The sequence below is a fragment of the Triticum urartu genome, chromosome 7A (assembly GCF_056163025.1).
Source record: "Triticum urartu cultivar PI428250 chromosome 7A, HENAU_Tu73, whole genome shotgun sequence".
In the NCBI taxonomy this organism is placed as follows: domain Eukaryota; kingdom Viridiplantae; phylum Streptophyta; class Magnoliopsida; order Poales; family Poaceae; genus Triticum; species Triticum urartu.
This window is the reverse complement of record NC_141879.1, coordinates 697,017,440-697,089,528: the sequence shown is the minus strand read 5'-3', so window position 1 is coordinate 697,089,528 and position 72,089 is coordinate 697,017,440. Positions and strand designations below refer to the sequence as shown.

Sequence of the window (72,089 nt, the reverse complement as noted above, 5' to 3'; positions counted from 1 at the left end):
ACTGCTCACTCATTTAAAGGAGAAGGCCACAAGTGCTCGTACATAGGCTCCAAATGAAGGTCACTGTCTTGTCACTACGGAAACAAATGGTAAAATTCTAAAATCCAAAATTAATAAGTATGTAAATAACTGAGACCTGGCATATATATGCTGCGTATTACTGCAGTACACCCGAAACAGCTATATGGAAAACAGCTAGGAAATTAAGTCTAATAAAATTCACGGGCAAGGATGTAACTAGTGACAGGAAATTGTACCAAAGCCTACTATAAAAATATTACACACATATAAGGTCTTCTTTGTTTCATAGGATAGGAATCATAGTTTTAAACAGCGCGCTAAGCATCTTAGAGGCGGACCTCTTCAAATGCTATAGCGCGCTATTTAAAATGTTTGTTTATTTGTTTGGACCAAAGTCTCTTAGCGCAAGACCTTTTGCAAACGCTATAGCGTGCTATTTAAAACAGTGATATGAATAGAAAAAAAAACAAAGAATAATAGATGTCATGCATCTCAATTCTTATAGGAAAAATGTCATTTGATTCACCGCTTTTGGAGTAGTGTCTACAAGATAATCGTTTCCTAACGCCTCCCAAATCTAATTAACATATTTGTGGTAGTGTGCACATAAGGCCCAATATATATTTCATATTTCCTAAAAACATGACTTTAACAAAATAAAATGAGAGGAATTGTCTTGAGTACTATCTGCCATGACTAGCATACTCGGAGATAAATTATGTGGGCACAACGGATGAATATCCTATCGTTATCTGATTCTGGCTATATGATCACTATGAACCACGGTTGATGGAAACTATATATAGGCACCAACACTTGATGGGGAGCTCGAAAAAGAATAAATGTCATAACAGCTCATCAACAAGGTGGATGGCGACGAGTAACTGATTTTTTGTACTTTTTCTTTAGGTTTGCTTGAGTTTGTACCAAACTTTTAAATCGCGGACGAAAATTGCGCGATCGCTGGCTGGAAGCCTTCCCGCGACGCGATGCCTTAAAAAACGCGATCTGTGGCTAATCACGCGATCGCTGCGCGAAACGGCGCAAAACTCATTTGCGCTCGCTGCAATTTCGCTGGGACGGGCTGAAACAGAGGCCCAACAAGAGCCAGGCCCACATTTGCCCCGATGGAGAGGACAGAGGAGCAGCTCATCCAGAAAACCTAACTCATCGCTATCCCCATTCCCTTCTCAGCTGCTGCGGCGGCTGCGCGGTTCTTCCCAGCTGCGCTCGGTGGGCCGGCGGCTGCTTCGCCGCAAGTCGGATGCACTGATGTGCGAGGCAGCAAAGCGGAGACCAGAGCACCTGGCAGGAGCCGCAACCTATACTGCTGTCGTCACGCCAACGCTGCGACCGGCGACGAAGGCCTCTGCAGGACGACGTCGATGTGTCCACACTCCATAATGATAGCTCAGTCTCACACGGTTCCAACTTGCAGTATATCTCCAGGAGGTACAGGATTGCTCTGATCCTCTCTAATCTCTATTGTTTGGTGATTCAATACAAGCAACAGAGCATGTCAGCCTATTGGTATTGCACGACTTGTAGGTTGTAGCTTAGATTTTCAACACTGCTTCCAAGAAAATCCTCTGTTTTCTGCTGAAAATCCTAAATTTCTTCAGACAAACATGCATATGTACTGTTCCCGCTAAATGGCATAGCGGCCGTAGCGTTTTGAAGAGCCAGCCACTAAACCCTTTTGGCCGCGATCTTAAACTTTGGTTTGTACCAGCACTTTTTCGACCAAGTGAGCTTATTGTACTTGGTCAATACTAGCACTAGTACAGTTAAGGTAATTACATACACTTCAAAAAAAAACTATCGCACACACAGATGTGAATCATTGTCTTGCATGGTTTGCTAGAGGTGTGTTACTGTCACACATGCTACGGATAAACATGCGCGGTAGGGTGCTAATTTTGTAAAAGCAATCATATGCGATGCACGGACTTCTTTTTAAACTCTTACCGTAGAAGAATTGCTTTACGGTATTTCAATTATATTAAAAAAAGTATATACAAAGGAAGTCCAGAATACATCATAAATCACCCAATACCAGCTCTATCAAAATTAATCATGGACTACAGATTGTTACTAATTCAGGACTGAAGCTTGTTGGCCTTGACTTGTTTAGCTCTCAGCATTGAATAATAGAGTCCTTCTTTCAAATAGGAAGTCCAGCTGATAGGATGAGCAGGCACTTGCTTAAAGATCTTATCATTTCTGACCATCCATGTACTCCAGCATCCCATGACGATGATGTCTAATGCCAAATCTATAGGAAGGACTAAGAGCAACTCCAATGGAGCGATCCATTTCGTACGCCCGTGTCCGTTTGGGTCGGCGCGGACAAAAGTGGCGGCCCAACGCGCCGACCCAAACGGACGCGCGTCCATTTTTCGTCCGCGGGCGACCCATTTCAGGCTCAATTTTGAGCCGGATTTGCGTCGGTGCGGACACGAGACGGACGCGCGCGCCTACTCCTCTCCCCGGGACCGCCTGTCGGTGGCAGCCACCATCATTTCCCCTCATTTTCTCCAAAAACGCTCCCGCCCGCGTGCACCCCGCCCCCCAACCAGCCATGGAGGACGCCATCGACCTCGACCTCGACGCCGCCGCCGGCCTCGCCTCCCTCGCCTCGTCCGGCGCCGTCGCCCCCTCCGGGAAAGGCAAGCCTCGTGCCCCGCGCAAGACCGCCGCGGCGACCAAGCCGAAGAAGGCGCTGACGCCCGAACAACGGGCAAGCGAGTCGGCCAAGAGGAAGGTCCGGAGGCACGCCGAGGACGCGAGGGATGAGGCCGCTGCGCAGGCCGCCGCCGTCGCTGCCGCGCAGCAGGAGTTCACCAACGCCCGCGTCGCCGCAGCAATGAGGGAGGCGCTCTACATGCTTGGGGTAAACCCTAGCCAGCACAACCTCGTCCAAGCCGCCGTTGCCGCGGCCAGCACCGGCTCGTCGGCGTTTCCTCGGATGGTGATGCCCGACTCACCCTGCGCATCGGCTTGCAACCCGGTCCCCGGCTTCCACGTCTACCCACAGGCCTCCCGCCTCTCCGGGGAGTGCTCACCCGACGTGAGCGTGGTTGCGCCTTGCACGCCCGCGCCCGTGCCCATCGACCTCAACGCCACCCGGTGGTCGGTGGCTCATCGTCCGGAGGCATGAGGAAACACCTCATCTTCGAGGAAATGTCGTCCGCCGTCGACGAGGACTTCATGCAACACCTCATCTTCGAGGGTGGTGCGCCGGGCGCTGGCTACGATCCAGAGGAGACGCAAAGCAAGGACGGCCGCGGGGCGTTCACGCCAGCCGCTGGCTATGATCCCGATCAGGCGGCCTTCATGCGTGATCAGGTCGGCATCGACCTGGACGGCTTCCCCCTCGACCACGAATTCCCGAAGGACTATGGGCTAGAGGAAGATGACGAGTGCGACATTGAAGTGGAGCCTTTGTTCGAGGACGAGCTCGCCAACCAAACCGCCGGTCCTAAGCCGAAGCGCAAGAGCAAGCGCACGAAGGCGTACACAGCTGTCGAGGACAAACTTCTTTGTGAGTGTTGGCGAGACATTGGACAAGACCCAAAGACGGGCGCCGAGCAAAAGCATTCGACCTTTTGGACTCGTGCGCACCGCGAGTTTCATGAGCGCAAGAAGTTTCCACCTTACCAATTTGTGAGCACGCGCAGGTGGGTCTCCATTTCCAAGCGGTGGAGGGTGATCCAACAAGAGTGCAATAAGTTTTGCGCCACCCTTAAGAGCGTCAAGGTCCGCCCCGTGAGCGGCATCGGCGTGCAAGACATGGTATGCTAGCAAGCCGCCCTCTTTTGTGCCATCAAGATCACTTGCTCATATGCTTGCATGGAAACATTTTGTAGGCATTTCAAGCTTTGGAGGCATTCAAGGTTCAACACAATGGCAAGTGCTTCAACCTCTCCCATTGCTATCGGGTCATCAAGGACGAAGAGAAGTTCAAGGCACAATATGCCGCGCTCAAGGCACGTGGGGGGAAGGGCGCCGTGGAGGATGTTGGGGAGGGCGAGCCGGCACGGCCGCGGGGGAAGACCAACTCCAAGGAGGACAAGCGAGATGCGGCCACCAACGCCTTGATCGCGAGCGTGGACGGCATGATGAATAAGAAGGACTCAAGAGAGGACGAGCGCCGGCGTTTCAAGGCGGAGCAAATGGATGCTTTCATGGAGATCCAAAGGAGGAGGCTTGATCTCGACGCTGAGAAGCAAGCCAAGATGTTCGAGCTCGAGGCGGAGAAGCAAGCCAAGATGCTAGAGATCGAGGCCGCCAACGCCAAGACAAAGGCGAAAGAAGTGGCTCTTGCAAGCATGATGACCGGTGTGGAGATCATGAAGGTGGATCGCAACGCCTTATTGTTGGGGAACGTAGTAATTTCAAAAAAAATCCTACGCACACGCAAGATCATGGTGATGCATAGCAACGGGAGGGGAGAGTGTTGTCTACGTACCCTCGTAGACCGAAGCGGAAGCGTTGATGCAACGTAGAGGAAGTAGTCGTACGTCTTCCTGATCCGACCGATCCAAGTACCGTTACTCCGGCACCTCCGAGTTCTTAGCACACGTACAGCTCGATGACGCTCCCCGGGCTCCGATCCAGCAAAGCTTCGGGGATGAGTTCCGTCAGCACGACGGCGTGGTGACGATGATGATGTTCTACCGACGCAGGGCTTCGCCTAAGCACTGCAACGATATGATCGAGGTGGAATATGGTGGAAGGGGGCACCGCACACGGCTAAGGAACGATCACGAGGATCAACTTGTGTGTTCTAGGGTGCCCCCTTGCCCCCGTATATAAAGGAGGGAGGGGGAGGTGCGGCCGGCCCCAAGGGGTGCGCCTGGAGGAGTCCTACTCCCACCGGGAGTAGGACTCCCCCTCTCTTGCCTTGTTGGAGAAGGAAAGGGGGAGGGAGAAGAGGAAAGGGGGGCGCCACCCCCCCCTTCCTTGTCTTATTCGGACTAGGGTGGAGGGGGCACATGGCCTTCCCTGACCGGCCCCTCTCTTCTCCCTTATGGCCCATGTAGGCCCATTAACCCCCGGGGGGGGGGGGGGTTCCGGTAACCCCCCGGTACTCCGGTAAAATCCCGATTTCACCCGGAATGAATCCGATGTCCAAATGTAGGCTTCCAATATATCAATCTTTATGTCTCGATCATTTAGAGACTCCTCCTCATGTCCGTGATCACAACCGGGACTCCGAACTAACTTCGGTACATCAAAATGCATAAACTCATAATAACTGTCATCGTAACGTTAAGAGTGCGGACCCTACGGTTCGAGAACAATGTAGACATGACCGAGACACGTCTCTGGTTAATAACCAATAGCGGGACCTGGATGCCCATATTGGCTCCTACATATTCTACGAAGATCTTTATCGGTCAGACCGCATAACAACATACGTTGTTCCCTTTGTCATCGGTATGTTACTTGCCCGAGATTCGATCATCAGTATCCAATACCTAGTTCAATCTAGTTGCCGCCAAGTCTCTTTACTCGTTCCGTAATACATCATCTCGCAACTAACTCATTGGTTGCAATGCTTGCAAGGCTTATGTGATGTGCATTACCGAGAGGGCCCAGAGATACCTCTCCGACGATCGGAGTGACAAATCCTAATCTCGAAATACGTCAACCCAACATGTACCTTTGGAGACACCTGTAGAGCACCTTTATAATCACCCAGTTACGTTGTGACGTTTGGTAGCACACAAAGTGTTCCTCCGGCACACGGGAGTTACATAATCTCATAGTCATAGGAACATGTATAAGTCATGAAGAAAGCAATAGCAACATACTAAACGATCGGGTGCTAAGCTAATGGAATGGGTCATGTCAATCAGATCATTCAACTAATGATGTGATCCCGTTAATCAAATAACAACTCTTTTGTCTATGGTTAGGAAACATAACCATCTTTGATTAACGAGCTAGTCAAGTAGAGGCATATTAGTGACACTCTGGTTGTCTATGTATTCACACATTTATTATGTTTCCGGTTAATACAATTCTAGCATGAATAATAAACATTTATCATGATATAAGGAAATAAATAATAACTTTATTATTGCCTCTAGGGCATATTTCCTTCAGTCTCCCACTTGCACTAGAGTCAATAATCTAGATTACACAGTAATGATTCTAACACCCATGGAGCCTTGGTGCTGATCATGTTTTGCTCGTGGAAGAGGCTTAGTCAATGGGTCTGCAACATTCAGATCCGTATGTATCTTGCAAATCTCTATGTCTCCCACCTGGACTAGATCCCGGATGGAATTGAACCATCTCTTGATGTGCTTGGTTCTCTTGTGAAATCTGGATTCCTTTGCCAAGGCAATTGCACCAGTATTGTCACAAAAGATTTTCATTGGACCCGATGCACTAGGTATGACACCTAGATCGGATATGAACTCCTTCATGCAGACCCCTTCGTTTGCTGCTTCCGAAGCAGCTATGTATTCCGCTTCACATGTAGATCCCGCCACAACGCTTTGTTTAGAACTGCACCAACTGACAGCTCCACCGTTTAATGTAAACACGTATCCAGTTTGCGATTTAGAATCGTCCGGATCAGTGTCAAAGCTTGCATCAACGTAACCGTTTACGATGAGCTCTTTGTCACCTCCATATACGAGAAACATATCCTTAGTCCTTTTCAGGTACTTCAGGATGTTCTTGACCGCTGTCCAGTGATCCACTGCTGGATTACTTTGGTACCTCCCTGCTAGACTTATAGCAAGGCACACATCAGGTCTGGTACACAGCATTGCATACATGATAGATCCCATGGCTGAAGCATACGGAACATCTTTCATTTTCTCTCTATCTTCTACAGTGGTCGGGCATTGAGTCTTGATCTATCTCTATAGATCTTTATTCCTAATATGTAAGCAGCTTCACCGAGGTCTTTCATTGAAAAACTCTTATTCAAGTATCCCTTTATGCTATCCAGAAATTCTATATCATTTCCAATCAATAATATGTCATCTACATATAATATCAGAAATGCTACAGAGCTCCCACTCACTTTCTTGTAAATACAGGCTTCTCCAAAAGTCTGTATAAAACCAAATGCTTTGATCACACTATCAAAGCGTTTATTCCAACTCCGAGAGGCTTGCACCAGTCCATAAATGGATCGCTGGAGCTTGCAAACTTTGTTAGCTCCCTTTGTATCGACAAAACCTTCCGGTTGCATCATATACAACTCTTCTTCCAGAAATCCATTCAGGAATGCAGTTTTGACATCCATCTGCCAAATTTCATAATCATAAAATGCGGCAATTGCTAACATGATTCGAACAGACTTAAGCATCGCTACGGGTGAGAAGGTCTCATCGTAGTCAATCCCTTGAACTTGTCAAAAACCTTTTGCGACAAGTCGAGCTTTGTAGACAGTAACATTACCGTCAGCGTCAATCTTCTTCTTGAAGATCCATTTATCCTCAATTGCTTGCCAACCATCAGGCAAGTCAACCAAAGTCCAGACTTTGTTCTCATACATGGATCCCATCTCATATTTCATGGCTTCAAGCCATTTTGCGGAATCTGGGCTCACCATCGCTTCTTCATAGTTCGTAGGTTCATCATGATCTAGTAGCATGACTTCCAGAATATGATTACCGTACCACTCTGGCGCAGATCTTACTCTGGTTGATCTACGAGGTTCAGTAGTATTTTGTTCTGAAGTTTCATGATCATTATCATTAGCTTCCTCACTAATTGGTGTAGGTGTCGCAGAAACAGGTTTCTGTGATGTACTACTTTCCAATAAGGGAGCAGGTACAGTTACCTCGTCAAGTTCTACTTTCCTCCCACTCACTTCTTTCGAGAGAAACTCCTTCTCTAGAAAGGATCCATTCTTAGCAACGAATGTCTTGCTTCGGATCTGTGATAGAAGGTGTACCCAACAGTTTCCTTTGGGTATCCTATGAAGACACATTTCTCCGATTTGGGTTCGAGCTTATCAGGTTGAAGCTTTTTCACATAAGCATCGCAGCCCCAAACTTTAAGAAACGACAACTTTGGTTTCTTACCAAACCATAGTTCATAAGGCGTCGTCTCAACAGATTTCGATGGTGCCCTATTTAACGTGAATGCGGCCGTCTCTAAAGCATAACCCCAAAACGATAGCGGTAAATCAGTAAGAGACATCATAGATCGCACCATATCTAGTAAAGTACGATTACGACGTTCGGACACACCATTACGCTGTGGTGTTCCGGGTGGCGTGAGTTGCGAAACTATTCCGCATTGTTTCAAATGTACACCAAACTTGTAACTCAAATATTCTCCTCCACGATCAAATCGTAGAAACTTTATTTTCTTGTTATGATGATTTTCAACTTCACTCTGAAATTCTTTGAACTTTTCAAATGTTTCAGACTTATGTTTCATTAAGTAGATATACCCATATCTGCTTAAATCATCTGTGAAGGTGAGAAAATAACGATATCCGCCACGAGCCTCAATATTCATCGGACCACATACATCTGTATATATGATTTCTAACAAATCTGTTGCTCTCTCCATAGAACCGGAGAACGGTGTTTTAGTCATCTTGCCTATGAGGCACGGTTCACAAGTACCAAGTGATTCATAATCAAGTGGTTCCAACAGTCCATCAGTATGGAGTTTCTTCATGCGCTTTATACCGATATGACCTAAACGGCAGTGCCACAAATAAGTTGCACTATCATTATCAACTCTGCATCTTTTGGCTTCAACATTATGAATATGTGTGTTACTACTATCGAGATTCATAAAAATAGACCACTCTTCAAAGGTGCATGACCATACAAGATATTACTCATATAAATAGAACAACCATTATTCTCTTATTTAAATGAATAACCGTCTCGCATCAAACAAGATCCAGATATAATGTTCATGCTCAACGCTGGCACCAAATAACAATTATTTAGGTCTAATACTAATCCCGAAGGTAGATGTAGAGGTAGCGTGCCGACCGCGATCACATCGACTTTGGAACCATTTCCCATGCGCATCGTCACCTCGTCCTTTGCCAGTGTTCGCTTAATCCGTAGTCCCTGTTTCGAGTTGCAAATATTAGCAACAGAACCAGTATCAAATACCCAGGTGCTACTGCGAGCTCTAGTAAGGTACACATCAATAACATATATATCACATATACCTTTGTTCACCTCACCATCCTTCTTATCCGCCAAATACTTGGGGCAGTTCCGCTTCCAGTGACCAGTCTGCTTGCAGTAGAAGCACTCAGTTTCAGGCTTAGGTCCAGACTTGGGTTTCTTCTCTTGAGTAGCAACTTGCTTGCCGTTCCTTTTGAAGTTCCCCTTCTTCTTCCCTTTGCCCTTTTTCTTGAAACTAGTGGTCTTGTTGACCATCAACACTTGATGCTCCTTCTTGATTTCTACCTCCGCAGCTTTTAGCATTGCGAAGAGCTCGAGAATAGTCTTATTCATCCCTTGCATATTATAGTTCATCACAAAGCTCTTGTAGCTTGGTAGCAGTGATTGGAGAATTCTGTCAATGACGCAATCATCTGGAAGATTAACTCCCAATTGAATCAAGTGATTATTATACCCAGACATTTTGAGTATATGCTCACTGACAGAACTGTTCTCCTCCATCTTGCAGCTATAGAACTTATTGGAGACTTCATAGCTCTCAATCCGGGCATTTGCTTGAAATATTAACTTCAACTCCTGGAACATCTCATATGCTCCATGACGTTCAAAACGTCGTTGAAGTCCCGATTCTAAGCCGTAAAGCATGGCACACTGAACTATCGAGTAGTCATCAGCTTTGCTTTGCCAGACGTTCATAACATCTGGTGTTGCTCCAGCAGCAGGCCTGGCACCCAGCGGTGCTTCCAGGACGTAATTCTTCTGTGCAGCAATGAGGATAATCCTCAAGTTACGGACCCAGTCCGTGTAATTGCTACCATCATCTTTCAACTTTGCTTTCTCAAGGAACACATTAAAATTCAACGGAACAACAGCACGGGCCATCTATCAACAATCAAACATACATAAGCAAGATACATAAGCAAGATACATACATAAGCAAGATACATAAGCAAGATACATAAGCAAGATACTATGAGGTACTAAGTTCATGATAAATTTAAGTTTAATTAATCAAATTACTTGAAGAACTCCCACTTAGATAGACATCCCTCTAATCCTCTAAGTGATCACGTGATCCAAATCAACTAAACCATAACCGATCATCACGTGAAATGGAGTAGTTTTGAATGGTGAACATCGTTATGTTGATCATATCTACTATATGATTCACGCTCGACCTTTCGGTCTCCGTGTTCCGAGGCCATATCTGCATATGCTAGGCTCGTCAAGTTTAACCCGAGTATTCTGCGTGTGCAAAACTGGCTTGCACCCGTTGTAGATGGACGTAGAGCTTATCACACCCGATCATCACGTGGTGTCTGGGCACGATGAACTTTGGCAACGGTGCATACTCAGGGAGAACACTTCTTGATAATTAGTGAGAGATCATCTTATAATGCTACCGTCAATCAAAGCAAGATAAGATGCAAAAAAATAAACATCACATGCAATCAATATAAGTGATATGATATGGCCATCATCATCTTGTGCTTGTGATCTCCATCTCCGAAGCACTGTCATGATCACCATCGTCACCGGCGCGACACCTTGATCTCCATCGTAGCATCGTTGTCGTCTTGCCAATCTTATGCTTCTACGACTATCGCTACCGCTTAGTGATAAAGTAAAGCATTACAGGGCGATTGCATTGCATACAATAAAGCGACAACCATATGGCTCCTGCCAGTTGCCGATAACTCGGTTACAAAAAATGATCATCTCATACAATAAAACTTAGCATCATGTCTTGACCATATCATATCACAACATGCCCTGCAAAAACAAGTTAGACGTCCTCTACTTTGTTGTTTGCAAGTTTTACGTGGCTGCTACGGGCTTAAGCAAGAACCAATCTTACCTACGCATCAAAACCACAACGATAGTTTGTCAAGTTGGTGTTGTTTTAACCTTCGCAAGGACCGGGCATAGCCACACTCGGTTCAACTAAAGTTGGAGAAACTGTCACCCGCAAGCCACCTCTATGCAAAGCACGTCGGGAGAACCGGTCTCGCGTAAGCGTACGCGTAATGTTGGTCCGGGCCGCTTCGTCCAACAATACCGCCGAACCAAAGTGTGACATGCTGGTAAGCAGTATGACTTATATCGCCCACAACTCACTTGTGTTCTACTCGTGCATATAACATCAACACATAAAACCTAGGCTCTGATACCACTGTTGGGGAACGTAGTAATTTCAAAAAAATTCCTACGCACACGCAAGATCATGGTGATGCATAGCAACGAGAGGGGAGAGTGTTGTCTACGTACCCTCGTAGACCGAAGCGGAAGCGTTGATGCAACGTAGAGGAAGTAGTCGTACGTCTTCCCGATCCGACCGATCCAAGTACCGTTACTCCGGCACCTCCGAGTTCTTAGCACACGTACAGCTCGATGACGCTCCCCGGGCTCCGATCTAGCAAAGCTTCGGGGATGAGTTCCGTCAGCACGACGGCGTGGTGATGATGATGATGTTCTACCGACGCAGGGCTTCGCCTAAGCACTGCAACGATATGATCGAGGTGGAATATGGTGGAAGGGGGCACCACACACGGCTAAGGAACGATCACGAGGATCAACTTGTGTGTTCTAGGGTGCCCCCTTGCCCCCGTATATAAAGGAGGGAGGGGGAGGTGCGGCCGGCCCCAAGGGGTGCGCCTGGAGGAGTCCTACTCCCACCGGGAGTAGGACTCCCCCTCTCTTGCCTTGTTGGAGAAGGAAAGGGGGAGGGAGAAGAGGAAAGGGGGGCGCCCCCCCCTCCTTGTCCTATTCGGACTAGGGGGGTGGGGGCGCGTGGCCTTCCCTGGCCGGCCCCTCTCTTCTCCCTTATGGCCCATGTAGGCCCATTAACCCCCGGGGGGGTTCCGGTAACCCCCCGGTACTCCGGTAAAATCCCGATTTCACCCGGAATGAATCCGATGTGCAAATGTAGGCTTTCAATATATCAATCTTTATGTCTCGATTATTTCGAGACTCCTCGTCATGTCCGTGATCACATCCGGGACTCCGAACTAACTTCGGTACATCAAAATGCATAAACTCATAATAACTATCATCGTAACGTTAAGCGTGCGGACCCTACGGTTCGAGAACAATGTAGACATGACCGAGACACGTCTCTGGTCAATAACCAATAGCGGGACCTGGATGCCCATATTGGCTCCTACATATTCTACGAAGATCTTTATCGGTCAGACCGAATAACAACATACGTTGTTCCCTTTGTCATCGGTATGTTACTTGCCCGAGATTCGATCGTCGGTATCCAATACCTAGTTCAATCTCGTTGCCGGCAAGTCTCTTACTCGTTCCGTAATACATCATCTCACAACTAACTCATTGGTTGCAATGCTTGCAAGGCTTATGTGATGTGCATTACCGAGAGGGCCCAGAGATACCTCTCCGACGATCGGAGTGACAAATCCTATTCTGGAAATACGTCAACCCAACATGTACCTTTGGAGACACCTGTAGAGCACCTTTATAATCACCCAGTTACGTTGTGACGTTTGGTAGCACACAAAGTGTTCCTCCGGCACACGGTAGTTACATAATCTCATAGTCATAGGAACATGTATAAGTCATGAAGAAAGCAATAGCAACATACTAAACGATCGGGTGCTAAGCTAATGGAATGGGTCATGTCAATCAGATCATTCAACTAATGATGTGATCCCGTTAATCAAATAACAACTCTTTTGTCTATAGTTAGGAAACATAACCATCTTTGATTAACGAGCTAGTCAAGTAGAGGCATACTAGTGACACTCTGTTTGTCTATGTATTCACACATGTATTATGTTTCCGGTTAATACAATTCTAGCATGAATAATAAACATTTATCATGATATAAGGAAATAAATAATAACTTTATTATTGCCTCTAGGGCATATTTCCTTCACTTATCGCCAAGGAAGAGGCCGTGGTTCGAGAAGATGCAGGCCGACATGCTCAAGTTCGACGACGAGTGATCTATGGCGTCGAGGGGCCATCTTTTTGTGTGCCGGCAGGTGGGCCGGCATGACTACGGGAGCCTCGATGGCATGGTCGAACTCAAGTCCCACCATTTTTTGTGTGCTAACATGTGTGCCAGCATGAACTGTGGTGTTTTCTGAAGCCGGCATTGTATGCCGGCGCTGGCATGAGACATGGCCGCTAACACCGTGAGGAGGTGCTGCCGCCGTAAGAGGTACTTGGGGAGATCAGGCCGCGCCGGTGGTGGCGACACTCCGGGGAGGCTGGTGAGCAGCAGGACCATGGCACTGAGGGAGGTGATACCGGGAGGCCGGAACTCCACCGTCGACGAGGCCACTCTGTTACGCGAGGCCATGGACTACGCCATGCACCTGCGCGCTCAGGTCGACGTGCTCCGCTGGCTCTCGAAAACCGTGCAAACATCTAGCTCCAGTGACTCTAACCGTGCACTGCCAAAGGAGGCATGATTAAGGTACCAGGTGGTGGCTTGTCAATGCTTCTGCGAACAGAAGGACAAGCTACGCACAACATATTGCCCCTTGTGAAAAGCGGTGAAAAATAACAGGATTTTATCTTGCTCTTGCGGAAGTTCCTATCAGTATAGAGTGCTTGCGAGCAGCAGACTACACTCTTTGTTGATCAGCAGAGAGAAAAAGCTGCCCGGAATTATGTATGTACTGTAGCAAAACTTTGTGGTGTCCGTTGCAAATGAAGATATTAGAGTGTGTGAAAAGTTACTTATTTAGATCATGCGTGCATGTGCAGTTTAAATGCAAGGTCTGCTTTTGCATTAGTCAGGAAATCTGCAGAACCTGAAACAACTTGCACTGCTCACTCATTTAAAGGAGAAGGCCACAAGTGCTCGTACATAGGCTCCAAATGAAGGTCACTGTCTTGTCACTACGGAAACAAATGGTAAAATTCTAAAATCCAAAATTAATAAGTATGTAAATAACTGAGACCTGGCATATATATGCTGCGTATTACTGCAGTACACCCGAAACAGCTATATGGAAAACAGCTAGGAAATTAAGTCTAATAAAATTCACGGGCAAGGATGTAGCTAGTGACAGGAAATTGTACCAAAGCCTACTATAAAAATATTGCACACATATAAGGTCTTCTTTGTTTCATAGGATAGGAATCATAGTTTTAAACAGCGCGCTAAGCATCTTAGAGGCGGACCTCTTCAAATGCTATAGCGTGCTATAGCGCGCTATTTAAAATGTTTGTTTATTTGTTTGGACCAAAGTCTCTTAGCGCAAGACCTTTTGTAAACGCTATAGCGGCTATTTAAAACAGTGATAGGAATAGAAAAAAAACAAAGAATAATAGATGTCATGCATCTCAATTCTTATAGGAAAAATGTCATTTGATTCACCGCTTTTGGAGTAGTGTCTACAAGATAATCGTTTCCTAATGCCTCCCAAATCTAATTAACATATTTGTGGTAGTGTGCACATATGGCCCAATATATATTTCATATTTCCTAAAAACATGACTTTAACAAAATAAAATGAGAGGAGTTGTCTTGAGTACTATCTGCCATGACTAGCATACTCGGAGATAAATTATGTGGGCACAACGGATGAATATCCTATCGTTATCTGATTCTGGCTATATGATCACTATGAACCACGGTTGATGGAAACTATATATAGGCACCAACACTTGATGGGGAGCTCGAAAAAGAATAAATGTCATAACAGCTCATCAACAAGGTGGATGGCGACGAGTAATTGGTTTTTTGTACTTTTTCTTTAGGTTTGCTTGAGTTTGTACCAAACTTTTAAATCGCGGACGAAAATTGCGCGATCGCTGGCTGGAAGCCTTCCCGCGACGCGATGCCTTAAAAAACGCGATATGTGGCTAATCACGCGATCACTGCGCGAAACGGCGCAAAACTCATTTGCGCTCGCTGCAATTTCGCTGGGACGGGCTGAAACAGAGGACCAACAAGAGCCAGGCCTACATTTGCCCCGATGGAGAGGACAGAGGAGCAGCTCATCCAGAAAACCTAACTCATCGCTATCCCCATTCCCTTCTCAGCTGCTGCGGCGGCTGCGCGGTTCTTCCCAGCTGCGCTCGGTGGGCCGGCGGCTGCTTCGCCGCAAGTCGGATGCACTGATGTGCGAGGCAGCAAAGCGGAGACCAGAGCACCTGGCAGGAGCCACAACCTATACTGCTGTCGTCACGCCAACGCTGCGACCGGCGACGAAGGCCTCTGCAGGACGACGTCGATGTGTCCACACTCCATAATGATAGCTCAGTCTCACACGGTTCCAACTCGTAGTATATCTCCAGGAGGTACAGGATTGCTCTGATCCTCTCTAATCTCTATCGTTTGTTGATTCAATACAAGCAACAGAGCATGTCAGCCTATTGGTATTGCACGACTTGTAGGTTGTAGCTTAGATTTTCAACACTGCTTCCAAGAAAATCCTCTGTTTTCTGCTGAAAATCCTAAATTTCTTCAGACAAACATGCATATGTACTGTTCCCGCTAAATGGCATAGCGGCCGTAGCGTTTTGAAGAGCCAGCCGCTAAACCCTTTTGGCCGCGATCCTAAACTTTGGTTTGTACCAGCACTTTTTCGACCAAGTGAGCTTATTGTACTTGGTCAATACTAGCACTAGTACAGTTAAGGTAATTACATACACTTCAAAAAAAACTATCGCACACACAGATGTGAATCATTGTCTTGCATGGTTTGCTAGAGGTGTGTTACTGTCACACATGCTACGGATAAACATGCGCGGTAGGGTGCTAATTTTGTAAAAGCAATCATATGCGATGCACGGACTTCTTTTTAAACTCTTACCGTAGAAGAATTGCTTTACGGTATTTCAATTATATTAAAAAAAGTATATACAAAGGAAGTCCAGAATACATCATAAATCACCCAATACCAGCTCTATCAAAATTAATCATGGACTACAGATTGTTACTAATTCAGGACTGAAGCTTGTTGGCCTTGACTTGTTTAGCTCTCAGCATTGAATAATAGAGTCCTTCTTTCAAATAGGAAGTCCAGCTGATAGGATGAGCTGATAGGATGAGCAGGCACTTGCTTAAAGATCTTATCATTTCTGACCATCCATGTACTCCAGCATCCCATGACGATGATGTCTAATGCCAAATCTATAGGAAGGACTAAGAGCAACTCCAATGGAGCGATCCATTTCGTACGCCCGTGTCCGTTTGGGTCGGCGCGGACAAAAGTGGCGGCCCAACGCGCCGACCCAAACGGACGCGCGTCCATTTTTCGTCCGCGGGCGACCCATTTCAGGCTCAATTTTGAGCCGGATTTGCATCGGTGCGGACACGAGACGGACGCGCGCGCCTACTCCTCTCCCCGGGACCGCCTGTCGGTGGCAGCCACCATCATTTCCCCTCATTTTCTCCAAAAACGCTCCCGCCTGCGTGCGCCCCCGCCCCCCGACCAGCCATGGAGGACGCCATCGACCTCGACCTCGACGCCGCCACCGGCCTCGCCTCCCTCGCCTCGTCCGGCGCCGTCGCCCCCTCCGGGAAAGGCAAGCCTCGTGCCCCGCGCAAGACCGCCGCGGCGACCAAGCCGAAGAAGGCGCTGACGCCCGAACAACGGGCAAGCGAGTCGGCCAAGAGGAAGGTCCGGAGGCACGCCGAGGACGCGAGGGATGAGGCCGCTGCGCAGGCCGCCGCCGTCGCTGCCGCGCAGCAGGAGTTCACCAACGCCCGCGTCGCCGCAGCAATGAGGGAGGCGCTCTACATGCTTGGGGTAAACCCTAGCCAGCACAACCTCGTCCAAGCCGCCGTTGCCGCGGCCAGCACCGGCTTGTCGGCGTTTCCTCGGATGGTGAAGCCCGACTCACCCTGCGCATCGGCTTGCAACCCGGTCCCCGGCTTCCACGTCTACCCGCAGGCCTCCCGCCTCTCCGGGGAGTGCTCACCCGACGTGAGCGTGGTTGGGCCTTCCACGCCCGCGCCCACGCCCATCGACCTCAACGCCACCCCGGTGGTCGGTGGCTCATCGTCCGGAGGCATGAGGAAACGCGTGCGACAGACGCCGGCCGGCGGTCTCCCGGACGCCCGTAACCTGTTCGAGGAAATCTCGTCCGCCGTCGACGAGGACTTCATGCAACACCTCATCTTCGAGGGTGGTGCGCCGGGCGCTCGCTACGATCCAGAGGAGATGCAAAGCCAGGACGGCCGCGGGGCGTTCACGCCGGCCGCTGGCTATGATCCCGATCAGGCGGCCTTCATGCGTGATCAGGTCGGCATCGACCTGGACGGCTTCCCCCTTGACCACGAATTCCCGAAGGACTATGGGCTAGAGGAAGATGACGAGTGCGACATTGAAGTGGAGCCTTTGTTCGAGGACGAGCTCGCCAACCAAACCGCCGGTCCTAAGGCGAAGCGCAAGAGCAAGCGCACGAAGGCGTACACAGCTGTCGAGGACAAACTTCTTTGTGAGTGTTGGCGAGACATTGGACAAGACCCAAAGACGGGCGCCGAGCAAAAGCATTCGACCTTTTGGACTCGTGCGCACCGCGAGTTTCATGAGCGCAAGAAGTTTCCACCTTACCAATTTGTGAGCACGCGCGGGTGGGTCTCCATTTCCAAGCGGTGGAGGGTGATCCAACAAGAGTGCAATAAGTTTTGCGCCACCCTTAAGAGCGTCAAGGTCCGCCCCGTGAGCGGCATCGGCGTGCAAGACATGGTATGCTAGCAAGCCGCCCTCTTTTGTGCCATCAAGATCACTTGCTCATATGCTTGCATGGAAACATTTTGTAGGCATTTCAAGCTTTGGAGGCATTCAAGGTTCAACACAATGGCAAGTGCTTCAACCTCTCCCATTGCTATCGGGTCATCAAGGACGAAGAGAAGTTCAAGGCACAATATGCCGCGCTCAAGGCACGTGGGGGAAAGGGCGCCGTGGAGGATGGTGGGGAGGGCGAGCCGGCACGGCCGCGGGGGAAGACCAACTCCAAGGAGGACAAGCGAGATGCGGCCACCAACGCCTTGATCGCGAGCGTGGACGGCATGATGAATAAGAAGGACTCAAGAGAGGAGGAGTGCCGGCGTTTCAAGGCGGAGCAAATGGATGCTTTCATGGAGATCCAAAGGAGGAGGCTTGATCTTGACGCCGAGAAGCAAGCCAAGATGTTCGAGCTCGAGGCGGAGAAGCAAGCCAAGATGCTAGAGATCGAGGCCGCCAACGCCAAGACAAAGGCGAAAGAAGTGGCTCTTGCAAGCATGATGACCGGGTTGGAGATCATGAAGGTGGATCTCAACGCCTTATCGCCAAGGAAGAGGCCGTGGTTCGAGAAGATGCAGGCCGACATGCTCAAGTTCGACGACGAGTGATCTATGGCGTCGAGGGGCCATCTTTTTGTGTGCCGGCAGGTGTGCCGGCATGACTACGGGAGCCTCGATGGCGTGGTCGAACTCAAGTCCCACCATTTTTTGTGTGCTGACATGTGTGCCAGCATGAACTGTGGTGTTTTCTGAAGCCGGCGTATGCCGGCGCTGGCATGAGACATGGCCGCTGGCATGATCGGCCGCGGGCCTCTTTTATTTAAAAGTTGAATGCGGACATGAAATGGGTCGGCGTGTTGGACGCATTGCCGATCCTAATGCAAAACTGGGAGGACGGCAGGCGGGCGGCTGACCCAAACAGACAAAAAACGGATAAATGCGACGTCCGTTTGGGTCGCCCTATTGGAGTTGCTCTAGGCTGGCCAGGCAAATTTCATCATAACTTGAGAGTCCTCTTTTCTTATTGGGGGCGATGGTATTCCAACAGTGCATGGCAAAACTGCAGTCCCAGAATAAATGCATGGATATCTCTTCCGTGTGCTCATTGCACAGCACAGACCTATCACAAACAGGAAGCAAGAAACAAAATAATTTATGCAGCGGCCAATGTCCCAGACATTTCGTTGTCAAGAATATGTGTGTGCGTCTTGTCTTTACCTTTCCCAGAGCTCCCGTGTCTCCAACTTTGAAGACCCATTTTTTCTGGTGCTGGGGACCATGGCACGGGAGCCAGCTCACTGATTATGTTTGTTATTATTATTATTTTCATCATCAAGCGCTTGAGACTTTGGAAGATCTTGTGGGCATCTCGTATCATACTTGCCCATCTTGTATCCATGCACGCAACGACAACACACAATGATACTACACGTAGTAAACACACATGGAATGTGAGACGTTGAGATGTCAGTGTACCTGCAATGGTGGGCATGTGTTGTGATGTACTCTAACGTGCGTATATTGCAAAACTCTCTTTCAACTTTTCAATCCATTTTTGTTTGACCATGACACCCGCGAAGCCAGCTGATCACCAGTAATTACATTACCATCATGCGCTTGGGGGACCTTAAGCTTGTGGGCATCTCGCACCGTACTTGTCGGTTGTACGTCCACGCGTAGCATAAGACAAAACATCATCATCAACATCATTATCATGGAAGAATATGAGCATGTCTAGCTGCGACATCAGGGCGATCGTAATTAAATGTAATGAGCATGTTAAAATTTGCCATACTTTTAAGCTTCAAGTCGCCGACATGCAGATCTTTTTTTTTTTTTGAATAAAAGAGGTTTTCCTCCGATTTCATTAACGAAACCAAAAACAGGCAGAGTCTAGTAGTCTCAGACAACGCACCCCAGGAACACAACACAAGTTCTAGATCCCTAACCCCCCCCCCTCGATCACCAGGGCAAGGAGTCAACCCTTACAACCATCGCCAAAACCTAACCGAGCTATTAAACCGACCAGTTTGAAAAACACAATTCGACACAAAGAAGAAGGAAGCCGGATCTAGCACTGCAGAAAATGTTATTATCGACAACAACGGCAAAAATCGTTCATGCATGTGTGAGAAATTATGAATCAGCTACCGGTGATAGACTAGTCCTATTTAGGCAGGAGGAGCGCCCCTGTTTCTGGTACTAATTACTACAGCAAGTACATCTTGTGTCTGCCCAAGCAAAGAGAAGACATCTTACAAAAAGTCAAAAGAGAAGAGAAGCCATGCAAGGCCCTAGCACCAGCATCAAGTCCTTCAAGCAGGAGTTCCTCAAGAACCTCCTCCCAAGCCTCCAGCTCCAAGCACGCACGAGCACAACCTTCCGCGGCGCCACGAGCCTCCACGAGAGGAAGCACGCCGTCAAGTCCTCCGTGGACGTCGCCATGGCGGCTGCGCATGGAGGCGGAGCGAGGTGGCCCAAGGCCATCTTGGCACCGGCGTCCAGCGCGTGCAAGGTGCAGAGGTGTAGGAGGACCGTGAGGAGGTGCTGCCGCCGTAAGAGGTACTTGGGGAGATCAGGCCGCGCCGGTGGTGGCGACACTCCGGGGAGGCTGGTGAGCAGCAGGACCATGGCACTGAGGGAGGTGATACCGGGAGGCCGGAACTCCACCGTCGACGAGGCCACTCTGTTACGCGAGGCCATGGACTACGCCATGCACCTGCGCGCTCAGGTCGACGTGCTCCGCTGGCTCTCGGAAACCGTGCAAACATCTAGCTCCAGTGACTCTAACCGTGCACTGCCAAAGGAGGCATGATTAAGGTACCAGGTGGTGGCTTGTCAATGCTTCTGCGAACAGAAGGACAAGCTACGCACAACATATTGCCCCTTGTGAAAAGCGGTGAAAAATAACAGGATTTTATCTTGCTCTTGCGGAAGTTCCTATCAGTGTAGAGTGCTTGCGAGCAGCAGACTACACTCTTTGTTGATCAGCAGAGAGAAAAAGCTGCCCGGAATTATGTATGTACTGTAGCAAAACTTTGTGGTGTCCGTTGCAAATGAAGATATTAGAGTGTGTGAAAAGTTACTTATTTAGATCATGCGTGCATGTGCAGTTTAAATGCAAGGTCTGCTTTTGCATTAGTCAGGAAATCTGCAGAACCTGAAACAACTTGCACTGCTCACTCACTTAAAGGAGAAGGCCACAAGTGCTCGTACATAGGCTCCAAATGAAGGTCACTGTCTTGTCACTATGGAAACAAATGGTAAAATTCTAAAATCCAAAATTAATAAGTATGTAAATAACTGAGACCTGGCATATATATGCTGCGTATTACTGCAGTACACCCGAAACAGCTATATGGAAAACAGCTAGGAAATTAAGTCTAATAAAATTCACGGGCAAGGATGTAGCTAGTGACAGGAAATTGTACCAAAGCCTACTATAAAAATATTGCACACATATAAGGTCTTCTTTGTTTCATAGGATAGGAATCATAGTTTTAAACAGCGCGCTAAGCATCTTAGAGGCGGACCTCTTCAAATGCTATAGCGTGCTATAGCGCGCTATTTAAAATGTTTGTTTATTTGTTTGGACCAAAGTCTCTTAGCGCAAGACCTTTTGTAAACGCTATAGCGGGCTATTTAAAACAGTGATAGGAATAGAAAAAAAACAAAGAATAATAGATGTCATGCATCTCAATTCTTATAGGAAAAATGTCATTTGATTCACCGCTTTTGGAGTAGTGTCTACAAGATAATCGTTTCCTAACGCCTCCCAAATCTAATTAACATATTTGTGGTAGTGTGCACATATGGCCCAATATATATTTCATATTTCCTAAAAACATGACTTTAACAAAATAAAATGAGAGGAATTGTCTTGAGTACTATCTGCCATGACTAGCATACTCGGAGATAAATTATGTGGGCACAACGGATGAATATCCTATCGTTATCTGATTCTGGCTATATGATCACTATGAACCACGGTTGATGGAAACTATATATAGGCACCAACACTTGATGGGGAGCTCGAAAAAGAATAAATGTCATAACAGCTCATCAACAAGGTGGATGGCGACGAGTAATTGGTTTTTTGTACTTTTTCTTTAGGTTTGCTTGAGTTTGTACCAAACTTTTAAATCGCGGACGAAAATTGCGCGATCGCTGGCTGGAAGCCTTCCCGCGACGCGATGCCTTAAAAAACGCGATCTGTGGCTAATCACGCGATCGCTGCGCGAAACGGCGCAAAACTCATTTGCGCTCGCTGCAATTTCGCTGGGACGGGCTGAAACAGAGGCCCAACAAGAGCCAGGCCCACATTTGCCCCGATGGAGAGGACAGAGGAGCAGCTCATCCAGAAAACCTAACTCATCGCTATCCCCATTCCCTTCTCAGCTGCTGCGGCGGCTGCGCGGTTCTTCCCAGCTGCGCTCGGTGGGCCGGCGGCTGCTTCGCCGGAAGTCGGATGCACTGATGTGCGAGGCAGCAAAGCGGAGACCAGAGCACCTGGCAGGAGCCGCAACCTATACTGCTGTCGTCACGCCAACGCTGCGACCGGCGACGAAGGCCTCTGCAGGACGACGTCGATGTGTCCACACTCCATAATGATAGCTCAGTCTCACACGGTTCCAACTCGTAGTATATCTCCAGGAGGTACAGGATTGCTCTGGTCCTCTCTAATCTCTATCGTTTGTTGATTCAATACAAGCAACAGAGCATGTCAGCCTATTGGTATTGCACGACTTGTAGGTTGTAGCTTAGATTTTCAACACTGCTTCCAAGAAAATCCTCTGTTTTCTGCTGAAAATCCTAAATTTCTTCAGACAAACATGCATATGTACTGTTCCCGCTAAATGGCATAGCGGCCGTAGCGTTTTGAAGAGCCAGCCGCTAAACCCTTTTGGCCGCGATCTTAAACTTTGGTTTGTACCAGCACTTTTTCGACCAAGTGAGCTTATTGTACTTGGTCAATACTAGCACTAGTACAGTTAAGGTAATTACATACACTTCAAAAAAAACTATCGCACACACAGATGTGAATCATTGTCTTGCATGGTTTGCTAGAGGTGTGTTACTGTCACACATGCTACGGATAAACATGCGCGGTAGGGTGCTAATTTTGTAAAAGCAATCATATGCGATGCACGGACTTCTTTTTAAACTCTTACCGTAGAAGAATTGCTTTACGGTATTTCAATTATATTAAAAAAAGTATATACAAAGGAAGTCCAGAATACATCATAAATCACCCAATACCAGCTCTATCAAAATTAATCATGGACTACAGATTGTTACTAATTCAGGACTGAAGCTTGTTGGCCTTGACTTGTTTAGCTCTCAGCATTGAATAATAGAGTCCTTCTTTCAAATAGGAAGTCCAGCTGATAGGATGAGCAGGCACTTGCTTAAAGATCTTATCATTTCTGACCATCCATGTACTCCAGCATCCCATGACGATGATGTCTAATGCCAAATCTATAGGAAGGACTAAGAGCAACTCCAATGGAGCGATCCATTTCGTACGCCCGTGTCCGTTTGGGTCGGCGCGGACAAAAGTGGCGGCCCAACGCGCCGACCCAAACGGACGCGCGTCCATTTTTCGTCCGCGGGCGACCCATTTCAGGCTCAATTTTGAGCCGGATTTGCGTCGGTGCGGACACGAGACGGACGCGCGCGCCTACTCCTCTCCCCGGGACCGCCTGTCGGTGGCAGCCACCATCATTTCCCCTCATTTTCTCCAAAAACGCTCCTGCCTGCGTGCGCCCCCGCCCCCCGACCAGCCATGGAGGACGCCATCGACCTCGACCTCGACGCCGCCACCGGCCTCGCCTCCCTCGCCTCGTCCGGCGCCGTCGCCCCCTCCGGGAAAGGCAAGCCTCGTGCCCCGCGCAAGACCGCCGCGGCGACCAAGCCGAAGAAGGCGCTGACGCCCGAACAACGGGCAAGCGAGTCGGCCAAGAGGAAGGTCCGGAGGCACGCCGAGGACGCGAGGGATGAGGCCGCTGCGCAGGCCGCCGCCGTCGCTGCCGCGCAGCAGGAGTTCACCAACGCCCGCGTCGCCGCAGCAATGAGGGAGGCGCTCTACATGCTTGGGGTAAACCCTAGCCAGCACAACCTCGTCCAAGCCGCCGTTGCCGCGGCCAGCACCGGCTCGTCGGCGTTTCCTCGGATGGTGATGCCCGACTCACCCTGCGCATCGGCTTGCAACCCGGTCCCCGGCTTCCACGTCTACCCGCAGGCCTCCCGCCTCTCCGGGGAGTGCTCACCCGACGTGAGCGTGGTTGGGCCTTCCACGCCCGCGCCCACGCCCATCGACCTCAACGCCACCCCGGTGGTCGGTGGCTCGTCGTCCGGAGGCATGAGGAAACGCGTGCGACAGACGCCGGCCGGCAGTCTCCCGGACGCCCGTAACCTGTTCGAGGAAATCTCGTCCGCCGTCGACGAGGACTTCATGCAACACCTCATCTTCGAGGGTGGTGCGCCGGGCGCTCGCTACGATCCAGAGGAGACGCAAAGCCAGGACGGCCGCGGGGCGTTCACGCCGGCCGCTGGCTATGATCCCGATCAGGCGGCCTTCATGCGTGATCAGGTCGGCATCGACCTGGACGGCTTCCCCCTCGACCACGAATTCCCGAAGGACTATGGGCTAGAGGAAGATGACGAGTGCGACATTGAAGTGGAGCCTTTGTTCGAGGACGAGCTCGCCAACCAAACCGCCGGTCCTAAGGCGAAGCGCAAGAGCAAGCGCACGAAGGCGTACACAGCTGTCGAGGACAAACTTCTTTGTGAGTGTTGGCGAGACATTGGACAAGACCCAAAGACGGGCGCCGAGCAAAAGCATTCGACCTTTTGGACTCGTGCGCACCGCGAGTTTCATGAGCGCAAGAAGTTTCCACCTTACCAATTTGTGAGCACGCGCGGGTGGGTCTCCATTTCCAAGCGGTGGAGGGTGATCCAACAAGAGTGCAACAAGTTTTGCGCCACCCTTAAGAGCGTCAAGGTCCGCCCCGTGAGCGGCATCGGCGTGCAAGACATGGTATGCTAGCAAGCCGCCCTCTTTTGTGCCATCAAGATCACTTGCTCATATGCTTGCATGGAAACATTTTGTAGGCATTTCAAGCTTTGGAGGCATTCAAGGTTCAACACAATGGCAAGTGCTTCAACCTCTCCCATTTCTATCGGGTCATCAAGGACGAAGAGAAGTTCAAGGCACAATATGCCGCGCTCAAGGCACGTGGGGGAAAGGGCGCCGTGGAGGATGTTGGGGAGGGCGAGCCGGCACGGCCGCGGGGGAAGACCAACTCCAAGGAGGACAAGCGAGATGCGGCCACCAACGCCTTGATCGCGAGCGTGGACGGCATGATGAATAAGAAGGACTCAAGAGAGGAGGAGCGCCGGCGTTTCAAGGCGGAGCAAATGGATGCTTTCATGGAGATCCAAAGGAGGAGGCTTGATCTTGACGCCGAGAAGCAAGCCAAGATGTTCGAGCTCGAGGCGGAGAAGCAAGCCAAGATGCTAGAGATCGAGGCCGCCAACGCCAAGACAAAGGCGAAAGAAGTGGCTCTTGCAAGCATGATGACCGGGTTGGAGATCATGAAGGTGGATCTCAACGCCTTATCGCCAAGGAAGAGGCCGTGGTTCGAGAAGATGCAGGCCGACATGCTCAAGTTCGACGACGAGTGATCTATGGCGTCGAGGGGCCATCTTTTTGTGTGCCGGCAGGTGTGCCGGCATGACTACGGGAGCCTCGATGGCGTGGTCGAACTCAAGTCCCACCATTTTTTGTGTGCTGACATGTGTGCCAGCATGAACTGTGGTGTTTTCTGAAGCCGGCATTGTATGCCGGCGCTGGCATGAGACATGGCCGCTGGCATGAACGGCCGCGGGCCTCTTTTATTTAAAAGTTGAATGCGGACATGAAATGGGTCGGCGTGTTGGACGCATTGCCGATCCTAATGCAAAACTGGGAGGACGGCAGGCGGGCGGCTGACCCAAACAGACAAAAAACGGATAAATGCGACGTCCGTTTGGGTCGCCCTATTGGAGTTGCTCTAGGCTGGCCAGGCAAATTTCATCATAACTTGAGAGTCCTCTTTTCTTATTGGGGGCGATGGTATTCCAACAGTGCATGGCAAAACTGCAGTCCCAGAATAAATGCATGGATATCTCTTCCGTGTGCTCATTGCACAGCACAGACCTATCACAAACAGGAAGCAAGAAACAAAATAATTTATGCAGCGGCCAATGTCCCAGACATTTCGTTGTCAAGAATATGTGTGTGCGTCTTGTCTTTACCTTTCCCAGAGCTCCCGTGTCTCCAACTTTGAAGACCCATTTTTTCTGGTGCTGGGGACCATGGCACGGGAGCCAGCTCACTGATTATGTTTGTTATTATTATTATTTTCATCATCAAGCGCTTGAGACTTTGGAAGATCTTGTGGGCATCTCGTATCATACTTGCCCATCTTGTATCCATGCACGCAACGACAACACACAATGATACTACACGTAGTAAACACACATGGAATGTGAGACGTTGAGATGTCAGTGTACCTGCAATGGTGGGCATGTGTTGTGATGTACTCTAACGTGCGTATATTGCAAAACTCTCTTTCAACTTTTCAATCCATTTTTGTTTGACCATGACACCCGCGAAGCCAGCTGATCACCAGTAATTACATTACCATCATGCGCTTGGGGGACCTTAAGCTTGTGGGCATCTCGCACCGTACTTGTCGGTTGTACGTCCACGCGTAGCATAAGACAAAACATCATCATCAACATCATTATCATGGAAGAATATGAGCATGTCTAGCTGCGACATCAGGGCGATCGTAATTAAATGTAATGAGCATGTTAAAATTTGCCATACTTTTAAGCTTCAAGTCGCCGACATGCAGATCTTTTTTTTTTGAATAAAAGAGGTTTTCCTCCGATTTCATTAACGAAACCAAAAACAGGCAGAGTCTAGTAGTCTCAGACAACGCACCCCAGGAAAACAACACAAGTTCTAGATCCCTGACCCCCCCCCCTCGATCACCAGGGCAAGGAGTCAACCCTTACAACCATCGCCAAAACCTAACCGAGCTATTAAACCGACCAGTTTGAAAAACACAATTCGACACAAAGAAGAAGGAAGCCGGATCTAGCACTGCAGAAAATGTTATTATCGACAACAACGGCAAAAATCGTTCATGCATGTGTGAGAAATTATGAATCAGCTACCGGTGATAGACTAGTCCTATTTAAGCAGGAGGAGCGCCCCTGTTTCTGGTACTAATTACTACAGCAAGTACATCTTGTGTCTGCCCAAGCAAAGAGAAGACATCTTACAAAAAGTCAAAAGAGAAGAGAAGCCATGCAAGGCCCTAGCACCAGCATCAAGTCCTTCAAGCAGGAGTTCCTCAAGAACCTCCTCCCAAGCCTCCAGCTCCAAGCACGCACGAGCACAACCTTCCGCGGCGCCACGAGCCTCCACGAGAGGAAGCACGCCGTCAAGTCCTCCGTGGACGTCGCCATGGCGGCTGCGCATGGAGGCGGAGCGAGGTGGCCCAAGGCCATCTTGGCACCGGCGTCCAGCGCGTGCAAGGTGCAGAGGTGTAGGAGGACCGTGAGGAGGTGCTGCCGCCGTAAGAGGTACTTGGGGAGATCAGGCCGCGCAGGTGGTGGCGACACTCCGGGGAGGCTGGTGAGCAGCAGGCCATGGCACTGAGGGAGGTGATACCGGGAGGCCGGAACTCCACCGTCGACGAGGCCACTCTGTTACGCGAGGCCATGGACTACGCCATGCACCTGCGCGCTCAGGTCGACGTGCTCCGCTGGCTCTCGGAAACCGTGCAAACATCTAGCTCCAGTGACTCTAACCGTGCACTGCCAAAGGAGGCATGATTAAGGTACCAGGTGGTGGCTTGTCAATGCTTCTGCGAACAGAAGGACAAGCTACGCACAACATATTGCCCCTTGTGAAAAGCGGTGAAAAATAACAGGATTTTATCTTGCTCTTGCGGAAGTTCCTATCAGTGTAGAGTGCTTGCGAGCAGCAGACTACACTCTTTGTTGATCAGCAGAGAGAAAAAGCTGCCCGGAATTATGTATGTACTGTAGCAAAACTTTGTGGTGTCCGTTGCAAATGAAGATATTAGAGTGTGTGAAAAGTTACTTATTTAGATCATGCGTGCATGTGCAGTTTAAATGCAAGGTCTGCTTTTGCATTAGTCAGGAAATCTGCAGAACCTGAAACAACTTGCACTGCTCACTCATTTAAAGGAGAAGGCCACAAGTGCTCGTACATAGGCTCCAAATGAAGGTCACTGTCTTGTCACTACGGAAACAAATGGTAAAATTCTAAAATCCAAAATTAATAAGTATGTAAATAACTGAGACCTGGCATATATATGCTGCGTATTACTGCAGTACACCCGAAACAGCTATATGGAAAACAGCTAGGAAATTAAGTCTAATAAAATTCACGGGCAAGGATGTAGCTAGTGACAGGAAATTGTACCAAAGCCTACTATAAAAATATTGCACACATATAAGGTCTTCTTTGTTTCATAGGATAGGAATCATAGTTTTAAACAGCGCGCTAAGCATCTTAGAGGCGGACCTCTTCAAATGCTATAGCGTGCTATAGCGCGCTATTTAAAATGTTTGTTTATTTGTTTGGACCAAAGTCTCTTAGCGCAAGACCTTTTGTAAACGCTATAGCGGGCTATTTAAAACAGTGATAGGAATAGAAAAAAAACAAAGAATAATAGATGTCATGCATCTCAATTCTTATAGGAAAAATGTCATTTGATTCACCGCTTTTGGAGTAGTGTCTACAAGATAATCGTTTCCTAACGCCTCCCAAATCTAATTAACATATTTGTGGTAGTGTGCACATATGGCCCAATATATATTTCATATTTCCTAAAAACATGACTTTAACAAAATAAAATGAGAGGAATTGTCTTGAGTACTATCTGCCATGACTAGCATACTCGGAGATAAATTATGTGGGCACAACGGATGAATATCCTATCGTTATCTGATTCTGGCTATATGATCACTATGAACCACGGTTGATGGAAACTATATATAGGCACCAACACTTGATGGGGAGCTCGAAAAAGAATAAATGTCATAACAGCTCATCAACAAGGTGGATGGCGACGAGTAATTGGTTTTTTGTACTTTTTCTTTAGGTTTGCTTGAGTTTGTACCAAACTTTTAAATCGCGGACGAAAATTGCGCGATCGCTGGCTGGAAGCCTTCCCGCGACGCGATGCCTTAAAAAACGCGATCTGTGGCTAATCACGCGATCGCTGCGCGAAACGGCGCAAAACTCATTTGCGCTCGCTGCAATTTCGCTGGGACGGGCTGAAACAGAGGCCCAACAAGAGCCAGGCCCACATTTGCCCCGATGGAGAGGACAGAGGAGCAGCTCATCCAGAAAACCTAACTCATCGCTATCCCCATTCCCTTCTCAGCTGCTGCGGCGGCTGCGCGGTTCTTCCCAGCTGCGCTCGGTGGGCCGGCGGCTGCTTCGCCGGAAGTCGGATGCACTGATGTGCGAGGCAGCAAAGCGGAGACCAGAGCACCTGGCAGGAGCCGCAACCTATACTGCTGTCGTCACGCCAACGCTGCGACCGGCGACGAAGGCCTCTGCAGGACGACGTCGATGTGTCCACACTCCATAATGATAGCTCAGTCTCACACGGTTCCAACTCGCAGTATATCTCCAGGAGGTACAGGATTGCTCTGGTCCTCTCTAATCTCTATCGTTTGTTGATTCACTACAAGCAACAGAGCATGTCAGCCTATTGGTATTGCACGACTTGTAGGTTGTAGCTTAGATTTTCAACACTGCTTCCAAGAAAATCCTCTGTTTTCTGCTGAAAATCCTAAATTTCTTCAGACAAACATGCATATGTACTGTTCCCGCTAAATGGCATAGCGGCCGTAGCGTTTTGAAGAGCCAGCCGCTAAACCCTTTTGGCCGCGATCTTAAACTTTGGTTTGTACCAGCACTTTTTCGACCAAGTGAGCTTATTGTACTTGGTCAATACTAGCACTAGTACAGTTAAGGTAATTACATACACTTCAAAAAAAACTATCGCACACACAGATGTGAATCATTGTCTTGCATGGTTTGCTAGAGGTGTGTTACTGTCACACATGCTACGGATAAACATGCGCGGTAGGGTGCTAATTTTGTAAAAGCAATCATATGCGATGCACGGACTTCTTTTTAAACTCTTACCGTAGAAGAATTGCTTTACGGTATTTCAATTATATTAAAAAAAAGTATATACAAAGGAAGTCCAGAATACATCATAAATCACCCAATACCAGCTCTATCAAAATTAATCATGGACTACAGATTGTTACTAATTCAGGACTGAAGCTTGTTGGCCTTGACTTGTTTAGCTCTCAGCATTGAATAATAGAGTCCTTCTTTCAAATAGGAATTCCAGCTGATAGGATGAGCAGGCACTTGCTTAAAGATCTTATCATTTCTGACCATCCATGTACTCCAGCATCCCATGACGATGATGTCTAATGCCAAATCTATAGGAAGGACTAAGAGCAACTCCAATGGAGCGATCCATTTCGTACGCCCGTGTCCGTTTGGGTCGGCGCGGACAAAAGTGGCGGCCCAACGCGCCGACCCAAACGGACGCGCGTCCATTTTTCGTCCGCGGGCGACCCATTTCAGGCTCAATTTTGAGCCGGATTTGCGTCGGTGCGGACACGAGACGGACGCGCGCGCCTACTCCTCTCCCCGGGCCCGCCTGTCGGTGGCAGCCACCATCATTTCCCCTCATTTTCTCCAAAAACGCTCCCGCCTGCGTGCGCCCCCGCCCCCCGACCAGCCATGGAGGACGCCATCGACCTCGACCTCGACGCCGCCGCCGGCCTCGCCTCCCTCGCCTCGTCCGGCGCCGTCGCCCCCTCCGGGAAAGGCAAGCCTCATGCCCCGCGCAAGACCGCCGCGGCGACCAAGCCGAAGAAGGCGCTGACGCCCGAACAACGGGCAAGCGAGTCGGCCAAGAGGAAGGTACGGAGGCACGCCGCGGACGTGAGGGATGAGGCCGCTGCGCAGGCCGCCGCCGTCGCTGCCGCGCAGCAGGAGTTCACCAACGCCCGCGTCGCCGCAGCAACGAGGGAGGCGCTCTACATGCTTGGGGTAAACCCTAGCCAGCACAACCTCGTCCAAGCCACCGTTGTCGCGGCCAGCACTGGCTCGTCGGCGTTTCCTCGGATGGTGATGCCTGACTCACCCTGCGCATCGGCTTGCAACCCGGTCCCCGGCTTCCACGTCTACCCGCAGGCCTCCCGCCTCTCCGGGGAGTGCTCACCCGACGTGAGCGTGGTTGCGCCTTCCACGCCCGCGCCCACGCCCATCGACCTCAACGCCACCCCGGTGGTCGGTGGCTCGTCGTCCGGAGGCATGAGGAAACGCGTGCGACAGACGCCGGCCGGCGGTCTCCCGGACGCCCGTAACCTGTTCGAGGAAATCTCGTCCGCCGTCGACGAGGACTTCATGCAACACCTCATCTTCGAGGGTGGTGCGCCGGGCGCTCGGTACGATCCAGAGGAGACGCAAAGCCAGGACGGCCGCGGGGCGTTCACGCCGGCCGCTGGCTATGATCCCGATCAGGCGGCCTTCATGCGTGATCAGGTCGGCATCGACCTGGACGGCTTCCCCCTCGACCGTGAATTCCCGAAGGACTATGGGCTAGAGGAAGATGACGAGTGCGACATTGAAGTGGAGCCTTTGTTCGAGGACGAGCTCGCCAACCAAACCGCCGGTCCTAAGCCGAAGCGCAAGAGCAAGCGCACGAAGGAGTACACAGCTGTCGAGGACAAACTTCTTTGTGAGTGTTGGCGAGACATTGGACAAGACCCAAAGACGGGCGCCGAGCAAAAGCATTCGACCTTTTGGACTCGTGCGCACCGCGAGTTTCATGAGCGCAAGAAGTTTCCACCTTACCAATTTGTGAGCACGCGCGGGTGGGTCTCCATTTCCAAGCGGTGGAGGGTGATCCAACAAGAGTGCAACAAGTTTTGCGCCACCCTTAAGAGCGTCAAGGTCCGCCCCGTGAGCGGCATCGGCGTGCAAGACATGGTATGCTAGCAAGCCGCCCTCTTTTGTGCCATCAAGATCACTTGCTCATATGCTTGCATGGAAACATTTTGTAGGCATTTCAAGCTTTGGAGGCATTCAAGGTTCAACACAATGGCAAGTGCTTCAACCTCTCCCATTGCTATCGGGTCATCAAGGACGAAGAGAAGTTCAAGGCACAATATGCCGCGCTCAAGGCACGTGGGGGGAAGGGCGCCGTGGAGGATGTTGGGGAGGGTGAGCCGGCACGGCCGCGGGGGAAGACCAACTCCAAGGAGGACAAGCGAGATGCGGCCACCAACGCCTTGATCGCGAGCGTGGACGACATGATGAATAAGAAGGACTCAAGAGAGGAGGAGCGCCGGCGTTTCAAGGCGGAGCAAATGGATGCTTTATGGAGATCCAAAGGAGGAGGCTTGATCTTGACGCCAAGAAGCAAGCCAAGATGTTCGAGCTCGAGGCGGAGAAGCAAGCCAAGATGCTAGAGATCGAGGCCGCCAACGCCAAGACAAAGGCGAAAGAAGTGGCTCTTGCAAGCATGATGACCGGTGTGGAGATCATGAAGATGGATCTCAATGCCTTATTGTTGGGGAACGTAGTAATTTCAAAAAAATTCCTACACACACGCAAGATCATGGTGATGCATAGCAACGAGAGGGGAGAGTGTTGTCTACGTACCCTCGTAGACCGAAGTGGAAGCGTTGATGCAACGTAGAGGAAGTAGTCGTACGTCTTCCCGATCCGACCGATCCAAGTACCGTTACTCCGGCACCTCCGAGTTCTTAGCACACGTACAGCTCGATGACGCTCCCCGGGCTCCGATCCAGCAAAGCTTCGGGGATGAGTTCCGTCAGCACGACGGCGTGGTGATGATGATGATGTTCTACCGACGCAGGGCTTCGCCTAAGCACTGCAACGATATGATCGAGGTGGAATATGGTGGAAGGGGGTACCGCACACGGCTAAGGAACGATCACGAGGATCAACTTGTGTGTTCTAGGGTGCCCCCTTGCCCCCGTATATAAAGGAGGGAGGGGGAGGTGCGGCCGGCCCCAAGGGGTGCGCCTGGAGGAGTCCTACTCCCACCGGGAGTAGGACTCTCCCTCTCTTGCCTTGTTGGAGAAGGAAAGGGGGAGGGAGAAGAGGAAAGGGGGGCGCCGCCCCCCCTCCTTGTCCTATTCGGACTACGGGGAGGGGGCGCGTGGCCTTTCCTGGCCGGCCCCTCTCTTCTCCCTTATGGCCCATATAGGCCCATTAACCCCCGGGGGGGTTCCGGTAACCCCCCGGTACTCCGGTAAAATCCCGATTTCACCCGGAATGAATCCGATGTCCAAATGTAGGCTTCCAATATATCGTTCTTTATGTCTCGATCATTTCAAGACTCCTCGTCATGTCCGAGATCACATCCGGGACTCCGAACTAACTTCGGTACATCAAAATGCACAAACTCATAATAACTGTCATCGTAACGTTAAGCGTGCGGACCCTACGGTTCGAGAACAATGTAGACATGACCGAGACACGTCTCTGGTCAATAACCAATAGCGGGACCTGGATGCCCATATTGGCTCCTACATATTCTACGAAGATCTTTATCGGTCAGACCGCATAACAACATACGTTGTTCCCTTTGTCATCGGTATGTTACTTGCCCGAGATTCGATCGTCGGTATCCAATACGTAGTTCAATCTCATTGCCGGCAAGTCTCTTTACTCATTCCGTAATACATCATCTCGCAACTAACTCATTGGTTGCAATGCTTGCAAGGCTTATGTGATGTGCATTACCGAGAGGGCCCAGAGATACCTCTCCGACGATCGGAGTGACAAATCCTAATCTTGAAATACATCAACCCAACATGTACCTTTGGAGACACCTGTAGAGCACCTTTATAATCACCCAGTTACGTTGTGACGTTTGGTAGCACACAAAGTGTTCCTCCGGCACACGGGAGTTACATAATCTCATAGTCATAGGAACATGTATAAGTCATGAAGAAAGCAATAGCAACATACTAAACGATCGGGTGCTAAGCTAATGGAATGGGTCATGTCAATCAGATCATTCAACTAATGATGTGATCCCGTTAATCAAATAACAACTCTTTTGTCTATGGTTAGAAAACATAACCATCTTTGATTAACGAGCTAGTCAAGTAGAGGCATATTAGTGACACTCTGCTTGTCTATGTATTCACACATGTATTATGTTTCCGGTTAATACAATTCTAGCACGAATAATAAACATTTATCATGATATAAGGAAATAAATAATAACTTTATTATTGCCTCTAGGGCATATTTCCTTCAGTCTCCCACTTGCACTAGAGTCAATAATCTATATTACACAGTAATGATTCTAACACCCATGGAGCCTTGGTGCTGATCATGTTTTGCTCGTGGAAGAGGCTTAGTCAATGGGTCTGCAACATTCAGATCCGTATGTATCTTGCAAATCTCTATGTCTCCCGCCTGGACTAGATCCCGGATGGAATTGAAGCGTCTCTTGATGTGCTTGGTTCTCTTGTGAAATCTGGATTCCTTTGCCAAGGCAATTGCACCAGTATTGTCACAAAAGATTTTCATTGGACCCGATGCACTAGGTATGACACCTAGATCGGATATGAACTCCTTCATGCAGACCCCTTCGTTTGCTGCTTCCGAAGCAGCTATGTATTCCGCTTCACATGTAGATCCCGCCACAACGCTTTGTTTAGAACTGCACCAACTGACAGCTCCACCATTTAATGTAAACACGTATCCGGTTTGCGATTTAGAATCGTCCGGATCAGTGTCAAAGCTTGCATCAACGTAACCGTTTACGATGAGCTTTTGTCACCTCCATATACGGGAAACATATCCTTAGTCCTTTTCAGGTACTTCAGGATGTTCTTGACCGCTGTCCAGTGATCCACTCCTGGATTACTTTGGTACCTCCCTGCTAGACTTATAGCAAGGCACACATCAGGTCTGGTACACAGCATTGCATACATGATAGATCCTATGGCTGAAGCATAGGGAACATCTTTCATTTTCTCTCTATCTTCTACAGTGGTCGGGCATTTAGTCTGACTCAACTTCACACCTTGTAACACAGGCAAGAACCCTTTCTTTGTTTGATCCATTTTGAACTTCTTCAAAATCTTGTCAAGGTATGTGCTTTGTGAAAGTCCAATTAAGCGTCTTGATCTATCTCTATAGATCTTTACTACTAATATGTAAGCAGCTTCACCGAGGTCTTTCATTGAAAAACTCTTATTCAAGTATCCCTTTATGCTATCCAGAAATTCTATATCATTTCCAATCAGTAATATGTCGTCTACATATAATATCAGAAATGCTACAGAGCTCCCACTCACTTTCTTGTAAATACAGGCTTCTCCAAAAGTCTGTATAAAACCAAATGCTTTGATCACACTATCAAAGCGTTTATTCCAACTCCGAGAGGCTTGCACCAGTCCATAAATGGATCGCTGGAGCTTGCAAACTTTGTTAGCTCCCTTTGTATCGACAAAACCTTCCGGTTGCATCATATACAACTCTTCTTCCAGAAATCCATTCAGGAATGCAGTTTTGACATCCATCTGCCAAATTTCATAATCATAAAATGCGGCAATTGCTAACATGATTCGGACAGACTTAAGCATCGCTACGGGTGAGAAGGTCTCATCGTAGTCAATCCCTTGAACTTGTCGAAAACCTTTTGCGACCAGTCGAGCTTTGTAGACAGTAACATTACCGTCAGCGTCAGTCTTCTTCTTGAAGATCCATTTATTTTCAATTGCTTGCCGACCATCGGGCAAGTCAACCAAAGTCCAGACTTTGTTCTCATACATGGATCCCATCTCAGATTTCATGGCTTCAAGCCATTTTGCGGAATCTGGGCTCACCATCGCTTCTTCATAGTTCGTAGGTTCATCATGATCTAGTAGCATGACTTCCAGAATAGTATTACCGTATCACTCTGGCGCGGATCTTACTCTGGTTGATCTACGAGGTTCATTAGTATCTTGTTCTGAAGTTTCATGATCATTATCATTAGCTTCCTCACTAATTGGTGTAGGTGTCGCAGAAACAGGTTTCTGTGATGTACTACTTTCCAATAAGGGAGCAGGTACAGTTACCTCGTCAAGTTCTACTTTCCTCCCACTCACTTCTTTCAAGAGAAACTCCTTCTCTAGAAAGGATCCATTCTTAGCAACAAATGTCTTGCCTTCGGATCTGTGATAGAAGGTGTACCCAACAGTTTCCTTTGGGTATCCTATGAAGACACATTTCTCCGATTTGGGTTCGAGCTTATCAGGTTGAAGCTTTTTCACATAAGCATCGCAGCCCCAAACTTTAAGAAACGACAACTTTGGTTTCTTATCAAACCATAGTTCATAAGGCGTCGTCTCAACGGATTTCGATGGTGCCCTATTTAACGTGAATGCGGCCGTCTCTAAAGCATAACCCCAAAACGATAGCGGTAAATCAGTAAGAGACATCATAGATCGCACCATATCTAGTAAAGTACGATTACGACGTTCGGACACACCATTACGCTGTGGTGTTCCGGGTGGCGTGAGTTGCGAAACTATTCCGCATTGTTTCAAATGTACACCAAACTCGTAACTCAAATATTCTCCTCCACGATCAAATCGTAGAAACTTTATTTTCTTGTTACGATGATTTTCAACTTCACTCTGAAATTCTTGAACTTTTCAAATGTTTCAGACTTATGTTTCATTAAGTAGATATACCCATATCTGCTTAAATCATCTGTGAAGGTGAGAAAATAACGATATCCGCCACGAGCCTCAATATTCATCGGACCACATACATCTGTATGTATGATTTCCAACAAATCTGTTGCTCTCTCCATAGAACCGGAGAACGGTGTTTTAGTCATCTTGCGTATGAGGCAGGTTCGCAAGTACCAAGTGATTCATAATCAAGTGGTTCCAACAGTCCATCAGTATGGAGTTTCTTCATGCGCTTTATACCGATATGACCTAAACGGCAGTGCCACAAATAAGTTGCACTATCATTATCAACTCTGCATCTTTTGGCTTCAACATTATGAATATGTGTGTTACTACTATCGAGATTCATAAAAATAGACCACTCTTCAAAGGTGCATGACCATACAAGATATTACTCATATAAATAGAACAACCATTATTCTCTGATTTAAATGAATAACCGTCTCGCATCAAACAAGATCCAGATATAATGTTCATGCTCAACGCTGGCACCAAATAACAATTATTTAGGTCTAATACTAATCCCGAAGGTAGATGTAGAGGTAGCGTGCCGACCGCAATCACATCGACTTTGGAACCATTTCCCATGCGCATCGTCACCTCGTCCTTTGCCAGTGTTCGCTTAATCCGTAGTCCCTGTTTCGAGTTGCAAATATTAGCAACAGAACCAGTATCAAATACCCAGGTGCTATTGCGAGCTCTAGTAAGGTACACATCAATAACATATATATCACATATACCTTTGTTCACCTTGCCATCCTTCTTATCCGCCAAATACTTGGGGCAGTTCCGCTTCCAGTGACCAGTCTGCTTGCAGTAGAAGCACTCAGTTTCAGGCTTAGGTCCAGACTTGGGTTTCTTCTCTTGAGTAGCAACTTGCTTGCCGTTCCTTTTGAAGTTCCCCTTCTTCTTCCCTTTGCCCTTTTTCTTGAAACTAGTGGTCTTGTTGACCATCAACACTTGATGCTCCTTCTTGATTTCTACCTCCGCAGCTTTTAGCATTGCGAAGAGCTCGAGAATAGTCTTATTCATCCCTTGCATATTATAGTTCATCACAAAGCTCTTGTAGCTTGGTGGCAGTGATTGGAGAATTCTGTCAATGACGCAATCATCTGGAAGATTAACTCCCAATTGAATCAAGTGATTATTATACCCAGACATTTTGAGTATATGCTCACTGACAGAACTGTTCTCCTCCATCTTGCAGCTATAGAACTTATTGGAGACTTCATATCTCTCAATCCGGGCATTTGCTTGAAATATTAACTTCAACTCCTGGAACATCTCATATGCTCCATGACGTTCAAAACGTCGTTGAAGTCCCGATTCTAAGCCGTAAAGCATGCCACACTGAACTATCGAGTAGTCATCAGCTTTGCTTTGCCAGACGTTCATAACATCTGGTGTTGCTCCAGCAGCAGGCCTGGCACCCAGCGGTGCTTCCAGGACGTAATTCTTCTGTGCAGCAATGAGGATAATCCTCAAGTTACGGACCCAGTCCGTGTAATTGCTACCATCATCTTTCAACTTTGCTTTCTCAAGGAACACATTAAAATTCAACGGAACAACAGCACGGGCCATCTATCTACAATCAAACATACATAAGCAAGATACTATCAGGTACTAAGTTCATGATAAATTTAAGTTTAATTAATCAAATTACTTGAAGAACTCCCACTTAGATAGACATCCCTCTAATCCTCTAAGTGATCACGTGATCCAAATCAACTAAACCATAACCGATCATCACGTGAAATGGAGTAGTTTTCAATGGTGAACATCGTTATGTTGATCATATCTACTATATGATTCACGCTCGACCTTTCGGTCTCCGTGTTCCGAGGCCATATCTGCATATGCTAGGCTCGTCAAGTTTAACCCGAGTATTCTGCGTGTGCAAAACTGGCTTGCACCCGTTGTAGATGGACGTAGAGCTTATCACACCCGATCATCACGTGGTGTCTGGGCACGATGAACTTTGGCAACGGTGCATACTCAGGGAGAACACTTCTTGATAATTAGTGAGAGATCATCTTATAATGCTACCGTCAATCAAAGCAAGATAAGATGCAAAAAAATAAACATCACATGCAATCAATATAAGTGATATGATATGGCCATCATCATCTTGTGCTTGTGATCTCCATCTCCGAAGCACTGTCATGATCACCATCGTCACCGGCGCGACACCTTGATCTCCATCGTAGCATCGTTGTCGTCTTGCCAATCTTATGCTTCTACGACTATCGCTACCGCTTAGTGATAAAGTAAAGCATTACAGGGCGATTGCATTGCATACAATAAAGCGACAACCATATGGCTCCTGCCAGTTGCCGATAACTCGGTTACAAAAAATGATCATCTCATACAATAAAACTTAGCATCATGTCTTGACCATATCATATCACAACATGCCCTGCAAAAACAAGTTAGACGTCCTCTACTTTGTTGTTTGCAAGTTTTACGTGGCTGCTACGGGCTTAAGCAAGAACCAATCTTACCTACGCATCAAAACCACAACGATAGTTTGTCAAGTTGGTGTTGTTTTAACCTTCGCAAGGACCGGGCATAGCCACACTCGGTTCAACTAAAGTTGGAGAAACTGTCACCCGCAAGCCACCTCTATGCAAAGCACGTCGGGAGAACCGGTCTCGCGTAAGCGTACGCGTAATGTTGGTCCGGGCCGCTTCGTCCAACAATACCGCCGAACCAAAGTGTGACATGCTGGTAAGCAGTATGACTTATATCGCCCACAACTCACTTGTGTTCTACTCGTGCATATAACATCAACACATAAAACCTAGGCTCTGATACCACTGTTGGGGAACGTAGTAATTTCAAAAAAATTCCTACGCACACGCAAGATCATGGTGATGCATAGCAACGAGAGGGGAGAGTGTTGTCTACGTACCCTCGTAGACCGAAGCGGAAGCGTTGATGCAACGTAGAGGAAGTAGTCGTACGTCTTCCCGATCCGACCGATCCAAGTACCGTTACTCCGGCACCTCCGAGTTCTTAGCACACGTACAGCTCGATGACGCTCCCCGGGCTCCGATCCAGCAAAGCTTCGGGGATGAGTTCCGTCAGCACGACGGCGTGGTGACGATGATGATGTTCTACCGACGCAGGGCTTCGCCTAAGCACTGCAACGATATGATCGATGTGGAATATGGTGGAAGGGCGCACCGCACACGGCTAAGGAACGATCACGTGGATCAACTTGTGTGTTCTAGGGTGCCCCCTTGCCCCCGTATATAAAGAAGGGAGGGGGAGGTGCAGCCGGCCCCAAGGGGTGCGCCTGGAGGAGTCCTACTCCCACCGGGAGTAGGACTCCCCCTCTCTTGCCTTGTTGGAGAAGGAAAGGGGGAGGGAGAAGAGGAAAGGGGGGCGCCGCCCCCCCCTCCTTGTCCTATTTGGACTAGGGGGGTGGGGGCGCGTGGCCTTCCCTGGCCGGCCCCTCTCTTCTCCCTTATGGCCCATGTAGGCCCATTAACCCCCGGGGGGTCCGGTAACCCCCCGGTACTCCGGTAAAATCCCGATTTCACCCGGAATGAATCCGATGTCCAAATGTAGGCTTCCAATATATCAATCTTTATGTCTCGATCATTTCGAGACTCCTCGTCATGTCCGTGAACACATCCGGGACTCCGAACTAACTTCGGTACATCAAAATGCATAAACTCATAATAACTGTCATCGTAACGTTAAGCGTGCGGACCCTACGGTTCGAGAACAATGTAGACATGACCGAGACACGTCTCTGGTCAATAACCAATAGCGGGACCTGGATGCCCATATTGGCTCCTACATATTCTACGAAGATCTTTATCGGTCAGACCGCATAACAACATACGTTGTTCCCTTTGTCATCGGTATGTTACTTGCCCGAGATTCGATCGTCGGTATCCAATACGTAGTTCAATCTCGTTGCCGGCAAGTCTCTTTACTCGTTCCGTAATACATCATCTCGCAACTAACTCATTGGTTGCAATGCTTGCAAGGCTTATGTGATGTGCATTACCGAGAGGGCCCAGAGATACCTCTCCGACGATCGGAGTGACAAATCCTATTCTGGAAATACGTCAACCCAACATGTACCTTTGGAGACACCTGTAGAGCACCTTTATAATCACCCAGTTACGTTGTGACGTTTGGTAGCACACAAAGTGTTCCTCCGGCACACGGTAGTTACATAATCTCATAGTCATAGGAACATGTATAAGTCATGAAGAAAGCAATAGCAACATACTAAACGATCGGGTGCTAAGCTAATGGAATGGGTCATGTCAATCAGATCATTCAACTAATGATGTGATCCCGTTAATCAAATAACAACTCTTTTGTCTATAGTTAGGAAACATAACCATCTTTGATTAACGAGCTAGTCAAGTAGAGGCATACTAGTGACACTCTGTTTGTCTATGTATTCACACATGTATTATGTTTCCGGTTAATACAATTCTAGCATGAATAATAAACATTTATCATGATATAAGGAAATAAGTAATAACTTTATTATTGCCTCTAGGGCATATTTCCTTCACTTATCGCCAAGGAAGAGGCCGTGGTTCGAGAAGATGCAGGCCGACATGCTCAAGTTCGACGACGAGTGATCTATGGCGTCGAGGGGCCATCTTTTTGTGTGCCGGCAGGTGGGCCGGCATGACTACGGGAGCCTCGATGGCATGGTCGAACTCAAGTCCCACCATTTTTTGTGTGCTAACATGTGTGCCAGCATGAACTGTGGTGTTTTCTGAAGCCGGCATTGTATGCCGGCGCTGGCATGAGACATGGCCGCTAACACCGTGAGGAGGTGCTGCCGCCGTAAGAGGTGCTTGGGGAGATCAGGCCGCGCCGGTGGTGGCGACACTCCGGGGAGGCTGGTGAGCAGCAGGACCATGGCACTGAGGGAGGTGATACCGGGAGGCCGGAACTCCACCGTCGACGAGGCCACTCTGTTACGCGAGGCCATGGACTACGCCATGCACCTGCGCGCTCAGGTCGACGTGCTCCGCTGGCTCTCGGAAACCGTGCAAACATCTAGCTCCAGTGACTCTAACCGTGCACTGCCAAAGGAGGCATGATTATGGTACCAGGTGGTGGCTTGTCAATGCTTCTGCGAACAGAAGGACAAGCTACGCACAACATATTGCCCCTTGTGAAAAGCGGTGAAAAATAACAGGATTTTATCTTGCTCTTGCGGAAGTTCCTATCAGTGTAGAGTGCTTGCGAGCAGCAGACTACACTCTTTGTTGATCAGCAGAGAGAAAAAGCTGCCCGGAATTATGTATGTACTGTAGCAAAACTTTGTGGTGTCCGTTGCAAATGAAGATATTAGAGTGTGTGAAAAGTTACTTATTTAGATCATGCGTGCATGTGCAGTTTAAATGCAAGGTCTGCTTTTGCATTAGTCAGGAAATCTGCAGAACCTGAAACAACTTGCAGTGCTCACTCATTTAAAGGAGAAGGCCACAAGTGCTCGTACATAGGCTCCAAATGAAGGTCACTGTCTTGTCACTACGGAAACAAATGGTAAAATTCTAAAATCCAAAATTAATAAGTATGTAAATAACTGAGACCTGGCATATATATGCTGCGTATTACTGCAGTACACCCGAAACAGCTATATGGAAAACAGCTAGGAAATTAAGTCTAATAAAATTCACGGGCAAGGATGTAGCTAGTGACAGGAAATTGTACCAAAGCCTACTATAAAAATATTGCACACATATAAGGTCTTCTTTGTTTCATAGGATAGGAATCATAGTTTTAAACAGCGCGCTAAGCATCTTAGAGGCGGACCTCTTCAAATGCTATAGCGTGCTATAGCGCGCTATTTAAAATGTTTGTTTATTTGTTTGGACCAAAGTCTCTTAGCGCAAGACCTTTTGTAAACGCTATAGCGGGCTATTTAAAACAGTGATAGGAATAGAAAAAAAAACAAAGAATAATAGATGTCATGCATCTCAATTCTTATAGGAAAAATGTCATTTGATTCACCGCTTTTGGAGTAGTGTCTACAAGATAATCGTTTCCTAACGCCTCCCAAATCTAATTAACATATTTGTGGTAGTGTGCACATATGGCCCAATATATATTTCATATTTCCTAAAAACATGACTTTAACAAAATAAAATGAGAGGAATTGTCTTGAGTACTATCTGCCATGACTAGCATACTCGGAGATAAATTATGTGGGCACAACGGATGAATATCCTATCGTTATCTGATTCTGGCTATATGATCACTATGAACCACGGTTGATGGAAACTATATATAGGCACCAACACTTGATGGGGAGCTCGAAAAAGAATAAATGTCATAACAGCTCATCAACAAGGTGGATGGCGACGAGTAATTGGTTTTTTGTACTTTTTCTTTAGGTTTGATTGAGTTTGTACCAAACTTTTAAATCGCGGACGAAAATTGCGCGATCGCTGGCTGGAAGCCTTCCCGCGACGCGATGCCTTAAAAAACGCGATATGTGGCTAATCACGCGATCGCTGCGCGAAACGGCGCAAAACTCATTTGCGCTCGCTGCAATTTCGCTGGGACGGGCTGAAACAGAGGCCCAACAAGAGCCAGGCCCACATTTGCCCCGATGGAGAGGACAGAGGAGCAGCTCATCCAGAAAACCTAACTCATCGCTATCCCCATTCCCTTCTCAGCTGCTGCGGCGGCTGCGCGGTTCTTCCCAGCTGCGCTCGGTGGGCCGGCGGCTGCTTCGCCAGAAGTCGGATGCACTGATGTGCGAGGCAGCAAAGCGGAGACCAGAGCACCTGGCAGGAGCCGCAACCTATACTGCTGTCGTCACGCCAACGCTGCGACCGGCGACGAAGGCCTCTGCAGGACGACGTCGATGTGTCCACACTCCATAATGATAGCTCAGTCTCACACGGTTCCAACTCGTAGTATATCTCCAGGAGGTACAGGATTGCTCTGATCCTCTCTAATCTCTATCGTTTGTTGATTCAATACAAGCAACAGAGCATGTCAGCCTATTGGTATTGCACGACTTGTAGGTTGTAGCTTAGATTTTCAACAGTGCTTCCAAGAAAATCCTCTGTTTTCTGCTGAAAATCCTAAATTTCTTCAGACAAACATGCATATGTACTGTTCCCGCTAAATGGCATAGCGGCCGTAGCGTTTTGAAGAGCCAGCCGCTAAACCCTTTTGGCCGCGATCTTAAACTTTGGTTTGTACCAGCACTTTTTCGACCAAGTGAGCTTATTGTACTTGGTCAATACTAGCACTAGTACAGTTAAGGTAATTACATACACTTCAAAAAAAACTATCGCACACACAGATGTGAATCATTGTCTTGCATGGTTTGCTAGAGGTGTGTTACTGTCACACATGCTACGGATAAACATGCGCGGTAGGGTGCTAATTTTGTAAAAGCAATCATATGCGATGCACGGACTTCTTTTTAAACTCTTACCGTAGAAGAATTGCTTTACGGTATTTCAATTATATTAAAAAAAGTATATACAAAGGAAGTCCAGAATACATCATAAATCACCCAATACCAGCTCTATCAAAATTAATCATGGACTACAGATTGTTACTAATTCAGGACTGAAGCTTGTTGGCCTTGACTTGTTTAGCTCTCAGCATTGAATAATAGAGTCCTTCTTTCAAATAGGAAGTCCAGCTGATAGGATGAGCTGATAGGATGAGCAGGCACTTGCTTAAAGATCTTATCATTTCTGACCATCCATGTACTCCAGCATCCCATGACGATGATGTCTAATGCCAAATCTATAGGAAGGACTAAGAGCAACTCCAATGGAGCGATCCATTTCGTACGCCCGTGTCCGTTTGGGTCGGCGCGGACAAAAGTGGCGGCCCAACGCGCCGACCCAAACGGACGCGCGTCCATTTTTCGTCCTTGGGCGACCCATTTCAGGCTCAATTTTGAGCCGGATTTGTGTCGGTGCGGACAAGAGACGGACGCGCGCGCCTACTCCTCTCCCCGGGACCGCCTGTCGGTGGCAGCCACCATCATTTCCCCTCATTTTCTCCAAAAACGCTCCCGCCTGCGTGCGCCCCTGCCCCCCGACCAGCCATGGAGGACGCCATCGACCTCGACCTCGACGCCGCCACCGGCCTCGCCTCCCTCGCCTCGTCCGGCGCCGTCGCCCCCTCCGGGAAAGGCAAGCCTCGTGCCCCGCGCAAGACCGCCGCGGCGACCAAGCCGAAGAAGGCGCTGACGCCCGAACAACGGGCAAGCGAGTCGGCCAAGAGGAAGGTCCGGAGGCACGCCGAGGACGCGAGGGATGAGGCCGCTGCGCAGGCCGCCGCCGTCGCTGCCACGCAGCAGGAGTTCACCAACGCCCGCGTCGCCGCAGCAATGAGGGAGGCGCTCTACATGCTTGGGGTAAACCCTAGCCAGCACAACCTCGTCCAAGCCGCCGTTGCCGCGGCCAGCACCGGCTCGTCGGCGTTTCCTCGGATGGTGATGCCCGACTCACCCTGCGCATCGGCTTGCAACCCGGTCCCCGGCTTCCACGTCTACCCGCAGGCCTCCCGCCTCTCCGGGGAGTGCTCACCCGACGTGAGCGTGGTTGGGCCTTCCACGCCCGCGCCCACGCCCATCGACCTCAACGCCACCCCGGTGGTCGGTGGCTCGTCGTCCGGAGGCATGAGGAAACGCATCCGACAGACGCCGGCCGGCAGTCTCCCGGACGCCCGTAACCTGTTCGAGGAAATCTCGTCCGCCGTCGACGAGGACTTCATGCAACACCTCATCTTCGAGGGTGGTGCGCCGGGCGCTCGCTACGATCCAGAGGAGATGCAAAGCCAGGACGGCCGCGGGGCGTTCACGCCGGCCGCTGGCTATGATCCCGATCAGGCGGCCTTCATGCGTGATCAGGTCGGCATCGACCTGGACGGATTCCCCCTCGACCACGAATTCCCGAAGGACTATGGGCTAGAGGAAGATGACGAGTGCGACATTGAAGTGGAGCCTTTGTTCGAGGACGAGCTCGCCAACCAAACCGCCGGTCCTAAGGCGAAGCGCAAGAGCAAGCGCACGAAGGCGTACACAGCTGTCGAGGACAAACTTCTTTGTGAGTGTTGGCGAGACATTGGACAAGACCCAAAGACGGGCGCCGAGCAAAAGCATTCGACCTTTTGGACTCGTGCGCACCGCGAGTTTCATGAGCGCAAGAAGTTTCCACCTTACCAATTTGTGAGCACGCGCGGGTGGGTCTCCATTTCCAAGCGGTGGAGGGTGATCCAACAAGAGTGCAACAAGTTTTGCGCCACCCTTAAGAGCGTCAAGGTCCGCCCCGTGAGCGGCATCGGCGTGCAAGAGATGGTATGCTAGCAAGCCGCCCTCTTTTGTGCCATCAAGATCACTTGCTCATATGCTTGCATGGAAACATTTTGTAGGCATTTCAAGCTTTGGAGGCATTCAAGGTTCAACACAATGGCAAGTGCTTCAACCTCTCCCATTGCTATCGGGTCATCAAGGACGAAGAGAAGTTCAAGGCACAATATGCCGCGCTCAAGGCACGTGGGGGAAAGGGCGCCGTGGAGGATGTTGGGGAGGGCGAGCCGGCACGGCCGCGGGGGAAGACCAACTCCAAGGAGGACAAGCGAGATGCGGCCACCAACGCCTTGATCGCGAGCGTGGACGGCATGATGAATAAGAAGGACTCAAGAGAGGAGGAGCGCCGGCGTTTCAAGGCGGAGCAAATGGATGCTTTCATGGAGATCCAAAGGAGGAGGCTTGATCTTGACGCCGAGAAGCAAGCCAAGATGTTCGAGCTCGAGGCGGAGAAGCAAGCCAAGATGCTAGAGATCGAGGCCGCCAACGCCAAGACAAAGGCGAAAGAAGTGGCTCTTGCAAGCATGATGACCGGGTTGGAGATCATGAAGGTGGATCTCAACGCCTTATCGCCAAGGAAGAGGCCGTGGTTCGAGAAGATGCAGGCCGACATGCTCAAGTTCGACGACGAGTGATCTATGGCGTCGAGGGGCCATCTTTTTGTGTGCCGGCAGGTGTGCCGGCATGACTACGGGAGCCTCGATGGCGTGGTCGAACTCAAGTCCCACCATTTTTTGTGTGCTGACATGTGTGCCAGCATGAACTGTGGTGTTTTCTGAAGCCGGCATTGTATGCCGGCGCTGGCATGAGACATGGCCGCTGGCATGATCGGCCGCGGGCCTCTTTTATTTAAAAGTTGAATGCGGACATGAAATGGGTCGGCGTGTTGGACGCATTGCCGATCCTAATGCAAAACTGGGAGGACGGCAGGCGGGCGGCTGACCCAAACAGACAAAAAACGGATAAATGCGACGTCTGTTTGGGTCGCCCTATTGGAGTTGCTCTAGGCTGGCCAGGCAAATTTCATCATAACTTGAGAGTCCTCTTTTCTTATTGGGGGCGATGGTATTCCAACAGTGCATGGCAAAACTGCAGTCCCAGAATAAATGCATGGATATCTCTTCCGTGTGCTCATTGCACAGCACAGACCTATCACAAACAGGAAGCAAGAAACAAAATAATTTATGCAGCGGCCAATGTCCCAGACATTTCGTTGTCAAGAATATGTGTGTGCGTCTTGTCTTTACCTTTCCCAGAGCTCCCGTGTCTCCAACTTTGAAGACCCATTTTTTCTGGTGCTGGGGACCATGGCACGGGAGCCAGCTCACTGATTATGTTTGTTATTATTATTATTTTCATCATCAAGCGCTTGAGACTTTGGAAGATCTTGTGGGCATCTCGTATCATACTTGCCCATCTTGTATCCATGCACGCAACGACAACACACAATGATACTACACGTAGTAAACACACATGAAATGTGAGACGTTGAGATGTCAGTGTACCTGCAATGGTGGGCATGTGTTGTGATGTACTCTAACGTGCGTATATTGCAAAACTCTCTTTCAACTTTTCAATCCATTTTTGTTTGACCATGACACCCGCGAAGCCAGCTGATCACCAGTAATTACATTACCATCATGCGCTTGGGGGACCTTAAGCTTGTGGGCATCTCGCACCGTACTTGTCGGTTGTACGTCCACGCGTAGCATAAGACAAAACATCATCATCAACATCATTATCATGGAAGAATATGAACATGTCTAGCTGCGACATCAGGGCGATCGTAATTAAATGTAATGAGCATGTTAAAATTTGCCATACTTTTAAGCTTCAAGTCGCCGACATGCAGATCTTTTTTTTTGAATAAAAGAGGTTTTCCTCCGATTTCATTAACGAAACCAAAAACAGGCAGAGTCTAGTAGTCTCAGACAACGCACCCCAGGAACACAACACAAGTTCTAGATCCCTGACCCCCCCCCCCTCGATCACCAGGGCAAGGAGTCAACCCTTACAACCATCGCCAAAACCTAACCGAGCTATTAAACCGACCAGTTTGAAAAACACAATTCGACACAAAGAAGAAGGAAGCCGGATCTAGCACTGCAGAAAATGTTATTATCGACAACAACGGCAAAAATCGTTCATGCATGTGTGAGAAATTATGAATCAGCTACCGGTGATAGACTAGTCCTATTTAAGCAGGAGGAGCGCCCCTGTTTCTGGTACTAATTACTACAGCAAGTACATCTTGTGTCTGCCCATGCAAAGAGAAGACATCTTACAAAAAGTCAAAAGAGAAGAGAAGCCATGCAAGGCCCTAGCACCAGCATCAAGTCCTTCAAGCAGGAGTTCCTCAAGAACCTCCTCCCAAGCCTCCAGCTCCAAGCACGCACGAGCACAACCTTCCGCGGCGCCACGAGCCTCCACGAGAGGAAGCACGCCGTCAAGTCCTCCGTGGACGTCGCCATGGCGGCTGCGCATGGAGGCGGAGCGAGGTGGCCCAAGGCCATCTTGGCACCGGCGTCCAGCGCGTGCAAGGTGCAGAGGTGTAGGAGGACCGTGAGGAGGTGCTGCCGCCGTAAGAGGTACTTGGGGAGATCAGGCCGCGCCGGTGGTGGCGACACTCCGGGGAGGCTGGTGAGCAGCAGGACCATGGCACTGAGGGAGGTGATACCGGGAGGCCGGAACTCCACCGTCGACGAGGCCACTCTGTTACGCGAGGCCATGGACTACGCCATGCACCTGCGCGCTCAGGTCGACGTGCTCCGCTGGCTCTCGGAAACCGTGCAAACATCTAGCTCCAGTGACTCTAACCGTGCACTGCCAAAGGAGGCATGATTAAGGTACCAGGTGGTGGCTTGTCAATGCTTCTGCGAACAGAAGGACAAGCTACGCACAACATATTGCCCCTTGTGAAAAGCGGTGAAAAATAACAGGATTTTATCTTGCTCTTGCGGAAGTTCCTATCAGTGTAGAGTGCTTGCGAGCAGCAGACTACACTCTTTGTTGATCAGCAGAGAGAAAAAGCTGCCCGGAATTATGTATGTACTGTAGCAAAACTTTGTGGTGTCCGTTGCAAATGAAGATATTAGAGTGTGTGAAAAGTTACTTATTTAGATCATGCGTGCATGTGCAGTTTAAATGCAAGGTCTGCTTTTGCATTAGTCAGGAAATCTGCAGAACCTGAAACAACTTGCACTGCTCACTCATTTAAAGGAGAAGGCCACAAGTGCTCGTACATAGGCTCCAAATGAAGGTCACTGTCTTGTCACTACGGAAACAAATGGTAAAATTCTAAAATCCAAAATTAATAAGTATGTAAATAACTGAGACCTGGCATATATATGCTGCGTATTACTGCAGTACACCCGAAACAGCTATATGGAAAACAGCTAGGAAATTAAGTCTAATAAAATTCACGGGCAAGGATGTAGCTAGTGACAGGAAATTGTACCAAAGCCTACTATAAAAATATTGCACACATATAAGGTCTTCTTTGTTTCATAGGATAGGAATCATAGTTTTAAACAGCGCGCTAAGCATCTTAGAGGCGGACCTCTTCAAATGCTATAGCGTGCTATAGCGCGCTATTTAAAATGTTTGTTTATTTGTTTGGACCAAAGTCTCTTAGCGCAAGACCTTTTGTAAACGCTATAGCGGGCTATTTAAAACAGTGATAGGAATAGAAAAAAAAAACAAAGAATAATAGATGTCATGCATCTCAATTCTTATAGGAAAAATGTCATTTGATTCACCGCTTTTGGAGTAGTGTCTACAAGATAATCGTTTCCTAACGCCTCCCAAATCTAATTAACATATTTGTGGTAGTGTGCACATATGGCCCAATATATATTTCATATTTCCTAAAAACATGACTTTAACAAAATAAAATGAGAGGAATTGTCTTGAGTACTATCTGCCATGACTAGCATACTCGGAGATAAATTATGTGGGCACAACGGATGAATATCCTATCGTTATCTGATTCTGGCTATATGATCACTATGAACCACGGTTGATGGAAACTATATATAGGCACCAACACTTGATGGGGAGCTCGAAAAAGAATAAATGTCATAACAGCTCATCAACAAGGTGGATGGCGACGAGTAATTGGTTTTTTGTACTTTTTCTTTAGGTTTGCTTGAGTTTGTACCAAACTTTTAAATCGCGGACGAAAATTGCGCGATCGCTGGCTGGAAGCCTTCCCGCGACGCGATGCCTTAAAAAACGCGATATGTGGCTAATCACGCGATCACTGCGCGAAACGGCGCAAAACTCATTTGCGCTCGCTGCAATTTCGCTGGGACGGGCTGAAACAGAGGCCCAACAAGAGCCAGGCCCACATTTGCCCCGATGGAGAGGACAGAGGAGCAGCTCATCCAGAAAACCTAACTCATCGCTATCCCCATTCCCTTCTCAGCTGCTGCGGCGGCTGCGCGGTTCTTCCCAGCTGCGCTCGGTGGGCCGGCGGCTGCTTCGCCGGAAGTCGGATGCACTGATGTGCGAGGCAGCAAAGCGGAGACCAGAGCACCTGGCAGGAGCCGCAACCTATACTGCTGTCGTCACGCCAACGCTGCGACCGGCGACGAAGGCCTCTGCAGGACGACGTCGATGTGTCCACACTCCATAATGATAGCTCAGTCTCACACGGTTCCAACTCGTAGTATATCTCCAGGAGGTACAGGATTGCTCTGATCCTCTCTAATCTCTATCGTTTGTTGATTCAATACAAGCAACAGAGCATGTCAGCCTATTGGTATTGCACGACTTGTAGGTTGTAGCTTAGATTTTCAACACTGCTTCCAAGAAAATCCTCTGTTTTCTGCTGAAAATCCTAAATTTCTTCAGACAAACATGCATATGTACTGTTCCCGCTAAATGGCATAGCGGCCGTAGCGTTTTGAAGAGCCAGCCGCTAAACCCTTTTGGCCGCGATCTTAAACTTTGGTTTGTACCAGCACTTTTTCGACCAAGTGAGCTTATTGTACTTGGTCAATACTAGCACTAGTACAGTTAAGGTAATTACATACACTTCAAAAAAAACTATCGCACACACAGATGTGAATCATTGTCTTGCATGGTTTGCTAGAGGTGTGTTACTGTCACACATGCTACGGATAAACATGCGCGGTAGGGTGCTAATTTTGTAAAAGCAATCATATGCGATGCACGGACTTCTTTTTAAACTCTTACCGTAGAAGAATTGCTTTACGGTATTTCAATTATATTAAAAAAAGTATATACAAAGGAAGTCCAGAATACATCATAAATCACCCAATACCAGCTCTATCAAAATTAATCATGGACTACAGATTGTTACTAATTCAGGACTGAAGCTTGTTGGCCTTGACTTGTTTAGCTCTCAGCATTGAATAATAGAGTCCTTCTTTCAAATAGGAAGTCCAGCTGATAGGATGAGCTGATAGGATGAGCAGGCACTTGCTTAAAGATCTTATCATTTCTGACCATCCATGTACTCCAGCATCCCATGACGATGATGTCTAATGCCAAATCTATAGGAAGGACTAAGAGCAACTCCAATGGAGCGATCCATTTCGTACGCCCGTGTCCGTTTGGGTCGGCGCGGACAAAAGTGGCGGCCCAACGCGCCGACCCAAACGGACGCGCGTCCATTTTTCGTCCGCGGGCGACCCATTTCAGGCTCAATTTTGAGCCGGATTTGCGTCGGTGCGGACACGAGACGGACGCGCGCGCCTACTCCTCTCCCCGGGACCGCCTGTCGGTGGCAGCCACCATCATTTCCCCTCATTTTCTCCAAAAACGCTCCCGCCTGCGTGCGCCCCCGCCCCCCGACCAGCCATGGAGGACGCCATCGACCTCGACCTCGACGCCGCCACCGGCCTCGCCTCCCTCGCCTCGTCCGGCGCCGTCGCCCCCTCCGGGAAAGGCAAGCCTCGTGCCCCGCGCAAGACCGCCGCGGCGACCAAGCCGAAGAAGGCGCTGACGCCCGAACAACGGGCAAGCGAGTCGGCCAAGAGGAAGGTCCGGAGGCACGCCGAGGACGCGAGGGATGAGGCCGCTGCGCAGGCCGCCGCCGTCGCTGCCGCGCAGCAGGAGTTCACCAACGCCCGCGTCGCCGCAGCAATGAGGGAGGCGCTCTACATGCTTGGGGTAAACCCTAGCCAGCACAACCTCGTCCAAGCCGCCGTTGCCGCGGCCAGCACCGGCTCGTCGGCGTTTCCTCGGATGGTGATGCCCGACTCACCCTGCGCATCGGCTTGCAACCCGGTCCCCGGCTTCCACGTCTACCCGCAGGCCTCCCGCCTCTCCGGGGAGTGCTCACCCGACGTGAGCGTGGTTGGGCCTTCCACGCCCGCGCCCACGCCCATCGACCTCAACGCCACCCCGGTGGTCGGTGGCTCGTCGTCCGGAGGCATGAGGAAACGCGTGCGACAGACGCCGGCCGGCGGTCTCCCGGACGCCCGTAACCTGTTCGAGGAAATCTCGTCCGCCGTCGACGAGGACTTCATGCAACACCTCATCTTCGAGGGTGGTGCGCCGGGCGCTCGCTACGATCCAGAGGAGACGCAAAGCCAGGACGGCCGCGGGGCGTTCACGCCGGCCGCTGGCTATGATCCCGATCAGGCGGCCTTCATGCGTGATCGGGTCGGCATCGACCTGGACGGCTTCCCCCTCGACCACGAATTCCCGAAGGACTATGGGCTAGAGGAAGATGACGAGTGCGACATTGAAGTGGAGCCTTTGTTCGAGGACGAGCTCGCCAACCAAACCGCCGGTCCTAAGGCGAAGCGCAAGAGCAAGCGCACGAAGGCGTACACAGCTGTCGAGGACAAACTTCTTTGTGAGTGTTGGCGAGACATTGGACAAGACCCAAAGACGGGCGCCGAGCAAAAGCATTCGACATTTTGGACTCGTGCGCGCCGCGAGTTTCATGAGCGCAAGAAGTTTCCACCTTACCAATTTGTGAGCACGCGCGGGTGGGTCTCCATTTCCAAGCGGTGGAGGGTGATCCAACAAGAGTGCAACAAGTTTTGCGCCACCCTTAAGAGCGTCAAGGTCCGCCCCGTGAGCGGCATCGGCGTGCAAGACATGGTATGCTAGCAAGCCGCCCTCTTTTGTGCCATCAAGATCACTTGCTCATATGCTTGCATGGAAACATTTTGTAGGCATTTCAAGCTTTGGAGGCATTCAAGGTTCAACACAATGGCAAGTGCTTCAACCTCTCCCATTGCTATCGGGTCATCAAGGACGAAGAGAAGTTCAAGGCACAATATGCCGCGCTCAAGGCACGTGGGGGAAAGGGCGCCGTGGAGGATGTTGGGGAGGGCGAGCCGGCACGGCCGCGGGGGAAGACCAACTCCAAGGAGGACAAGCGAGATGCGGCCACCAACGCCTTGATCGCGAGCGTGGACGGCATGATGAATAAGAAGGACTCAAGAGAGGAGGAGCGCCGGCGTTTCAAGGCGGAGCAAATGGATGCTTTCATGGAGATCCAAAGGAGGAGGCTTGATCTTGACGCCGAGAAGCAAGCCAAGATGTTCGAGCTCGAGGCGGAGAAGCAAGCCAAGATGCTAGAGATCGAGGCCGCCAACGCCAAGACAAAGGCGAAAGAAGTGGCTCTTGCAAGCATGATGATCGGGTTGGAGATCATGAAGGTGGATCTCAACGCCTTATCGCCAAGGAAGAGGCCGTGGTTCGAGAAGATGCAGGCCGACATGCTCAAGTTCGACGACGAGTGATCTATGGCGTCGAGGGGCCATCTTTTTGTGTGCCGGCAGGTGTGCCGGCATGACTACGGGAGCCTCGATGGCGTGGTCGAACTCAAGTCCCACCATTTTTTGTGTGCTGACATGTGTGCCAGCATGAACTGTGGTGTTTTCTGAAGCCGGCATTGTATGCCGGCGCTGGCATGAGACATGGCCGCTGGCATGATCGGCCGCGGGCCTCTTTTATTTAAAAGTTGAATGCGGACATGAAATGGGTCGGCGTGTTGGACGCATTGCCGATCCTAATGCAAAACTGGGAGGACGGCAGGCGGGCGGCTGACCCAAACAGACAAAAAACGGATAAATGCGACGTCTGTTTGGGTCGCCCTATTGGAGTTGCTCTAGGCTGGCCAGGCAAATTTCATCATAACTTGAGAGTCCTCTTTTCTTATTGGGGGCGATGGTATTCCAACAGTGCATGGCAAAACTGCAGTCCCAGAATAAATGCATGGATATCTCTTCCGTGTGCTCATTGCACAGCACAGACCTATCACAAACAGGAAGCAAGAAACAAAATAATTTATGCAGCGGCCAATGTCCCAGACATTTCGTTGTCAAGAATATGTGTGTGCGTCTTGTCTTTACCTTTCCCAGAGCTCCCGTGTCTCCAACTTTGAAGACCCATTTTTTCTGGTGCTGGGGACCATGGCACGGGAGCCAGCTCACTGATTATGTTTGTTATTATTATTATTTTCATCATCAAGCGCTTGAGACTTTGGAAGATCTTGTGGGCATCTCGTATCATACTTGCCCATCTTGTATCCATGCACGCAACGACAACACACAATGATACTACACGTAGTAAACACACATGAAATGTGAGACGTTGAGATGTCAGTGTACCTGCAATGGTGGGCATGTGTTGTGATGTACTCTAACGTGCGTATATTGCAAAACTCTCTTTCAACTTTTCAATCCATTTTTGTTTGACCATGACACCCGCGAAGCCAGCTGATCACCAGTAATTACATTACCATCATGCGCTTGGGGGACCTTAAGCTTGTGGGCATCTCGCACCGTACTTGTCGGTTGTACGTCCACGCGTAGCATAAGACAAAACATCATCATCAACATCATTATCATGGAAGAATATGAGCATGTCTAGCTGCGACATCAGGGCGATCGTAATTAAATGTAATGAGCATGTTAAAATTTGCCATACTTTTAAGCTTCAAGTCGCCGACATGCAGATCTTTTTTTTTGAATAAAAGAGGTTTTCCTCCGATTTCATTAACGAAACCAAAAACAGGCAGAGTCTAGTAGTCTCAGACAACGCACCCCAGGAACACAACACAAGTTCTAGATCCCTGACCCCCCCCCCCTCGATCACCAGGGCAAGGAGTCAACCCTTACAACCATCGCCAAAACCTAACCGAGCTATTAAACCGACCAGTTTGAAAAACACAATTCGACACAAAGAAGAAGGAAGCCGGATCTAGCACTGCAGAAAATGTTATTATCGACAACAACGGCAAAAATCGTTCATGCATGTGTGAGAAATTATGAATCAGCTACCGGTGATAGACTAGTCCTATTTAAGCAGGAGGAGCGCCCCTGTTTCTGGTACTAATTACTACAGCAAGTACATCTTGTGTCTGCCCATGCAAAGAGAAGACATCTTACAAAAAGTCAAAAGAGAAGAGAAGCCATGCAAGGCCCTAGCACCAGCATCAAGTCCTTCAAGCAGGAGTTCCTCAAGAACCTCCTCCCAAGCCTCCAGCTCCAAGCACGCACGAGCACAACCTTCCGCGGCGCCACGAGCCTCCACGAGAGGAAGCACGCCGTCAAGTCCTCCGTGGACGTCGCCATGGCGGCTGCGCATGGAGGCGGAGCGAGGTGGCCCAAGGCCATCTTGGCACCGGCGTCCAGCGCGTGCAAGGTGCAGAGGTGTAGGAGGACCGTGAGGAGGTGCTGCCGCCGTAAGAGGTACTTGGGGAGATCAGGCCGCGCCGGTGGTGGCGACACTCCGGGGAGGCTGGTGAGCAGCAGGACCATGGCACTGAGGGAGGTGATACCGGGAGGCCGGAACTCCACCGTCGACGAGGCCACTCTGTTACGCGAGGCCATGGACTACGCCATGCACCTGCGCGCTCAGGTCGACGTGCTCCGCTGGCTCTCGGAAACCGTGCAAACATCTAGCTCCAGTGACTCTAACCGTGCACTGCCAAAGGAGGCATGATTAAGGTACCAGGTGGTGGCTTGTCAATGCTTCTGCGAACAGAAGGACAAGCTACGCACAACATATTGCCCCTTGTGAAAAGCGGTGAAAAATAACAGGATTTTATCTTGCTCTTGCGGAAGTTCCTATCAGTGTAGAGTGCTTGCGAGCAGCAGACTACACTCTTTGTTGATCAGCAGAGAGAAAAAGCTGCCCGGAATTATGTATGTACTGTAGCAAAACTTTGTGGTGTCCGTTGCAAATGAAGATATTAGAGTGTGTGAAAAGTTACTTATTTAGATCATGCGTGCATGTGCAGTTTAAATGCAAGGTCTGCTTTTGCATTAGTCAGGAAATCTGCAGAACCTGAAACAACTTGCACTGCTCACTCATTTAAAGGAGAAGGCCACAAGTGCTCGTACATAGGCTCCAAATGAAGGTCACTGTCTTGTCACTACGGAAACAAATGGTAAAATTCTAAAATCCAAAATTAATAAGTATGTAAATAACTGAGACCTGGCATATATATGCTGCGTATTACTGCAGTACACCCGAAACAGCTATATGGAAAACAGCTAGGAAATTAAGTCTAATAAAATTCACGGGCAAGGATGTAGCTAGTGACAGGAAATTGTACCAAAGCCTACTATAAAAATATTGCACACATATAAGGTCTTCTTTGTTTCATAGGATAGGAATCATAGTTTTAAACAGCGCGCTAAGCATCTTAGAGGCGGACCTCTTCAAATGCTATAGCGTGCTATAGCGCGCTATTTAAAATGTTTGTTTATTTGTTTGGACCAAAGTCTCTTAGCGCAAGACCTTTTGTAAACGCTATAGCGGGCTATTTAAAACAGTGATAGGAATAGAAAAAAAAAACAAAGAATAATAGATGTCATGCATCTCAATTCTTATAGGAAAAATGTCATTTGATTCACCGCTTTTGGAGTAGTGTCTACAAGATAATCGTTTCCTAACGCCTCCCAAATCTAATTAACATATTTGTGGTAGTGTGCACATATGGCCCAATATATATTTCATATTTCCTAAAAACATGACTTTAACAAAATAAAATGAGAGGAATTGTCTTGAGTACTATCTGCCATGACTAGCATACTCGGAGATAAATTATGTGGGCACAACGGATGAATATCCTATCGTTATCTGATTCTGGCTATATGATCACTATGAACCACGGTTGATGGAAACTATATATAGGCACCAACACTTGATGGGGAGCTCGAAAAAGAATAAATGTCATAACAGCTCATCAACAAGGTGGATGGCGACGAGTAATTGGTTTTTTGTACTTTTTCTTTAGGTTTGCTTGAGTTTGTACCAAACTTTTAAATCGCGGACGAAAATTGCGCGATCGCTGGCTGGAAGCCTTCCCGCGACGCGATGCCTTAAAAAACGCGATATGTGGCTAATCACGCGATCACTGCGCGAAACGGCGCAAAACTCATTTGCGCTCGCTGCAATTTCGCTGGGACGGGCTGAAACAGAGGCCCAACAAGAGCCAGGCCCACATTTGCCCCGATGGAGAGGACAGAGGAGCAGCTCATCCAGAAAACCTAACTCATCGCTATCCCCATTCCCTTCTCAGCTGCTGCGGCGGCTGCGCGGTTCTTCCCAGCTGCGCTCGGTGGGCCGGCGGCTGCTTCGCCGGAAGTCGGATGCACTGATGTGCGAGGCAGCAAAGCGGAGACCAGAGCACCTGGCAGGAGCCGCAACCTATACTGCTGTCGTCACGCCAACGCTGCGACCGGCGACGAAGGCCTCTGCAGGACGACGTCGATGTGTCCACACTCCATAATGATAGCTCAGTCTCACACGGTTCCAACTCGTAGTATATCTCCAGGAGGTACAGGATTGCTCTGATCCTCTCTAATCTCTATCGTTTGTTGATTCAATACAAGCAACAGAGCATGTCAGCCTATTGGTATTGCACGACTTGTAGGTTGTAGCTTAGATTTTCAACAGTGCTTCCAAGAAAATCCTCTGTTTTCTGCTGAAAATCCTAAATTTCTTCAGACAAACATGCATATGTACTGTTCCCGCTAAATGGCATAGCGGCCGTAGCGTTTTGAAGAGCCAGCCGCTAAACCCTTTTGGCCGCGATCTTAAACTTTGGTTTGTACCAGCACTTTTTCGACCAAGTGAGCTTATTGTACTTGGTCAATACTAGCACTAGTACAGTTAAGGTAATTACATACACTTCAAAAAAAACTATCGCACACACAGATGTGAATCATTGTCTTGCATGGTTTGCTAGAGGTGTGTTACTGTCACACATGCTACGGATAAACATGCGCGGTAGGGTGCTAATTTTGTAAAAGCAATCATATGCGATGCACGGACTTCTTTTTAAACTCTTACCGTAGAAGAATTGCTTTACGGTATTTCAATTATATTAAAAAAAAGTATATACAAAGGAAGTCCAGAATACATCATAAATCACCCAATACCAGCTCTATCAAAATTAATCATGGACTACAGATTGTTACTAATTCAGGACTGAAGCTTGTTGGCCTTGACTTGTTTAGCTCTCAGCATTGAATAATAGAGTCCTTCTTTCAAATAGGAAGTCCAGCTGATAGGATGAGCTGATAGGATGAGCAGGCACTTGCTTAAAGATCTTATCATTTCTGACCATCCATGTACTCCAGCATCCCATGACGATGATGTCTAATGCCAAATCTATAGGAAGGACTAAGAGCAACTCCAATGGAGCGATCCATTTCGTACGCCCGTGTCCGTTTGGGTCGGCGCGGACAAAAGTGGCGGCCCAACGCGCCGACCCAAACGGACGCGCGTCCATTTTTCGTCCGCGGGCGACCCATTTCAGGCTCAATTTTGAGCCGGATTTGCGTCGGTGCGGACACGAGACGGACGCGCGCGCCTACTCCTCTCCCCGGGACCGCCTGTCGGTGGCAGCCACCATCATTTCCCCTCATTTTCTCCAAAAACGCTCCCGCCTGCGTGCGCCCCCGCCCCCCGACCAGCCATGGAGGACGCCATCGACCTCGACCTCGACGCCGCCACCGGCCTCGCCTCCCTCGCCTCGTCCAGCGCCGTCGCCCCCTCCGGGAAAGGCAAGCCTCGTGCCCCGCGCAAGACCGCCGCGGCGACCAAGCCGAAGAAGGCGCTGACGCCCGAACAACGGGCAAGCGAGTCGGCCAAGAGGAAGGTCCGGAGGCACGCCGAGGACGCGAGGGATGAGGCCGCTGCGCAGGCCGCCGCCGTCGCTGCCGCGCAGCAGGAGTTCACCAACGCCCGCGTCGCCGCAGCAATGAGGGAGGCGCTCTACATGCTTGGGGTAAACCCTAGCCAGCACAACCTCGTCCAAGCCGCCGTTGCCGCGGCCAGCACCGGCTCGTCGGCGTTTCCTCGGATGGTGATGCCCGATTCACCCTGCGCATCGGCTTGCAACCCGGTCCCCGGCTTCCACGTCTACCCGCAGGCCTCCCGCCTCTCCGGGGAGTGCTCACCCGACGTGAGCGTGGTTGGGCCTTCCACGCCCGCGCCCACGCCCATCGACCTCAACGCCACCCCGGTGGTCGGTGGCTCGTCGTCCGGAGGCATGAGGAAACGCGTGCGACAGACGCCGGCCGGCGGTCTCCCGGACGCCCGTAACCTGTTCGAGGAAATCTCGTCCGCCGTCGACGAGGACTTCATGCAACACCTCATCTTCGAGGGTGGTGCGCCGGGCGCTCGCTACGATCCAGAGGAGACGCAAAGCCAGGACGGCCGCGGGGCGTTCACGCCGGCCGCTGGCTATGATCCCGATCAGGCGGCCTTCATGCGTGATCAGATCGGCATCGACCTGGACGGCTTCCCCCTCGACCACGAATTCCCGAAGGACTATGGGCTAGAGGAAGATGACGAGTGCGACATTGAAGTGGAGCCTTTGTTCGAGGACGAGCTCGCCAACCAAACCGCCGGTCCTAAGGCGAAGCGCAAGAGCAAGCGCACGAAGGCGTACACAGCTGTCGAGGACAAACTTCTTTGTGAGTGTTGGCGAGACATTGGACAAGACCCAAAGACGGGCGCCGAGCAAAAGCATTCGACATTTTGGACTCGTGCGCGCCGCGAGTTTCATGAGCGCAAGAAGTTTCCACCTTACCAATTTGTGAGCACGCGCGGGTGGGTCTCCATTTCCAAGCGGTGGAGGGTGATCCAACAAGAGTGCAACAAGTTTTGCGCCACCCTTAAGAGCGTCAAGGTCCGCCCCATGAGCGGCATCGGCGTGCAAGACATGGTATGCTAGCAAGCCGCCCTCTTTTGTGCCATCAAGATCACTTGCTCATATGCTTGCATGGAAACATTTTGTAGGCATTTCAAGCTTTGGAGGCATTCAAGGTTCAACACAATGGCAAGTGCTTCAACCTCTCCCATTGCTATCGGGTCATCAAGGACGAAGAGAAGTTCAAGGCACAATATGCCGCGCTCAAGGCACGTGGGGGAAAGGGCGCCGTGGAGGATGTTGGGGAGGGCGAGCCGGCACGGCCGCGGGGGAAGACCAACTCCAAGGAGGACAAGCGAGATGCGGCCACCAACGCCTTGATCGCGAGCGTGGACGGCATGATGAATAAGAAGGACTCAAGAGAGGAGGAGCGCCGGCGTTTCAAGGCGGAGCAAATGGATGCTTTCATGGAGATCCAAAGGAGGAGGCTTGATCTTGACGCCGAGAAGCAAGCCAAGATGTTCGAGCTCGAGGCGGAGAAGCAAGCCAAGATGCTAGAGATCGAGGCCGCCAACGCCAAGACAAAGGCGAAAGAAGTGGCTCTTGCAAGCATGATGACCGGGTTGGAGATCATGAAGGTGGATCTCAACGCCTTATCGCCAAGGAAGAGGCCGTGGTTCGAGAAGATGCAGGCCGACATGCTCAAGTTCGACGACGAGTGATCTATGGCGTCGAGGGGCCATCTTTTTGTGTGCCGGCAGGTGTGCCGGCATGACTACGGGAGCCTCGATGGCGTGGTCGAACTCAAGTCCCACCATTTTTTGTGTGCTGACATGTGTGCCAGCATGAACTGTGGTGTTTTCTGAAGCCGGCATTGTATGCCGGCGCTGGCATGAGACATGGCCGCTGGCATGATCGGCCGCGGGCCTCTTTTATTTAAAAGTTGAATGCGGACATGAAATGGGTCGGCGTGTTGGACGCATTGCCGATCCTAATGCAAAACTGGGAGGACGGCAGGCGGGCGGCTGACCCAAACAGACAAAAAACGGATAAATGCGACGTCTGTTTGGGTCGCCCTATTGGAGTTGCTCTAGGCTGGCCAGGCAAATTTCATCATAACTTGAGAGTCCTCTTTTCTTATTGGGGGCGATGGTATTCCAACAGTGCATGGCAAAACTGCAGTCCCAGAATAAATGCATGGATATCTCTTCCGTGTGCTCATTGCACAGCACAGACCTATCACAAACAGGAAGCAAGAAACAAAATAATTTATGCAGCGGCCAATGTCCCAGACATTTCGTTGTCAAGAATATGTGTGTGCGTCTTGTCTTTACCTTTCCCAGAGCTCCCGTGTCTCCAACTTTGAAGACCCATTTTTTCTGGTGCTGGGGACCATGGCACGGGAGCCAGCTCACTGATTATGTTTGTTATTATTATTATTTTCATCATCAAGCGCTTGAGACTTTGGAAGATCTTGTGGGCATCTCGTATCATACTTGCCCATCTTGTATCCATGCACGCAACGACAACACACAATGATACTACACGTAGTAAACACACATGAAATGTGAGACGTTGAGATGTCAGTGTACCTGCAATGGTGGGCATGTGTTGTGATGTACTCTAACGTGCGTATATTGCAAAACTCTCTTTCAACTTTTCAATCCATTTTTGTTTGACCATGACACCCGCGAAGCCAGCTGATCACCAGTAATTACATTACCATCATGCGCTTGGGGGACCTTAAGCTTGTGGGCATCTCGCACCGTACTTGTCGGTTGTACGTCCACGCGTAGCATAAGACAAAACATCATCATCAACATCATTATCATGGAAGAATATGAGCATGTCTAGCTGCGACATCAGGGCGATCGTAATTAAATGTAATGAGCATGTTAAAATTTGCCATACTTTTAAGCTTCAAGTCGCCGACATGCAGATCTTTTTTTTTGAATAAAAGAGGTTTTCCTCCGATTTCATTAACGAAACCAAAAACAGGCAGAGTCTAGTAGTCTCAGACAACGCACCCCAGGAACACAACACAAGTTCTAGATCCCTGACCCCCCCCCCCCTCGATCACCAGGGCAAGGAGTCAACCCTTACAACCATCGCCAAAACCTAACCGAGCTATTAAACCGACCAGTTTGAAAAACACAATTCGACACAAAGAAGAAGGAAGCCGGATCTAGCACTGCAGAAAATGTTATTATCGACAACAACGGCAAAAATCGTTCATGCATGTGTGAGAAATTATGAATCAGCTACCGGTGATAGACTAGTCCTATTTAAGCAGGAGGAGCGCCCCTGTTTCTGGTACTAATTACTACAGCAAGTACATCTTGTGTCTGCCCATGCAAAGAGAAGACATCTTACAAAAAGTCAAAAGAGAAGAGAAGCCATGCAAGGCCCTAGCACCAGCATCAAGTCCTTCAAGCAGGAGTTCCTCAAGAACCTCCTCCCAAGCCTCCAGCTCCAAGCACGCACGAGCACAACCTTCCGCGGCGCCACGAGCCTCCACGAGAGGAAGCACGCCGTCAAGTCCTCCGTGGACGTCGCCATGGCGGCTGCGCATGGAGGCGGAGCGAGGTGGCCCAAGGCCATCTTGGCACCGGCCTCCAGCGCGTGCAAGGTGCAGAGGTGTAGGAGGACCGTGAGGAGGTGCTGCCGCCGTAAGAGGTACTTGGGGAGATCAGGCCGCGCCGGTGGTGGCGACACTCCGGGGAGGCTGGTGAGCAGCAGGACCATGGCACTGAGGGAGGTGATACCGGGAGGCCGGAACTCCACCGTCGACGAGGCCACTCTGTTACGCGAGGCCATGGACTACGCCATGCACCTGCGCGCTCAGGTCGACGTGCTCCGCTGGCTCTCGGAAACCGTGCAAACATCTAGCTCCAGTGACTCTAACCGTGCACTGCCAAAGGAGGCATGATTAAGGTACCAGGTGGTGGCTTGTCAATGCTTCTGCGAACAGAAGGACAAGCTACGCACAACATATTGCCCCTTGTGAAAAGCGGTGAAAAATAACAGGATTTTATCTTGCTCTTGCGGAAGTTCCTATCAGTGTAGAGTGCTTGCGAGCAGCAGACTACACTCTTTGTTGATCAGGAGAGAGAAAAAGCTGCCCGGAATTATGTATGTACTGTAGCAAAACTTTGTGGTGTCCGTTGCAAATGAAGATATTAGAGTGTGTGAAAAGTTACTTATTTAGATCATGCGTGCATGTGCAGTTTAAATGCAAGGTCTGCTTTTGCATTAGTCAGGAAATCTGCAGAACCTGAAACAACTTGCACTGCTCACTCATTTAAAGGAGAAGGCCACAAGTGCTCGTACATAGGCTCCAAATGAAGGTCACTGTCTTGTCACTACGGAAACAAATGGTAAAATTCTAAAATCCAAAATTAATAAGTATGTAAATAACTGAGACCTGGCATATATATGCTGCGTATTACTGCAGTACACCCGAAACAGCTATATGGAAAACAGCTAGGAAATTAAGTCTAATAAAATTCACGGGCAAGGATGTAGCTAGTGACAGGAAATTGTACCAAAGCCTACTATAAAAATATTGCACACATATAAGGTCTTCTTTGTTTCATAGGATAGGAATCATAGTTTTAAACAGCGCGCTAAGCATCTTAGAGGCGGACCTCTTCAAATGCTATAGCGTGCTATAGCGCGCTATTTAAAATGTTTGTTTATTTGTTTGGACCAAAGTCTCTTAGCGCAAGACCTTTTGTAAACGCTATAGCGGGCTATTTAAAACAGTGATAGGAATAGAAAAAAAAACAAAGAATAATAGATGTCATGCATCTCAATTCTTATAGGAAAAATGTCATTTGATTCACCGCTTTTGGAGTAGTGTCTACAAGATAATCGTTTCCTAACGCCTCCCAAATCTAATTAACATATTTGTGGTAGTGTGCACATATGGCCCAATATATATTTCATATTTCCTAAAAACATGACTTTAACAAAATAAAATGAGAGGAATTGTCTTGAGTACTATCTGCCATGACTAGCATACTCGGAGATAAATTATGTGGGCACAACGGATGAATATCCTATCGTTATCTGATTCTGGCTATATGATCACTATGAACCACGGTTGATGGAAACTATATATAGGCACCAACACTTGATGGGGAGCTCGAAAAAGAATAAATGTCATAACAGCTCATCAACAAGGTGGATGGCGACGAGTAATTGGTTTTTTGTACTTTTTCTTTAGGTTTGCTTGAGTTTGTACCAAACTTTTAAATCGCGGACGAAAATTGCGCGATCGCTGGCTGGAAGCCTTCCCGCGACGCGATGCCTTAAAAAACGCGATCTGTGGCTAATCACGCGATCGCTGCGCGAAACGGCGCAAAACTCATTTGCGCTCGCTGCAATTTCGCTGGGACGGGCTGAAACAGAGGCCCAACAAGAGCCAGGCCCACATTTTCCCCGATGGAGAGGACAGAGGAGCAGCTCATCCAGAAAATCTAACTCATCGCTATCCCCATTCCCTTCTCAGCTGCTGCGGCGGTTGCGCGGTTCTTCCCAGCTGCGCTCGGTGGGCCGGCGGCTGCTTCGCCGGAAGTCGGATGCACTGATGTGCGAGGCAGCAAAGCGGAGACCAGAGCACCTGGCAGGAGCCGCAACCTATACTGCTGTCGTCACGCCAACGCTGCGACCGGCGACGAAGGCCTCTGCAGGACGACGTCGATGTGTCCACACTCCATAATGATAGCTCAGTCTCACACGGTTCCAACTCGCAGTATATCTCCAGGAGGTACAGGATTGCTCTGATCCTATCTAATCTCTATCGTTTGTTGATTCAATACAAGCAACAGAGCATGTCAGCCTATTGGTATTGCACGACTTGTAGGTTGTAGCTTAGATTTTCAACACTGCTTCCAAGAAAATCCTCTGTTTTCTGCTGAAAATCCTAAATTTCTTCAGACAAACATGCATATGTACTGTTCCCGCTAAATGGCATAGCGGCCGTAGCGTTTTGAAGAGCCAGCCGCTAAACCCTTTTGGCCGCGATCTTAAACTTTGGTTTGTACCAGCACTTTTTCGACCAAGTGAGCTTATTGTACTTGGTCAATACTAGCACTAGTACAGTTAAGGTAATTACATACACTTCAAAAAAAACTATCGCACACACAGATGTGAATCATTGTCTTGCATGGTTTGCTAGAGGTGTGTTACTGTCACACATGCTACGGATAAACATGCGCGGTAGGGTGCTAATTTTGTAAAAGCAATCATATGCGATGCTCGGACTTCTTTTTCAACTCTTACCGTAGAAGAATTGCTTTACGGTATTTCAATTATATTAAAAAAAGTATATACAAAGGAAGTCCAGAATACATCATAAATCACCCAATACCAGCTCTATCAAAATTAATCATGGACTACAGATTGTTACTAATTCAGGACTGAAGCTTGTTGGCCTTGACTTGTTTAGCTCTCAGCATTGAATAATAGAGTCCTTCTTTCAAATAGGAATTCCAGCTGATAGGATGAGCAGGCACTTGCTTAAAGATCTTATCATTTCTGACCATCCATGTACTCCAGCATCCCATGACGATGATGTCTAATGCCAAATCTATAGGAAGGACTAAGAGCAACTCCAATGGAGCGATCCATTTCGTACGCCCGTGTCCGTTTGGGTCGGCGCGGACAAAAGTGGCGGCCCAACGCGCCGACCCAAACGGACGCGCGTCCATTTTTCGTCCGCGGGCGACCCATTTTAGACTCAATTTTGAGCCGGATTTGCGTCGGTGCGGACACGAGACGGACGTGCGCGCCTACTCCTCTCCCCGGGCCCGCCTGTCGGTGGCAGCCACCATCATTTCCCCTCATTTTCTCCAAAAACGCTCCCGCCTGCGTGCGCCCCCGCCCCCCGACCAGCCATGGAGGACGCCATCGACCTCGACCTCGACGCCGCCGCCGGCCTCGCCTCCCTCGCCTCGTCCGGCGCCGTCGCCCCCTCCGGGAAAGGCAAGCCTCATGCCCCGCGCAAGACAGCCGCGGCGACCAAGCCGAAGAAGGCGCTGACGCCCGAACAACGGGCAAGCGAGTCGGCCAAGAGGAAGGTCCGGAGGCACGCCGCGGACGCGAGGGATGAGGCCGCTGCGCAGGCCGCCGCCGTCGCTGCCGCGCAGCAGGAGTTCACCAACGCCCGCGTCGCCGCAGCAACGAGGGAGGCGCTCTACATGCTTGGGGTAAACCCTAGCCAGCACAACCTCGTCCAAGCCGCCGTTGCCGCGGCCAGCACCGGCTCGTCGGCGTTTCCTCGGATGGTGATGCCCGACTCACCCTGCGCATCGGCTTGCAACCCGGTCCCCGGCTTCCACGTCTACCCGCAGGCCTCCCGCCTCTCCGGGGAGTGCTCACCCGACGTGAGCGTGGTTGCGCCTTCCACGCCCGCGCCCACGCCCATCGACCTCAACGCCACCCCGGTGGTCGGTGGCTCGTCGTCCGGAGGCATGAGGAAACGCGTGCGACAGACGCCGGCCGGCGGTCTCCCGGACGCCCGTAACCTGTTCGAGGAAATCTCGTCCGCCGTCGACGAGGACTTCATGCAACACCTCATCTTCGAGGGTGGTGCGCCGGGCGCTCGCTACGATCCAGAGGAGACGCAAAGCCAGGACGGCCGCGGGGCGTTCACGCCGGCCGCTGGCTATGATCCCGATCAGGCGGCCTTCATGCGTGATCAGGTCGGCATCGACCTGGACGGCTTCCCCCTCGACCACGAATTCCCGAAGGACTATGGGCTAGAGGAAGATGACGAGTGCGACATTGAAGTGGAGCCTTTGTTCGAGGACGAGCTCGCCAACCAAACCGCCGGTCCTAAGCCGAAGCGCAAGAGCAAGCGCACGAAGGCGTACACAGCTGTCGAGGACAAACTTCTTTGTGAGTGTTGGCGAGACATTGGACAAGACCCAAAGACGGGCGCCGAGCAAAAGCATTCGACCTTTTGGACTCGTGCGAACCGCGAGTTTCATGAGCGCAAGAAGTTTCCACCTTACCAATTTGTGAGCACGCGCGGGTGGGTCTCCATTTCCAAGCGGTGGAGGGTGATCCAACAAGAGTGCAACAAGTTTTGCGCCACCCTTAAGAGCGTCAAGGTCCGCCCCATGAGCGGCATCGGCGTGCAAGACATGGTATGCTAGCAAGCCGCCCTCTTTTGTGCCATCAAGATCACTTGCTCATATGCTTGCATGGAAACATTTTGTAGGCATTTCAAGCTTTGGAGGCATTCAAGGTTCAACACAATGGCAAGTGCTTCAACCTCTCCCATTGCTATCGGGTCATCAAGGACGAAGAGAAGTTCAAGGCACAATATGCCGCGCTCAAGGCACGTGGGGGGAAGGGCGCCGTGGAGGATGTTGGGGAGGGTGAGCCGGCACGGCCGCGGGGGAAGACCAACTCCAAGGAGGACAAGCGAGATGCGGCCACCAACGCCTTGATCGCGAGCGTGGACGACATGATGAATAAGAAGGACTCAAGAGAGGAGGAGCGCCGGCGTTTCAAGGCGGAGCAAATGGATGCTTTATGGAGATCCAAAGGAGGAGGCTTGATCTTGACGCCAAGAAGCAAGCCAAGATGTTCGAGCTCGAGGCGGAGAAGCAAGCCAAGATGCTAGAGATCGAGGCCGCCAACGCCAAGACAAAGGCGAAAGAAGTGGCTCTTGCAAGCATGATGACCGGTGTGGAGATCATGAAGATGGATCTCAATGCCTTATTGTTGGGGAACGTAGTAATTTCAAAAAAATTCCTACACACACGCAAGATCATGGTGATGCATAGCAACGAGAGGGGAGAGTGTTGTCTACGTACCCTCGTAGACCGAAGTGGAAGCGTTGATGCAACGTAGAGGAAGTAGTCGTACGTCTTCCCGATCCGACCGATCCAAGTACCGTTACTCCGGCACCTCCGAGTTCTTAGCACACGTACAGCTCGATGACGCTCCCCGGGCTCCGATCCAGCAAAGCTTCGGGGATGAGTTCCGTCAGCACGACGGCGTGGTGATGATGATGATGTTCTACCGACGCAGGGTTTCGCCTAAGCACTGCAACGATATGATCGAGGTGGAATATGGTGGAAGGGGGTACCGCACACGGCTAAGGAACGATCACGAGGATCAACTTGTGTGTTCTAGGGTGCCCCCTTGCCCCCGTATATAAAGGAGGGAGGGGGAGGTGCGGCCGGCCCCAAGGGGTGCGCCTGGAGGAGTCCTACTCCCACCGGGAGTAGGACTCTCCCTCTCTTGCCTTGTTGGAGAAGGAAAGGGGGAGGGAGAAGAGGAAAGGGGGGCGCCGCCCCCCCTCCTTGTCCTATTCGGACTACGGGGAGGGGGCGCGTGGCCTTCCCTGGCCGGCCCCTCTCTTCTCCCTTATGGCCCATATAGGCCCATTAACCCCCGGGGGGGTTCCGGTAACCCCCCGGTACTCCGGTAAAATCCCGATTTCACCCGGAATGAATCCGATGTCCAAATGTAGGCTTCCAATATATCGTTCTTTATGTCTCGATCATTTCAAGACTCCTCGTCATGTCCGAGATCACATCCGGGACTCCGAACTAACTTCGGTACATCAAAATGCACAAACTCATAATAACTGTCATCGTAACGTTAAGCGTGCGGACCCTACGGTTCGAGAACAATGTAGACATGACCGAGACACGTCTCTGGTCAATAACCAATAGCGGGACCTGGATGCCCATATTGGCTCCTACATATTCTACGAAGATCTTTATCGGTCAGACCGCATAACAACATACGTTGTTCCCTTTGTCATCGGTATGTTACTTGCCCGAGATTCGATCGTCGGTATCCAATACGTAGTTCAATCTCGTTGCCGGCAAGTCTCTTTACTCGTTCCGTAATACATCATCTCGCAACTAACTCATTGGTTGCAATGCTTGCAAGGCTTATGTGATGTGCATTACCGAGAGGGCCCAGAGATACCTCTCCGACGATCGGAGTGACAAATCATAATCTTGAAATACATCAACCCAACATGTACCTTTGGAGACACCTGTAGAGCACCTTTATAATCACCCAGTTACGTTGTGACGTTTGGTAGCACACAAAGTGTTCCTCCGGCACACGGGAGTTACATAATCTCATAGTCATAGGAACATGTATAAGTCATGAAGAAAGCAATAGCAACATACTAAACGATCGGGTGCTAAGCTAATGGAATGGGTCATGTCAATCAGATCATTCAACTAATGATGTGATCCCGTTAATCAAATAACAACTCTTTTGTCTATGGTTAGAAAACATAACCATCTTTGATTAACGAGCTAGTCAAGTAGAGGCATATTAGTGACACTCTGCTTGTCTATGTATTCACACATGTATTATGTTTCCGGTTAATACAATTCTAGCACGAATAATAAACATTTATCATGATATAAGGAAATAAATAATAACTTTATTATTGCCTCTAGGGCATATTTCCTTCAGTCTCCCACTTGCACTAGAGTCAATAATCTATATTACACAGTAATGATTCTAACACCCATGGAGCCTTGGTGCTGATCATGTTTTGCTCGTGGAAGAGGCTTAGTCAATGGGTCTGCAACATTTAGATCCGTATGTATCTTGCAAATCTCTATGTCTCCCGCCTGGACTAGATCCTGGATGGAATTGAAGCGTCTCTTGATGTGCTTGGTTCTCTTGTGAAATCTGGATTCCTTTGCCAAGGCAATTGCACCAGTATTGTCACAAAAGATTTTCATTGGACCCGATGCACTAGGTATGACACCTAGATCGGATATGAACTCCTTCATGCAGACCCCTTCGTTTGCTGCTTCCGAAGCAGCTATGTATTCCGCTTCACATGTAGATCCCGCCACAACGCTTTGTTTAGAACTGCACCAACTGACAGCTCCACCGTTTAATGTAAACACGTATCCGGTTTGCGATTTAGAATCGTCCGGATCAGTGTCAAAGCTTGCATCAACGTAACCGTTTACGATGAGCTTTTGTCACCTCCATATACGAGAAACATATCCTTAGTCCTTTTCAGGTACTTCAGGATGTTCTTGACCGCTGTCCAGTGATCCACTCCTGGATTACTTTGGTACCTCCCTGCTAGACTTATAGCAAGGCACACATCAGGTCTGGTACACAGCATTGCATACATGATAGATCCTATGGCTGAAGCATAGGGAACATCTTTCATTTTCTCTCTATCTTCTACAGTGGTCGGGCATTTAGTCTGACTCAACTTCACACCTTGTAACACAGGCAAGAACCCTTTCTTTGTTTGATCCATTTTGAACTTCTTCAAAATCTTGTCAAGGTATGTGCTTTGTGAAAGTCCAATTAAGCGTCTTGATCTATCTCTATAGATCTTTACTACTAATATGTAAGCAGCTTCACCGAGGTCTTTCATTGAAAAACTCTTATTCAAGTATCCCTTTATGCTATCCAGAAATTCTATATCATTTCCAATCAGTAATATGTCATCTACATATAATATCAGAAATGCTACAGAGCTCCCACTCACTTTCTTGTAAATACAGGCTTCTCCAAAAGTCTGTATAAAACCAAATGCTTTGATCACACTATCAAAGCGTTTATTCCAACTCCGAGAGGCTTGCACCAGTCCATAAATGGATCGCTGGAGCTTGCAAACTTTGTTAGCTCCCTTTGTATCGACAAAACCTTCCGGTTGCATCATATACAACTCTTCTTCCAGAAATCCATTCAGGAATGCAGTTTTGACATCCATCTGCCAAATTTCATAATCATAAAATGCGGCAATTGCTAACATGATTCGAACAGACTTAAGCATCGCTACGGGTGAGAAGGTCTCATCGTAGTCAATCCCTTGAACTTGTCAAAAACCTTTTGCGACAAGTCGAGCTTTGTAGACAGTAACATTACCGTCAGCGTCAATCTTCTTCTTGAAGATCCATTTATTCTCAATTGCTTGCCAACCATCAGGCAAGTCAACCAAAGTCCAGACTTTGTTCTCATACATGGATCCCATCTCAGATTTCATGGCTTCAAGCCATTTTGCGGAATCTGGGCTCACCATCGCTTCTTCATAGTTCGTAGGTTCATCATGATCTAGTAGCATGACTTCCAGAATATGATTACCGTACCACTCTGGCGCAGATCTTACTCTGGTTGATCTACGAGGTTCAGTAGTATTTTGTTCTGAAGTTTCATGATCATTATCATTAGCTTCCTCACTAATTGGTGTAGGTGTCGCAGAAACAGGTTTCTGTGATGTACTACTTTCCAATAAGGGAGCAGGTACAGTTACCTCGTCAAGTTCTACTTTCCTCCCACTCACTTCTTTCGAGAGAAACTCCTTCTCTAGAAAGGATCCATTCTTAGCAACGAATGTCTTGCTTCGGATCTGTGATAGAAGGTGTACCCAACAGTTTCCTTTGGGTATCCTATGAAGACACATTTCTCCGATTTGGGTTCGAGCTTATTAGGTTGAAGCTTTTTCACATAAGCATCGCAGCCCCAAACTTTAAGAAACGACAACTTTGGTTTCTTACCAAACCATAGTTCATAAGGCGTCGTCTCAACGGATTTCGATGGTGCCCTATTTAACGTGAATGCGGCCGTCTCTAAAGCATAACCCCAAAACGATAGCGGTAAATCAGTAAGAGACATCATAGATCGCACCATATCTAGTAAAGTACGATTACGACGTTCGGACACACCATTACGCTGTGGTGTTTCGGGTGGCGTGAGTTGCGAAACTATTCCGCATTGTTTCAAATGTACACCAAACTCGTAACTCAAATATTCTCCTCCACGATCAAATCGTAGAAACTTTATTTTCTTGTTACGATGATTTTCAACTTCACTCTGAAATTCTTTGAACTTTTCAAATGTTTCAGACTTATGTTTCATTAAGTAGATATACCCATATCTGCTTAAATCATCTGTGAAGGTGAGAAAATA

At 49.2% G+C, this 72,089-nt stretch overlaps 4 protein-coding genes and 1 pseudogene across 4 annotated transcripts; all 5 read left to right on the top strand.

Moving 5' to 3' along the window:
* The first annotated feature begins 20,098 nt into the window (after positions 1 to 20,098).
* On the top strand, positions 20,099 to 20,955 carry LOC147961710 (transcription factor IBH1-like 1). Its single transcript, XM_087537114.1, has one exon. The coding sequence runs from the start codon at positions 20,153 to 20,155 to the stop codon at positions 20,681 to 20,683; it is 531 nt and encodes a 176-aa protein (XP_087393240.1). The 5' UTR covers positions 20,099 to 20,152; the 3' UTR covers positions 20,684 to 20,955.
* Positions 20,956 to 27,175: 6,220 nt separating this feature from the next.
* On the top strand, positions 27,176 to 28,031 carry LOC147961709 (transcription factor IBH1-like 1; annotated as a pseudogene).
* A 20,285-nt stretch (positions 28,032 to 48,316) lies between these two features.
* LOC147961708 (transcription factor IBH1-like 1) lies at positions 48,317 to 49,173 on the top strand. The gene has a single exon (XM_087537115.1). It carries the CDS (start codon positions 48,371 to 48,373, stop codon positions 48,899 to 48,901), a length of 531 nt encoding a protein of 176 aa, XP_087393241.1. The 5' UTR covers positions 48,317 to 48,370; the 3' UTR covers positions 48,902 to 49,173.
* A 6,235-nt stretch (positions 49,174 to 55,408) lies between these two features.
* On the top strand, positions 55,409 to 56,265 carry LOC147961707 (transcription factor IBH1-like 1). The gene has a single exon (XM_087537113.1). It carries the CDS (start codon positions 55,463 to 55,465, stop codon positions 55,991 to 55,993), a length of 531 nt encoding a protein of 176 aa, XP_087393239.1. The 5' UTR covers positions 55,409 to 55,462; the 3' UTR covers positions 55,994 to 56,265.
* Positions 56,266 to 62,502: 6,237 nt separating this feature from the next.
* LOC147961706 (transcription factor IBH1-like 1) lies at positions 62,503 to 63,238 on the top strand. Its single transcript, XM_087537383.1, has one exon. The coding sequence runs from the start codon at positions 62,557 to 62,559 to the stop codon at positions 63,085 to 63,087; it is 531 nt and encodes a 176-aa protein (XP_087393509.1). The 5' UTR covers positions 62,503 to 62,556; the 3' UTR covers positions 63,088 to 63,238.
* The last annotated feature ends 8,851 nt before the right edge of the window (positions 63,239 to 72,089 follow it).

Coding starts and splice junctions, on each gene's coding strand:
- LOC147961706 (XM_087537383.1), top strand. CDS start 62,557: ATGCAAGGCCCTAGCACCAGCATCAAGTCCTTCAAGCAGGAGTTCCTC.
- LOC147961707 (XM_087537113.1), top strand. CDS start 55,463: ATGCAAGGCCCTAGCACCAGCATCAAGTCCTTCAAGCAGGAGTTCCTC.
- LOC147961710 (XM_087537114.1), top strand. CDS start 20,153: ATGCAAGGCCCTAGCACCAGCATCAAGTCCTTCAAGCAGGAGTTCCTC.
- LOC147961708 (XM_087537115.1), top strand. CDS start 48,371: ATGCAAGGCCCTAGCACCAGCATCAAGTCCTTCAAGCAGGAGTTCCTC.